The 57,331-nt window shown below is 40.5% G+C and overlaps 5 protein-coding genes across 8 annotated transcripts in view; 2 read left to right on the forward strand and 3 right to left on the reverse strand.

Moving 5' to 3' along the window:
• The window catches only part of LOC116288640 (uncharacterized), a 9,750-nt gene extending 3,760 nt beyond the window's left edge, over positions 1-5,990 (forward strand). Inside the window, exons 2-4 of one of the 2 annotated variants that reach the window (XR_016121564.1) lie at positions 377-660; positions 954-2,659; positions 4,122-5,990. Coding sequence is in view for 1 of the 2 variants with exons in the window: in XM_031695471.2 (XP_031551331.2) it covers positions 377-660; positions 954-2,106 (1,437 nt within the window). In the remaining variant the exon portion in view is untranslated. Of the gene's footprint in view, positions 1-376; positions 661-953; positions 4,100-4,121 lie in introns of those variants that run through there. The other variant, XM_031695471.2, reaches the window with a different exon arrangement.
• Positions 5,991-25,790: 19,800 nt separating this feature from the next.
• On the reverse strand, positions 25,791-27,280 carry LOC148906228 (uncharacterized). Its single transcript, XM_089039430.1, has 2 exons — positions 26,763-27,280; positions 25,791-25,887 (listed from the first exon to the last, which is right to left on the reverse strand). Exons 1-2 carry the CDS (start codon positions 27,278-27,280, stop codon positions 25,791-25,793), a joined length of 615 nt encoding a protein of 204 aa, XP_088895556.1.
• An 11,399-nt stretch (positions 27,281-38,679) lies between these two features.
• On the reverse strand, positions 38,680-43,574 carry LOC148906229 (uncharacterized). Of its 2 annotated transcripts, XM_089039496.1 has the most exons (9): positions 43,205-43,574; positions 42,449-42,652; positions 41,766-41,923; positions 41,523-41,640; positions 40,952-41,023; positions 40,600-40,683; positions 39,905-40,008; positions 39,681-39,796; positions 38,680-39,274 (listed from the first exon to the last, which is right to left on the reverse strand). In XM_089039496.1, exons 1-9 carry the CDS (start codon positions 43,488-43,490, stop codon positions 39,157-39,159), a joined length of 1,260 nt encoding a protein of 419 aa, XP_088895622.1. In that variant the 5' UTR covers positions 43,491-43,574; the 3' UTR covers positions 38,680-39,156. The 2 variants fall into 2 exon arrangements, with proteins under 2 accessions (XP_088895622.1, XP_088895623.1); XM_089039497.1 differs by lacking the exons at positions 41,766-41,923; positions 42,449-42,652; positions 43,205-43,574 and adding an exon at positions 41,719-41,727.
• Positions 43,575-45,064: 1,490 nt separating this feature from the next.
• On the forward strand, positions 45,065-50,311 carry LOC148906230 (uncharacterized). The gene has a single exon (XM_089038767.1). The coding sequence runs from the start codon at positions 45,065-45,067 to the stop codon at positions 49,280-49,282; it is 4,218 nt and encodes a 1,405-aa protein (XP_088894893.1). The 3' UTR covers positions 49,283-50,311.
• A 100-nt stretch (positions 50,312-50,411) lies between these two features.
• Positions 50,412-55,141, reverse strand: LOC148906231 (uncharacterized). Of its 2 annotated transcripts, none has more exons than XM_089038768.1 (17): positions 54,898-55,141; positions 54,718-54,786; positions 54,421-54,456; positions 54,280-54,321; positions 53,972-54,096; positions 53,470-53,555; positions 53,177-53,259; positions 52,942-53,037; positions 52,465-52,552; positions 51,963-52,146; positions 51,720-51,851; positions 51,490-51,620; positions 51,350-51,385; positions 51,179-51,233; positions 50,753-50,788; positions 50,587-50,622; positions 50,412-50,444 (listed from the first exon to the last, which is right to left on the reverse strand). In XM_089038768.1, coding segments are annotated over exons 5-13 (906 nt in total). In that variant the 5' UTR covers positions 54,077-54,096; positions 54,280-54,321; positions 54,421-54,456; positions 54,718-54,786; positions 54,898-55,141; the 3' UTR covers positions 50,412-50,444; positions 50,587-50,622; positions 50,753-50,788; positions 51,179-51,233; positions 51,350-51,384. The 2 variants fall into 2 exon arrangements, with proteins under 2 accessions (XP_088894894.1, XP_088894895.1); XM_089038769.1 differs by having other exon boundaries at positions 54,418-54,456.
• Between the last annotated feature and the right edge of the window lie 2,190 nt (positions 55,142-57,331).

A 57,331-nucleotide genomic window follows, 5' to 3' on the forward strand; every position in this document is an offset into this window, starting at 1 on the left:
GAAAAGTTTCTAATAATTTATCGACCGGAACTCTCATCATTAAATAAGCGCAACGAACTTGTATCTTCATGCCGCCACAGAAACAAAGCATTATTACGCAACAGCTAAACTACATCCACTAATTAATTATGTATACTTTTTCTATATAAATGATAGTAACGAATATTCTTATCATTAAATCCCCTGAAGAGTGAAGCAATTCACGAAACAGGCTTGTCGGGAAAAATGTTGTCTTGACTTTTTCTTCTCAAACAAATATATATATATATATATATATATATATATATACATACACATATATATATATAATTTTTAGTAAGTTTGGACACATAGAAACATAATAATCCTGTCATCTGCATTTTGTCTGCATGTATAGGGTCAGTGTTGTGACACTTGGAAGCTCGTCCACGAAAACAACGCAAAAGGACAGACCGTGTCAGGCAGCAGATATGCCTTACTGGCAGCTATACTCGCAGGAGCACGTGTTCGAGTCGGCTGGAGTACAACACTCACTGAGGCTGATGGAATTTACGTGTATAAAGATCACGCCCATGCAGAGTTGTTGCAAGACGTGAGTAAATCATCGTGGAAGACTTACCAGGACGATGCCTATTGGTACTGGACCATGGTATCGTCCAATGGATTTGTTCAGAATATCAGGTAAGACACACATCGGTACGTTCAAGGCGTAATGTTTTCCCATTTCAGACCACGTCTCATTCTCTAGAGTATCATTTCTTTGTTTAACGAATGCGATCGGTTGCACATGAGAAGACACATGAATATGGATACATCTCAAACAAAGATTCTTATTATCGAGGGAATGACACGTGGTCTGAAATGGAAAAGTCTATTAATCATAACAATGTATGTTGCCACATCCAATTTCTAATAGTCCTTATTGTTTCTAAAATATTCAAACATTTATTGTGTCTTGTTTTGTGATGTTATAGGTATAACGTTGGTGCCCATACTTCACGTGGCGTCACAACTGCGACAACCTCTGCTAAATGGTACGTCAAGTCATCCTACTGTCAACAGGAGCCAGTCTACGCTAACAGAAAATCTGGTCAACGCACAGCTGGGAGCATAGAGTATCTTAAGAATGCCATAACCTCTGGAAAAGAGATTCGCGCTGTTACTGATAATTGGTATGGTTTCCCTCTGCAAAACATCGCGTATGACGCAACTAAAGTAGCGGGACAGTTTCTTGACCACGTGAGTAAGACACAATCTGGTAAGAACATCGTTTTCCAGAATAATGCATATTGGTTCTTCACTATTATTAGTACGAGCGGGAAGCGTGAAATGTCACGCTGGACTGTTGGAAGTCACACGGATAGAGGTCACACAAATGACAAAGTCAGTACAGAGTGGTTTCAAGATCCATGTTGGGAGCTGGTGTATTCCCATGATAAATCTGGTCACGCAACACAGGGGAGTTTGAAAGCTCTGATATCCGCAATACAGTCCGGTAGACGAATTCGAATCCAGTTTCCAATGTTGGAGTACTACACCACTGAAGCCGATAACCTGTCCATTTTGAAAGGTCATGTGACTGCTCAAGCCTTAAAGCATGTCAGTAAAGCATCTCTAGACACCTTCCAGGATAACGTCTACTGGTGGTGGCTGATGGCCTGTACCACTGGTACGGTACGCGCGACGAGGTATAACGTAGGAAGCCATGTACCGCGCGGAAACACAAAAGATCAATGGGCCATTAACTGGTTTGCAGATACCCGTCCATGGAAATTAGCTTTCAAGCACAACTCCGCTGGTCATGGTATCCAAGGCTCACGAAGTAACGTCGTGAATGCTGTTAGACGAGGAGCCTCGGTGCGACTGGTGTATGAAAACGGTGCCTACGCTTTTCCCGCCCAAAATTTAGTCATCGACGGAGCTGACGTCGCAGCAGGAACGCTGAATAGTGTGAGCATGCATACCGCATCGAATAACGAGAAAGAAATCCCGCCGAATGCTTATTGGTGGTTCACCATAGTAACGACTACTGGTGAAAGAGACATGTCACGCTGGACAGTGGGAAAACACCAAAGCAGAGGTCACACTCAGGATCGTGTCGGACTAAAATGGTTCATCCAAGAATAGAGGAAACCCGGGCTCTGTTTCCTATCACCAGTTAAACGATTTCTCGTAACGTGACTCTAATAATTTTTTAAGGCTTAAGTTAAGTAACATGTAACCTTATGACTAACCTTGAAGATTATTCTGTTGTACTAATTTAGGGTTATGCCCAATAGACGAACACGGCTATGTTCCAATCAATTACACCTTTTGCTGTTCATTAACCGCTGTGGCTACCGAGTCATATCCGGATCCGGTGCACGTGATATAAAGGTCACGTGACATCACGTTCGGGTTTAGTATAAGTGAATATTTGAACTCGTGCGAGTCGAGTTTGCAGGACTCAATATTGTTGTTTATTATCGGACGTACCACGAAACACGTAAAATAATTACTCTCTCTCTTTTGCTTCCTTATATGGGCGTAGGAATCCTACAATATTCCTACGGTGACGTCATTTTCCTACCAATTATTTGCCTGACTAGACTGGATGTACTGATCGGAGATGCAAATAATTAATAAGTGTTCTCTCCGTAGTTTTACATTTATTAGAGATCGATTCTGGATCATTTCAGATGTGAGTAGATTGAAGTCTTTATTTCATACTGTTTGAAAGCTGTTTTAACAATCATGAAAATACGACGGCTGAAATCTCTTCAGAAAAGAATTGAGTCGTTCAATATTCAGTTAAACCATTAGATGTCAGCAGGGAAGGACAGCATATCAACAAATACGCTATGCCCGGCAGTCGAACGTTTTTAATAAAATCAAGGCAGATAAGCCATCCAGTCAAAGGAAATCCTAACAACTTCCTTCTAGTTTCCAAAAGCTCTCTGATGAAATTACAAAGTCGAAGATTCGAGGTTTCTTCGTCGCTCAACAACATACGAACGACGTGACAATTAGATATTTTTGATCTCCGTGTCCGGCAGTCGATTTAAAATATATATATATACGGCAGATAAGCTAACCAGTCCAAGAAAAAACAGATAACTACGTTCTTGTTTTCAAAAGCTCTCTGATGTATTCTTTTAATTCGCACTGCCGAACACGGAGTTTTTGTCGAGATGTTGTGCGGCAGTCTACTAAGATCCAAAATATCCAAGTGTCACGTCGTTCTTATATTATGAAAGAGTCGAGTGTACCTAAATTATTAATCGGGACTCGAGCCAGGACTCGAGCTGGGACTCTACCCGGACTTGTATCAACGATAATTATTTCTTCTTCTTTTTTTTTTTTTTTTACTTTCTTCCTTCCTTAATTCACATCTTTCTCTTCTAAATTTATCGAAATTAAAGATGGCACGTCCTTTTTCATCAGAGATCTTGTTAGGATTTCCTTTGACTTTCAATTGCCTTCGGCTCTTGGTTGTAATTCTGATACAGTAAAAACCAAGTGGGTTAAGAATACTTATCCTGAATTTGGGGTTTTTAAGTACCATGTAAATAAGAACCTGAAATATTAAAACGTGTTCTTAAAAAACAAAAATCACTATTAAATGCCTCCTCATCAGTACAGTACTCATGTATACACTGATGGGGGGAGAGTTTATGTTACAGTGTTACCAGTAGCAGACTTCAAGCCTGACCTGACAATATTTATTTTTCTACTGTTTTGATACAGTTATTATTGCAGTCAAGAATTTTTTAATAGCATTTTTGAACTTACACATTGATATCATCTACATGTATTGGTAGTCTAGCTATATATAGTAATACTGTTATACATTTTAGAAACCTTTATTTTAAGAACACCTTAATAACACCTTCATGCTGATTTTCAGTAAACACCCGTTAAATAAGAACAAAATCAGCCTCAACTCCAAAAATGAGTGTTCTTTTATGCGGGTTTTTACTGTACAACACGTCCGCTGCCATGTTGTAAACAATACATGTTATCTTGAAATTGAGGTACAGTAGTCAAAAACAGAATAGAATTTTGCTTTCATATATTTATATTCCAGGTATTTTGATGTAAGTATTATACAGCTGACAATAAAATGAAATTTTTACAATAATATAGATCAATTTTTTTTACAGTTTTTTAGGGTCAGAATAATCATTCCAGGCTATTCCAGATGGAGTACCAGCCTATGACAGTGCACCCCTGCATCTGCCCAATGTGCAGCAAGGCAGTAGTGCATTTGTCATCTGTTGGTCATTTCGTTGGTCATCAATGTGAAGCAGTTGGAGAATGCAAGGACATACTTCCATCCCCGAGTCTGAGCTAACGACACTAACACCATCAGTCCCATCCCCCAAAGTAAAACTTCTATTCATTCATCCTTCAGAGACAACAGTGTATGAAGAAGTTCTCCAACAATCAGCACATTGACTATTCTTCCCACTCTCACAGTCACTTTCACACCATTACAGTTGACTTTTTCATTTGGCAATCTTTGCTAATTGATGCACATCTCTATGGGGAAAATTCTGGAACCACACACCCCTGCATCACACACACAACAATAAATGAGGCATCCTTCACGCTATTGCAACAGCCATCCTTCATACCAGCACCCAACAATCAGAATAACATTACTGTCATTCTATAACCATGGTCACTTGCTTAAACATTAAAAAAACACAGATTATATCACAACATATATTAAAAGTATATATATGAATTGAAATACAAATATGAATTTCACTTGTCATTGTTTGATAAACTAATTGTGCAACTCAAGTGACCATGCATGGTTAGAGTAGAGTGCAGGCCATAACTCCATGAAACAAAACTTAATATTTATTGTTAAATTGCACTATTTTTTACAAACTATAATGCTATCGATGAAGCAGAGCATTGCAAACAACTAGCTTTTATGTGTTTCTTTGTGTTTTTCATGCCTTAGTGAATTCTTAGTTTGTCGATAACTAAGTGCAGTAAAAACCCGCATGTAAGAACCTAGGGAATTAAGAACCTTCTGGCAGAAATTTGATTTTTTAATACCCCAAAATATAAGAACCTCTTTGTAGCCAAACAAATTCCAACAGGTTCTTATATGTGGGGTTAAATTATATTATTGTTATATTATTGTTACAGCAGGGTTTCCATATTGGCAGTTCTTGGTGGAAAGATACATTGTATATATCATTGATCAATTAATTTTGTTGGACTTTTGGCAACATGGATACATGAAAAAATATATATAATGAAGAACAAACCACACTTTATACTATTTTCTGATAATCAACAATGTCTACTCTGTAGAAATTAAGAACCTACTTAAGAACCTACTTAGCCTGAACTGTCAATAAGTACCCCATAATACAAGAACCTGTTTTGACTAATAGTACTTAGTATTTTTTTCATGGATTTATGGCATGCACTCTAGAATGACTGTAACATTATTCACACAGTATGGCTATGAATATAATACAATATGATTCCCATCCAAACCATGCCTCCATAGCCCAAGGAATTTGCATGCCATTCATACTCTAAATCTGAAAATATCATATACACCTACTTGCAAGAAGGTAGTCATACAAGAATAGAACATTTGTAATTTAATGAGAAAGGAATTCATCAAAAGACAAAAGAAAAAGTTCAGCTTCAGTGATCTTCTTTTGTTTTGTAATGTAATTCCTATCCCACTAAATCACTAATGTTCTATTTTAGTATGACGTTCTAGCAAGTAGGTGTAAATTGTTAAGATCATTAAAAAGGAATTTATAAATGAAGCTTGAAGGTTGTGTGTTGGTTCTCTTCTGTGCTTCGAGGGTTTTTCTCCTGGTCCCCTCAGCAAAAATTGAGCTGCTATGAATCCACTAAGAATCGTTTCAATTTTCATATCAATTTTCATATCAATTTTCATATTTTTAAATTTCATTATTTGTACAACAGCTTGGTTTTGTCATTAAATAAACCAATTTTTTAAATTGATAATTTAGCCAATACAAGTTCTAAAAGGATTTATAGAGTTATATCATTTGAATACTTTTCTTTTTATTATGGTCATTTATTATATTTATTTTTTTAAATGTTACAAAGTTGTATGTTATTAAATATACACATTCTTATTTAAAATGATTTTTAGTGTTATAATATATTCTAAATATAAATACTTTTCTTTATATTAGAGTGCAAACTCTAAAAGCATGAAACAGTAGATCTACTAACTAAATAGCACTAAATAGCAGTGTAATTAAACAATAGAAGATAAAGGAATTTGCATAAATTAGTGTTATTTTATTATCTATTTCACGGATTTAGTGTTTGCACTCTATGGATATTTATTATATTTCTTTTGTAAGATGTTATAAAGTTGTATGTTATCAAATATAAACATTCTTACTTAAGTATTATTTTTCCTGCACACTTTAAGTTTGTGTTTGCACTTTATCATCCTGCTATAGCATAAAATCAAAAACATAAAGATCGAATTACCAAGTATATAACATTGGCCGGGCGCAAGTGCAGTTTGCAGTTTATTATTGCAAATAGTATGGTATGCTCGTGCCCTTCGATAGAAAGCAATGGGAGCAGCTTTCCTTAGTTTTCATTCACTTCACTCTTATTAATGTGGAACTACTGTCTGTTGAGTCTTTGCATGCTCATCTCTCTCCTGATAAATGCATGTTTCGAACATTTTTTAAGAGAGAATGTTTTTAAGAGAGGTTTATCCACTAACTATAGGCGCTAGTGAGAATAAACGATTTACTTTTACCTCTTCGCCGATTCTCCGCCGATACCGCCTTGTGGAGTTGCAACGACGCAAAATATGGTCTTAGGGTTGGTCGCAAAACACGGTGGCCATTCAAAGCCACAGTTTGAGATGTCGCAATCTGTGGTATCTGAAGTCAAGCCTATAGTCCATGGGTTGTAAATCACAGTTTGCAACGACGCAAAATATGGTTCCGGGTTGGTCGCAAAACACGGTGGCCATTCAAAGCCACAGTTTGAGATGTCGCAATCTGTGGTATCTGAAGTCAAGCCTATAGTCCATGGGTTGTAAATCACAGTTTGCAACGACGCAAAATATGGTTCCGGGTTGGTCGCAAAACACGGTGGCCATTCAAAGCCACAGTTTGAGATGTCGCAATCTGTGGTAACTGGAGTCAAGCCTATATAGTCCATGGGTTGTAAATCACAGTTTGCAACGACGCAAAATATGGTCTTAGGGTTAGGGTTAACTTAGCCACATATTGCGTCATTGCAAACTGTGGTTCAATTTTCAACAACACAGTTCGCGACAAATTGTCATCGCAAAACGTGGTACCCACGCATAAGCCATGGTTTGCGCTAATTCAATCTATGGCGATAATTTATCGCCACATTTTGCAATGTCGCAAAATATGTTTGTTCAATATATATTAGAAAAAAGCAAAGCAATGGTGCGCTTGGTGTGTATAAACGTTTTGCCTCGATTAAACAAAGTTTTGCTATCGATATATGGTCACCACAGTTTGCGTTGTCGCAAAACATGGTCAATCGTAAGGAATTCTAAGGCACGCAGTTTCTTTAACTTCCTTTCCATTTTGTAAAATAAATTACTCGCCAAGGGGATCCGTATTTTCGGTTGACTGCCGGTTGTGCATTGTCCCGTTGAAACGCAAAATCCGTAATACCTTACACAAACTGGTTTCAGTATTGATAACAAAGCTTTAGTTCAGTGCCGGTTTTTCACTTACATTTTAAAATCAACTGTTAATTTCTATTTGGTGGTTGAATTGAAGCATACGGTTCAAACTTGGTCAATTGCCAGTCAAAGTGAAATACATTTCAGCGGACTGTTGTCTCCGATCCTCACAACATTATCAGTTTACAATCCGCGTGTCTGCAACTCTTAACTTCCTCCTTTAAAGCTCACTCTTTCCCTTGCCTGTAACCCACCCATTCCCTCAACCATTATAACCCCTCGCCAACAGACAAACACAACTGTCAGCCTCAGTATTACAATATTTTACTATTAATAAGTCATATATATTTTAAAACAGATATTCTTACAGCCACAAACTGGTCTACATTACCACATATAAAGAGCAAGATATCTTTTATTTCATATCGTTTATATTCCGTATCCCGGGTCCGTATCATAAGTGAAGCACAAATAAACTGTGAATGTAGATATTCAATTCTTTATTCGCACATATATATATAATGCATATGTTACACATCATTTAAAGAATATATAATTAAACGAGATCAATATGAAATACATATGTGCTTAAGAAACCTTTACAGCCTTATACTAGAAGCTCTCCTTAACTGTAACATCTTGATTTCGAAGACTTAACTTTTTGTGGAACTGAATTCCACAAATTAACGAATTCGTTTCCAATTGAGGAAGAAAATGATGAAAATGCGATAAATATTTTATTTAAAAAAAAGCATTTCTCTAGGGAATGACATAATATGTGGTCTGAAATTTGCATAAGAAGCTGAAAAGTCTAGATCTATTGTATAAGGATCCTTTAATCTTCTTCTTTAATCTTCTTCTTCTTCTTCTTCTTCTTCTTCTTCTTCTTCTTCTTCTTCTTCTTCTTCTGTTCCTCCTCCTCCACCAGCACCACCAGCTGTTTCATTACTAACTACATCTGATGTTATAGAAAATTCATCATCATCATCATCAGTGTTATCCGAGAAGCTGTTGTTGGACATGAAACACTCAGTATAAAGGTCATCATCTCCTGTGTCGTCATCGTCATTATCTTTGCTAACGGAGTAGTATAGGGAATGGGGGTTCCAGCGCAATCTCAACACGGGGCAAGACCCGTGTCAAAAATCCACCTACGGACGACCCCCACTCCAAGTGTGGTTGAGGGCAACAGCGCACTTAAATATGTTAGTCTATATATGGAGTGCGAAGAATGTAAGAGAACTTTTAAGAAAGAAGCGGATTTGAAAAAGCATTTGAAAATGAAGACGAAGTGTATGAGCAGTTATGATTGTGGATGTGGTAAGAAGTTTGAGACTAAGGTTAAATTGTTTTGGCATTGTCAGGACTGTGAGTACGACTACGACGACCTAAAAAGTGCTTGGTATTAGGTATAAAATATTTCCTATTATATAGATGGAATCCCAAAGCAACTTCAGCACGGTGTCAATACCCGGTAACGGTGAGATTGACGTTAGACAGTTTTGGCGTCAGTCAGAAAGGAAGGTTAAAAGGACTCTCCGAAAAGGTATAGAAGAATTAGGAGCCCTGAAAGCGAGTATAATGGTAGAAGTAAGTTTGTCAAAAGACGAGGTAATGACGACAGCAATGTTGCGATCAAAGTCGTTAGTGATATTAGAATCCACGAATCTGGATAGGTCACTCAGTGAAGCCTTAGAAGCAATAATGGAGTCGCTGTCTAACTACACGAAAGAAGGATCGGGTTGGACAGTAGAGGAGGTTGAAGGAATAGAGATAAGTATGGCCAGGTACGTACCCATACGAGGGGGGAGTTACGTACCGCTACCAACGTGGGTAGAAAGGAAGAAGGCTATTGTAAACGTGAAGAATGAAGACAATCGATGCTTTATGTGGGCAATCAGGTCTGCACTGTATCCAGCAGAGAAGGATCCCTGTAGGACAAGTAAGTATCCCACAGACGATTTAGAGTGGGATGGTGTGGAATTTCCCATGCAGTTGATAGACATCCCCATATTTGAGGAAATAAACGATCTAGCAATTAACGTTTACGGAGTCAGAGAGCAGACGATAGTACCGTTAGTTCTGTCAAAAAGTAAAGGAGAGCGCGTACATTTATTCTACCACGGCGGACACTACTCATGGGTTAAACACATTAGCAGACTATTCTACAGACATACTAAGCACAAAGGCAAAAAGTACTTCTGTGACTGCTGCTTGCTGTCATTTACATCCTTAAATGCCCTAAAGAAACACGATGAGATCTGCCGCGGAGTCGAAGAAGTGGCGCAACGGATCCAGATACCCACCAACAAAGAGCTTTCATACGCAGACCATCAAAAGCAGATGCAAGTGCCTTACGTGATATATGCAGACTTCGAAGCGTTGATAACTAAGGAAGAGCAGAAAAGTGGTGCCACGAATAAGGTAGGATTACACGAGATCTGCTCCTTTGGTTACATAGTAGTCAGATCAGACGGTAAAGCAAACCCTCCTGTGATTTACCGAGGTAAGAACGCAGCTAATGAGTTTCTAGAAGCATTGCGAGAAGAGGAGGGGGAGATTAGAGAACAATTAAGACGTCCAAAGAAGATGGAATTTACCAAAGAGAACCAGGAGGCTTTTAACAAGGCAAAAAAATGCCACATTTGCCAACATACGCTTCTTCAGTTTGGAAGACGAGCCAAGAAAGCGTGGGATGAAGATGGAAAGTATCTAGGAGAAGCTCATTTTAAATGCGGGAAGTATGCTAAGAAAGGTGAGAAGCCGGGAAAGCCCTCCACGCACTGCATTCACTGCCACAAAGCATTTGTTGAGGATTTCTATGTGGATAAGGTTAGGGATCACTGCCACATCACTGGTAAATACAGAGGAGCGGCTCATTGGAAATGCAATATAAACTTCAAAGTAAATCCAGACATGGAGATTCCGGTGTTCTTTCACAACCTCCGCGGTTACGACTCCCATTTGCTACTACAAGGAACAGACGGCTCCGACGTCAAATGCATACCCAACAACAAAGAGCGCTACATGTCCGTAACTGTGGGCAAGCTGAAGTTCTTAGACTCGCAGCAGTTCATGGCGGACTCCTTAGCAAACTTAGTAAGGTATAACACGGAGTTCCCCATTTCCAGTCAATACGGCGCGGAAAGGAAAGGAGTCTACCCATATGAATACATGGATTCCTGGGATCGATTCAAAGAGTCCCTACCACCCAAAGATCGCTTCTACAGCACCCTAAACGAGTCCGGTATAAAGGACGAGGAGTACCAGCATGCGTTAGATGTGTGGGAAAAGTACTCCTGTGAGAACATGGGGGACTACCACGACATCTACCTAAGGTCTGACGTAGTGCTGCTTGCAGATGTTTTCCAAAGCTTCAGAAAGATGGCTATGGAATATTACGGATTGGATCCCGCTAATTTCTACACGGCTCCTGGGCTCAGCTGGAGTGCTTTGTTAAAGAAGACAAACGCGCAACTGGATCTCCTAACGGAATACGACATGTACCGCTTTATGGAAGACGGTATTCGTGGCGGCGTATGCGGACCCAGCCGACGTTACGCCCGCGCAAACAACCCCTTAGTAGAGCACGACCCAGAGAAACCAACCACATACATTTACTACCTGGATGCGAATAACCTTTATGGTTGGGCAATGTCACAATACCTACCTGTACGCGACTTCGAATGGGACAACATAAAGCCCATAGAGTTTTACCTAAACGTAGGTAAAGAAGACGACAAGGGTTACGTTTTAGAAGTGGATCTGGAGTACCCAGAGCGCCTGCACGACGAACACAATGAGTTCCCCTTAGCACCAGAAGCGATAGAGATACCATTTAAGCAGCTAAGTCCGCTGCAAAAGCAAATGTGCCCTGGTTACAAACCGTACAGGAAACTAACTATGAACCTGATGGATAAGAAGAAGTATGTGGTACATTACCGCAACCTGCAGTTCTACGTGCGACACGGAATGCGCGTAGAGAAGATCCACAGAGTCCTAAAATTCACGCAGGAACCCTGGATGCGCCCCTACATTGACTTTAACACGCAAAAGCGTACCGCAGCGAAAAATGACTTCGAGAAAAACCTCTTCAAACTGATGAACAACAGCGTGTTCGGAAAGACAATGGAGAACATCCGCAAGCGCGTAAGCGTAAAAATAGTCAGCACCAAAGAGGAAGCAGAAGCATACGTGTCACAGCCAGGCTTCGTTAGATACGTAGAAATGCTGAACTTCTACGTGATTCACATGAAAAGGGCAAACCTCTTACTAAACAAGCCCGTTTACACAGGCTTTACGGTGCTGGATCTATCGAAGCTGCTTATGTATGAGTTCTACTACGATAAGCTTAAGCCAAAGTACGGAGACCGCTGTCGCCTCCTGTACACAGACACCGACTCCCTAATTCTAGAAGTGCAAACGGAAGACGTTTACAAAGACTGCCTCCCCGATATAGACGAGTACGACACCAGCGGTTACCCGAAGGAGCACTTCCTTTACTCTGCGAAGAATAAGAAGGTAATTGGGAAGATGAAAGACGAAATGTTAGGAAAACCCATAGTAGAGTACGTGGGTCTGAAACCAAAGATGTACAGCGTGCTAAAGTTAGACGGCGTAGAAAAGAAAGCTAAAGGCGTAAAAAAGTACGTGGTTAAGAAGGACATTACGCACGAGTCCTACCTCAACGTATTACGAACACGCAAGGAACAGCGGCATAAGATGAACAGCCTGCGCAGCTATGGTCATCAGATACATAACGTCACGCAGGAGAAGGTGTCGCTGTCTGCATTTGACGGTAAGCGATGGATGTGTGATGACGGAGTGCATACGATAGCATTCGGACATCACACGATAAGCAGTTCTTCCATGACGAACCCACGTGTGGGGCCATCGTGAAGATAATACAAGATGGGCTGACCCTTCTTAGGTATTACGCTTCGGATCTGGTAAGTTTCCAAAGACCAATTAGGATCCGTAGCTCTTTTGGATCCTCCTTCTAATTCACCCGGTCCGTAGAGATATCGGACTGTGACATTACCTATTTTTTTTTCATGGGGGAAGACCGCCCTCGAACTTCTGACGAAGGACTTGTGTTCCACGTGTTTCTTTTTTATGGCATCCCTGGGTTTCATTCCCGTAGCCCTGGCCGCCTCGTTGTTCAAAGCCGCGACGACCTGGGGGAGCCTCTGAGTCCATTCCCTGTTGCGTTTGGAGGGATCTTCCAGCTCTTTCCAATACTGGTACCCAAAGAGGCGCTCGGCCAAGGTCTTGTTGAATCTTTCGACGATGCTCTGACCCCTGTGGTACTCTGCTTCGGCTCTCCTAATCTTAGTGCTGTGGTCTTTCATGGTCTTAGTAACCACGCCCATGAACTCTGTCCCCGCATCCACTTGCAGCAGCTTAGGCCATTTCAAGACGCGCTTATAAATCCTACCTAGGGCTTCTGCGACTTCCCCAGAATCCTTGCTGGTTATGGGTTCGGCGTCCTTGTATCTGCTTGCGATATCAACTACGGCCAAAGCGTACCTATAGGTCTTTCTTCTCACCTTGTCGTGCGGTAAGAAAAGCAAATCCGCCTGATGAACTTCATTGGGGGTATTTACGGTAAAGCTGGGCCTGGGAATGTACTTGGGCACGGGAAGATAAATCTGCCAGATGGTTTGCTTTTTCAACCAGTTCTTAGCCGTTTCATCTGATACCCTGGCCGCGGTCGCGAGTTTCTTAATAGCCGACGCTCCTTTCCAATAGCCTTCGGGTCCGTAGTAAATCCTTTTGAGTTTATCCTCCAGGCGGCCCATTATATGAATTCCAAAACAAGATTGATCTTTCGTCCGTTAAAATCCACCGTCTTTCCGTCCACCTTAATGGTGATGTTTATGCTTTCTACCAAATTAGACAAGTCATAGCTTAAAGAAATGGGAGTGTATTCTTCTGAGTCAAATGGATTACCTTTGGGTAGAAACTTGGACATAAGAGAAGACTTTTCTCCATTGTCGTAACTATGGACCAAGTCGCAATAGACTTCGTAAGAGGATGCGACTTTCCATTTCACAGGTATGGCTGTGTTGGTAATCGTCTTGCCTGAGGCACATAATAAAGATCCCAATGGGTCAGACTTTCCAAAAGTCATCGAATAATTTGACATATTATGTTTGAAGGTCATTTCGTGCGGCAATCCTGTGGTGAGCGTATAACCGTGTTTTGCTAATTCCTTAGCAAGGGTGATTGGTGTGTAATGTCCATCGGGCAGCAATACGCCTTGATAATTGCCGCCGCCTTTATGCTCAGTGATCAAGGCATTGACTAAATTATACCAAGAATTGTACAAAGAGCAACTAACCAGCCTAACCTTATGGGCTTTGATGGGGGGATTCAGATAAGTGGTAAAGTCATTCTTGTCGCTTTCCAAAAAGACGATCATTATATTCTAGGCGCCAAAGGCGCCACTAGAGGCTAAGCGCAGCTTAGACTAAGTACGCCAAAGCTACGCCTCCTGCCAGCCCTGCGACTCCTACAAAGACCAGCTCACTATTTTTTTGTTTCTTAGAAGGCTGATAGTAATTCTTAAACTGAGGCTTTCTTAACCTAAAGTCGGGGTGTGCTTGCGCATAGAGCTTAAAGGCGTAGTCTGTATTTTCAAAGTTCTTATCCGCCTGCATTTTGTCTTGGTAGTTCTTGTCCAACCAATCCCTGTAAGCTTGTCTTTTTTCATTCCAAGCTGCCACGTCCCGCTGATATTTCTCCAGCGCTAAATCATGCCTTTTCCTCTCAGCGGCCAAATCTCCGCTTTTGTCGCCTCTGACTAATCTATCCAAATACTGACCACCATAATTAGCTCCAGTGAATGCTAAAGCTGCAACGATTCCGCCTACGACCACGCTAGCCATTATATATTAGAAAATCACAGGGATTTTCGCGAGTTATGTCGTTGGCAGGTACTTTTCCTTCCGTAGGTAATCCTTTACCATGATAGCTCCGCCTACGGCAGCGGTCATCTTGGCAAAGTTAGCGAAGCTCTTGCTTGGGTCTTCAGTAAAGTCTTCTTTGAGCACTTTCTTACCAACCCAACCAATACCCGCAACAATGGAAGTAATAATAGCTGCTTCTTCAACAGTTTTTAACAACGCGGTCGACATTATATTACAGAGCGAGAAGGTTATTATTCCATTTCAGGGATCTTACTTTTTCTAACAGCCGGTTCCACGGGTGCGTGCACGGGCGCGTGATATGTTGGCGGTTCTACTTTTGGCTTCGTAGCCCGCCATTGTAAGTAAAGGCTGCCTGCTGCTATAGCAACTCCTAACGCGCCAATGACGTACCCAGGATTAATGAAGGATTCCTCTTCTTTTTCCTCCACCTTTTCTTCTTTTTTGGCTTTGTTCTTTTTATTCATCTCCGCGAGCTTCTTACCGGCAGCGACTCTGCCTGGAGATTTAACCTTGGTAATCTTTTGCTCCTCTTGGGGCTGCTCTACCTTCGACTCTGGTTCACTCATTTATATCTAAGGACTTGAAGGACTTGAAGGACTTGATAAGTACTTGACTAAGTACTTAAGGACGACTTGGAAATAACCTGGGCGCGACCTGACCAAGTACTTAAGGACGACTTAACTAAGTACTTGAGGCGACTTGATCAGGTACCTCAGCAAGTGCTGCCTGAAAGACCTTTTCGACTTCTCTGTCCTTTTTGAAGTCCTTCCAAGATGTTCCGAAGGAACCTAGTACCTCCTTCAAGTCGACATGCTGAGCTACGTGAAGTGCCGCAGAGGCGACTGCCATTAACTTACCGCACTTCAAAGACAACCACCCGCAGGTTATCTTAAGTTCTTGGGCGATGACATAGTCATCACTAATGTCCTTCCGTAGTTGCTCCACGTCGTCTATGGGCAGCGCAAGTCCGAGAAGCTTGGTGGCCAGCTTAATGGCTGAGTCTGCTACGGCGTCCGTGGTCTTACTTGCAAGGGCGGCCTCGTACCTCTTATGGAACTTCTTAACCTCCTCTTCTGACAACTTATTAACCTGCTCATGGGTAAGTTCCTTGCCTATCATTTCTTTGCACTTTCCCGAAGACACAAGGATGTTAAGTTGTTCCTTGAGGTTACTTTCATCTAACTGCGCGGGGACTTCATCTAAGAGCTGCTCAATGTCCATATATGTTAATGGAATACGGAAACCTCAAAGAGAAGATCATTTTGGAATGTTGGTGCGTCTTTAAGTGGCGCATGTATTCGTGTAACTGTTCCTTGGATACCTCACCGCCGTAGTCGCTTAAGATGGTTTCCAGGTCAGACTTACTTGGAGTATAAAATACGACAAGTGAACCTATGTTTTCCCTGAAGGGCTTAGAGACACTGGTAAGCTGCTGGGAAAGCAACCAAACGCTGATATTGTCGTGTCTGCCGCTAAAGGCGAGCTTCACTAATTCGGAGGTGCGTCTTTTTACGTCGTCCCCGCAGGCAATGTCATCCAGTATGAGTAAAGTCTGTGTATCTTTAGGGAATTGCTTGTGCCAGAACTTAAGATGGCTGGATAACTCATTAGGATCTAAGATATCTACGAAGAAGTCGTCATCTTTCACTCCTATGCCTTCCCAGGTGCGGTTATTCCCGTAGGTGGGGCATAATAGCACAATATAGTCGAAACGGTATCTAAAGGGTCCTAATAGCTGCTCCACTACGAATTGGGTCTTTCCGCAGCCGGTGGGTCCTACTATCAGAGCATTGCAGGGAATATGGTTCGGATCCATTATATATACGATGGACCCAGTGGACGCAGTAAGAAGGATTGCCGGCGACGCAAAAGATAAAAGAGACACCATAGAAATGCAAAGGGAGGAGATCGATCGGTTAAAAGAGCGCGTGCAGGAATTGTATGATGAAATGTGCGGTCTGAAGCGCGCGGAAAGGTTTGGTGCGCTTTTGACGATGGCGGGCTGGGCGAAAGAAAGCGTGCAGGACTTTATTAAGTATCCCTTATAAGGGTTAATAAATTCTTATTATATAATGAAGTGTAAGGATTGCGACAGGGAGTTCAGTAGCAAACAGGCTTTGCAGTATCACCAAAAAAAGAAGGTATGTTTTAAAGAGGTGGATAACGTCACCGCCTGTGACACTTGCAGCCGGCAGTTTAGCAGTAAACAGGCGCTGCGATATCACGTGGAAGGAAGGGTGTGTTTGAAGTCTAAGGAAAGACGCTGTGCTGATTGCAATCGGCTCTTTAGCACGCCCAAAATGTTGCAATACCACCAAGAAAATAGGGTGTGTTTAAAGGATGTGTGTGCGCGCTGCGATGAAGGTCTCACGGACGCATGGCATCAACATAGATGTCGTGGTAATTATGATTTGGATGTCGTATGCGAGGAGCATGGTGATATCGCAGCGAGATGTTGCCCAGCGGAAACCATAAGGAAGTTAACTCTTCGTAAGAAAGAAATAGACCAACGCTTTACGGAGTTCGACCGCGCCGAAGGTACACGCTGGGAGAACGCAGAGTATTGGAGTGCGCCCTGTGACGCGTGTGGCGGCTTAAGGAAAGGAGATGATCATATCTGGCAGTGCTTGTGCCCGCAACATCGTCCCCGCGGTTTTAAGGAGTACTTGGATCGCTTTGATGATTGGCATGCCCAAAACGTGGAGGTAAGGAAAGCCCGCAAGTAAAGTAGGGTTTGCGCAAAGAGTCTCAAAATGCACTCTTATATTTATTAATATTCTTTGATTGTTTATTAAGAATAAAAGAAGAAACATTAATAAATATAAGGACCCCTTTTGGAGAAGGTATGCAGAACTCAATAAGAAAAGAAGAAACATTAATAAATATAAGAACCCCTTTTAAAGGTATATGCTAGCCTACGCAGCCGCCTTCTTAGGAGGATTCCTAATCGCCCTTTCAATATATGGACTGTATTACGTGCGAACCACCTGCAGACTGCATTACCCCTTGTAAGCCGCGTAAAAAATACACCTGCCTTCATTGCGACAGGGTATTCTCCGAAGGATCCTTTGTGGGGCATTGGTGCTCCGCGGATCCTAAAGCGCAGCGGACTTTAGCAGACGCGCTTAACTACAAAGAGGAGATGGAGTGACTCTTCTTTCAATGTCAAACTTCCATCGGCCATTTACCTTACCATAGCTGCGTAAGTGGGTGAATTCCTCGCCCTGAATTACGTACCGCACGCAATCCGGCGCCCAAAGGGAATATTCCTTACCTTCTAAGTCTTTGAGGACTAACCGTAAACGGTCGATGTCTTCGAAGACGACGTAATTTTTTATTTCGTATGCTTTACCGTGGACAAGATCACGCCAGTGAGTCAAGCTGAGCTTCATTATACCTATGGAATATCTTTAGGTGCGTTTTCAAAGTGGCGTAGGACTTAAACCGCTTTACACAGCCCTTACAGGGAATACGAATGCCATCCGCGTAATCCATCAGGGCACGGCAGATAATGTCGTAATCGTTGCTAACCATCGTTAGGTAACCATTTACGTCAAGCTGTGAGATTTTCTTAGATTGCTTCGCGGATAAGACGCCGTTTCCTTTTGGGGTTTTCAACTCAATACACAACCCGCGGTATTTCTTATGCGCATTTAGGATTAAGAGGTCGGGTTGACCGGCTTGGTAGCCTTTTCGCCAGCAGGTTATTCGCTTGCTGTCTGAATCTTGAAGCTCGCCAAGACCCGGCGCTATGATGAAATCGGGGTAAAACCTACGTGTGTAGTCGACGACCTTCGCGTGTAGGTCGGCTTCATTTTCGATCTTGAATACTAACTTGTTTGGGCCGCCAAACCGCCTTTCTATTGCATATTTACCCGTTTTCCTTAGCGCGGGTAGGACTTCTTCGAAGACCCAATCACGAAACTCCACAGCTTTGGGTAGTTTGGAGCTAAATATCAGTTCATACAAGCCAGGTTCGGATATAAACACGGCATTTGGTTGCGTAGTAAAGGAGCGGTGATTCGCAGCCCCTTGTAGATCAACCCATTTTTTCTGGTATTTCTCAGATACGTGTGCTCTAATTGCATCTCTAGGGCGCTCATAACCCAACGCCAAGGCCACCTCCTTTGCTTTGAAGTACAAAGTTTCGCCTTGCACTATGCATTGCAGTTTGGTGTCGTTGTTTTGGAATACGCGGAGCATTGTATATCTAAGAAATATTTTAATATGCAACGCTCTTTAGCTGATTCATTTCTACGCTCAGTTGCGCGTCTGAGACGACGAAGACGTAGCAGTTTATCTTATCGCCGTCGCCCGCACTGGCGTTTTTGGTGCGTTTGATCTCCAATGTTATGCCGTCCTGCGTATTTACTAGACGTAAACCCTGACCATGTAGGTCTTCGTCGTTAATGGTGCGCATATCAATCCACAGCGCATATTTGTCCTTAAAGAATTCCTCGGGGCTAATTTGGTCGCCAAACTTGCGCATTGCCTCCCTGTACACGTCTGCGGGCTTTATTCCCTGGGAGTAAACCTTGTTTGGAACGCCGTTGATATTCACGCCGACGTTAGTAATGTTGGGGTTGTGAAAGGCCTCGCTGTCGCGCTTACCAGCCTCGTAGGGTTTGGCAAACACCAACATCAACCCCGTGAGACTTCTTCGGGGGAGGTTAATGCTTTGGTTGATAACCTCATCCGTCTTATCCAGGAAGCTGAACGTCTTATACATCACTACGTGGTCGTAAAGGAATGCCTTTCCGGAGCTGTATTCCATGCCAGCGCTACGGGCCAGCTCTTCGCTGTACACCGTTTCGTACTGTAATTCTAGATTAGTGATAGAGTATGGGGTTGTTGTGGTAAGTGCAGTGCTTAGCCCACCAATGATGTTATTAGCATCTGCTAAAGTTACTTCAAACTGCAGTTCGGATAACTGTCTTGGGTAATACACACCGTGATTCGTGATTACTTCAAAGTCCAGCGGTATGACATACTTACTACCATAGGCGGTCTTTATTCGCTTTGCGTCTGCCACTGCGGTTTCTCCGCTGCCGTCAGTAGGTTGCGTTTTCGTAGGTGTGCGGACCTTACGTAGAATGACACTACCAATTCCCTGCTCTATCCTTTGCGCGCGGTCAAATGCTGTTAACCATAGATCCTTATAGGTGGTATACAGATCGTACCTATTTAAGTCCAGCAAGGATTCCCCGGCGAACTTTACGCGCATCTTAGAAACGATGTTGCGACCCACATTGTTAACGATAATCCTTTCATCTGTGGGGCTTGACTGCACCGCTAGGTCAAACCTCAAAGCCAAGGTGCCAGGAACTAAGACTAGGTTATCCGTTAGGCGGGGCACGCCTACGTACAGGGTTTCCCCTGGCTTAGCGCTGCTGGGGGTAAAGGTGACCCGGTGAAAGGTGCGTTCTGCTTTCAGTCCGCCAACCTGCTTAGGTAATACGTTGGGATTTAACTTTGAGCTTATCATATATAATGGAAGTAGAAGGAACAGACCCCGACTTCGATCCCACCACTGAGGAAGGTCAGGCTGACATTAACGACGGTGATGAAGAACCGCTGCTTCCCACCCAACAAGTCGACGATTCCCTAAGGGATAGGATTGCAAAGGCCCTAAGACATCCCAAAGCACGCGAGTACACGTTTCCGCGTGAGCACATAGAGCTTCAAAACATGGGCGAGCCGGAAGCAGCCGCGCGGGAAACCGTAGAGTGGGCAACGCAAGAGCTAGAGCTGCGCTACGACAACTTCGATGCTGACGACGTAAAGCTCACGGAAAAGGGAAACAAAGTCCTCATAAGCGTCCAAGACTTAAGATTTCCCGACAAAGACCGCTGGACGAAACCACAACCCCTCTTTGATGAGGAGGGCAACGTTAGGGGTGACGTCTCAAGATTAAAGGGCTTTCAGCGTGCTACTAGAAGCCTGTTAGAAAGGCTGCACAACTTAACCGAAAGGACCAACGCGGAAAAACGTGCCGCGGATCTGCAAAGGGAGTTAAGAGAAAAAGATGTAGAATATGCAAAGCAAGGTCAGCTACTTGCCGATGCTGAAAAGAAGTCCGCCCATCAAGATGAAAGAATAAAAGAAATAGGAAATCAGGTGGATCAGGCCCTGCGCGAATTAGACAAAGCACGGGAGGACTTAGGAGAAGCCCAAAGCTCTGGCGCCTCAGTGGAAGCACTGCGGGAAACGCTGGAAGAAAGGGAGGAGGAATACATGAAGCAAAACCAGCGGCTTGCCGACGCGCATAGGAGGGAAGTCGAATTTAAAAATCAAGAAATAAGGGAGTTGGTAGACCAAAGAACCCAAATTCGACGTGAAAGAAATCAAACTCAAAGGGCTCTTAACCTCGCCCTGCAGGAGTTGGATCTAATTAAAGACGATACCGATAACCTACAAACCACCATAGCCGGCTCTTTAGTGGAACGGCGACGGTTAATGGCTGAAATCAATACTAAGGAGGAACAAATCCGGCAAAGAGATCAGGCCATCGAAGACCTGGAGGGGCAAATAGAGCGGCAGCAAGAAGTAATCAATGACCAGGCGCGCCCCGAAGAAGAAAGGGAGGCAGCTCAAAAGGAAACAGAAGATCTAGAGGTGCGCCTTGCGGAATTACGGGCGCAAAAGGAAAACCTGGAAAAGGAGCTGGGGCTTACCACCAAGGAAAAGGTAAAAAGAGCCCTTTTGAAGTATGGCGTTCCACTGGCATTTGCGGTCGCCATTTCAAGCGTAGTAGGAGTTATCCTTAGCTCCCTTAAGGCTACGGGCGCGGGCGTAAAGAAATTAGGCAATGGACTAACGGACTTGGGAAAAAAGATGGCAGCCGGTCTTCCTGGGCTGCTGGGTAGTGTTCTTAGCCTGGCACTTAGGGCCGGCGGTGAATTGTTGAAGTTCGTGGGGAATAACATTTGGATCCTCGTAGTAGCTATTGGAGTGGTACTCCTGAAGAAGATGAAGGCTTAATCTTGTCCTTGTGTATTACTGGTGGCTTATCGTCGTCGGGTGTCCGAGGCGTCCTCGACTGGGGATAAGTAAAGATGGTATTCGCGCCGCCTTGATAATGCGGAACTAGCGGCAGCACACTCATGGTGCTAATGGGCTTATGATTCCAAGTAGCATCCGTTGGAGGATTTTTTGCCGGGGCGGCATTTATCCGAAGGTAGGCAACGTCGTTGGGAAGAACCTGAAGCTTCGCATATTGACAATTGGCTATCATGTGAAAAGTTACCGGCGTTAAGTCTTCTACAGTCGGCGGTGGGGGTTCCGACGAGAAATGAGCTGGGTTCCTATTATTATCTTTTTTTCTGTAGGGTAGTAATGGGCGGTCATTCTCATCAACGATCCTAAACCCGACATTACACGAATACCCCGTCGAAATGCTAATGGTACACATGATCAATCCCAGGCCCCCAACCTCCACCCACAATCCCGTGTCATACCAATGCTGTTCTAAGTAGTCCTTCTCCTCCAGGTAATGGAGAAACCAATCTTCCTTCGCGTGTGGGTTCATATATTTAAAGACTAATCACCGTAAGAGTGCTAATGGTAGCGTGATTGTAGGCTGTATCCCTTTGATTTTCTATGCTATTTACCGTAACCTTTCCCGTATCGTCTACTCTTATCTGCAGCTTTACCTTCCCATGGCAATCGGCGACCATGTGGAAAGTCCAAACCGATAGATTTTCGGCGCTGCCGGGGTTGGGCTCTACGGAGAAATGCGCAGGCTCCCTGTTGTTCGTCTTCACACGCATAGGCTGCAGTACGCCATTCTCATCCAGGAACCTAAAGCCGACGTTGGCGTGACTACTCGTGCCAATGCAAATACTACAAAGGATTAACTTCTTTCCCGAGTAGTTTAAATTCACGGACATCCCGGTGACATCAACCCAAGATGCCTGGGTGTATTTTTTCTCGCCTGCGTAAGTCGTATAGACACAATCTACTCCAGCTACGTAGGGGTTGTTCATCGCCATATATAATAGCTCAGACCAATACTTGCAGCTGCTAAGCCGGCCTTTAGTAAGTTATGGTCATATTCCTCTTCTTTTTTAGGCGCTCGGTATACTTCTTTTGTTAGCTGCACTTTCTTAGGCGGTTGCGTATGGTGCACTTTTTTAGACTGTTCAACAAAGTGCCTTCTAAGAGTGTCAGAGTTCACGTCATTCACCCCAAACTTCATATCCTTAGTAGCTCGTTGAAGTTTGTTGTTGTATCCTACTACAGAACCAGTATTTATAGATAAATTACTAGGCATTAACCAACAACCCGGGGCTACTGCATAGTCCAGTCGGGCCTTAGAATTTTGTATGGCTAGTTGGTAACGCTGTACGCCCTTGCTAATGTCGCCCTCCAAGATTGAACTTTCGAATAAGATCAAGGCTTCGGCTCGCGTTTCTTCTGCGGCGCCGGTATTCCCCACTATGCTGGATCGGGTGTTTACTTGGGCTCCAAGGATAGAATACACGTAAGCTTCTATGCTGCGGTTCAAACGGGCAAGGCCGGCTTTGGTTAGTCCTTTACCTTCTGGGGGTATGAAATTAAAGTATTGCTTCGTTTGCTCGTCGTTGGTAATCTTGATAATCAGTGGATTAGCCCCGGCATACTTACCACCCTCGTCTTTGAACAAAGGTCCATCGCGAACTTGCTTGGTATCTTTAACTGGACCCTCCAACCACCACTACTCATTCTTCAAACGATAGTGGGTTTCTGGGTGGGAAGCCATGGTCCATTGTAAATTCAACGCGTGGACTTCCTTATCACTTAGCTCGTGCCCACCAATCCCCCAATAAGCCCAAATATGCCCCAGCCCATTGTTAGCGCCCGTAGTGCATCGGAAATCCTTCCCTACAACACCAAACTCCTTACAAAGCCTATCATACGCGGGAACGTTGTATTTATTATCTCTTGGATAAAACGTGGCATCTCCCGGCAGCGCAATAACACCCATTTCACGTAGTATTCTTCTGACCGTAAAGTGAAAATGAAACATAAATATCGAATTTTTCATCAAGTTCGCGCTCACACCGCAGCCGCCAGTAGCGCACCAAACTGCAAAGTTCAACTGCTGCAGCCAATAACGCATGTTAGGACCACTTAACCATTCGTGGGCTTCTTTCGCCGTGGTATGATTAATGGGTACGTCTTTGAAGATATCTCGCACCTTTAACGGAAAGGAATGATTGTTAGAGACCCGCATGTTCAACGTTAAGTCCAGGCTTGGGTGTTTATCGAATGACACCGCGGGTATCGGATAAGTACTGGTACCCAGCAATAATTCCTTTGACCAACCGGGTTCAACATGCGTTGGCGCTGGCGTTGGCTTATGCATTGGCGAATGCTTCAGTTGATCGTCTATTTGATTAACCAGCGTAGGCTTCAAATCCTCGTTGCTGTACATCCTGGAGCCGTTGAAGTAAATCCCATCGGGTCTCCTTTTGAACTTACTAGGGTCTGCATGCGGAAACATCTTCCTAAAGGCCCTCCAGTTCCAGTAATCCCGGTTGTCGTGATGTGGCTGCTCCTGTATATCATTCCCAAAAGCGTCGTACATTAGTATATATAATGGATGTTATACCATCAGCACCTCAGTTGTACCCAGATGTTCCCTATACTACACCTAACGAACTAAACGCCGAAAACTTTCGTCTGAATAAAGCGAACTTAATCCTGGCTTACTTGGAAGGGCAGGCAAAACACTATGAAAAAGTTAGAAAAAAGTACGTTAGAGCCCGGAGTACGCTACATAAGATTTCGATAACTTTGGGGTCTATATCTGTTGTGTTAACGGGCTCCGGCGTTGCTACTTCGCTTACTGGGCCGGGAATAATCGTTGGAGTTCCTTTGGCCGGCGTTGGGGCAGCCTGTGGTATTATCTCGGCTGTTGCTACGGGTATTATGAAAAAGCTATCCACGAAAATATCCAAGCATGACACGACAATAGCTCTGTCTAGGGCTAAAGTAAATACTATTACCGACCTTGTCTCAAAGGCTTTGCGTGACAGAAAGATAGACGACGTAGAATTCTCGCTTATTCTGACCGAAGAAGACAAATACGAGAAACTAAAGTCGGACATAAGGAACAAAAAAACAGTCGTAAAAGATCTTTCCGAGGAATCTCGCAAAAAGATCTACCAGGAGGCAAAAGAAGAGCTTCAAAGAAAGCTTGCTCAGTAAACATCTGCTTTGAAAAAAGCAAAACAGGATTCTATTTACATATTGAACGCCGGCTGTCTGGTTCATTTGCAAATTAGTTTCACAAAATATTACGCAGCCTGCATCGTTTTCACAAAATATTACACAAATGTGAAAAAACTTGTGTAAAATCATCTTCTCGGAAGCAAAACAGGATTCTATTTACATATTGAACGCCGGCTGTCTGGTTCATATGCAAATTAGTTTCACAAAATATTACACAGCCTGCATCGTTTTCACAAAATATTACACAAATGTGAAAAAACTTGTGTAAAATCATCTTCTCGGAATCCATTCTAACAGCGGGTGACTGGGGTCTATTTTATAAAATATTTCGTAAATTACGTCAGGATAATAAGGAATATCCTTATTCAGCCGACAAAACATCCACTCGGCTTTTGTCATATCAGAAACCTCAGGAATAGACTTACCGGTAATTTCAGACAAAAGATAGGGAATAGCTTTGTAATATTTCCCTAGTTTTAATTTTTTCAACGTTTTCCGTAGACTTTGTGGGGTTGGCTCTTCTAAATGGTCTATGATTTTCTTCTTTACTTCGTTGTCTAAATATATCGGATGTAAACCTTGGATATGACTCATCCAGTCCCTGAAGTATTTTATTCTCTTATATGGCGTTTTCTTACGACCTCCATTGGCGTAATACTGCTCTCTGGTAGCATTTGGTACGGCATTACGAATATTCTTACCACACTCGTAACACTGTGCTGACGTGTCGTCTTCTATTTGCATTTTCTTACCACAACACCAAAAGGGTTCTGGCTTAGGTATGATAACTTTAGGTCTTAGACAAATTATGCAAAAGTCGTTAACGAACTTCTTACATTCTTCGCACTCCATATATAGACTAACATATTTAAGTGCGCTGTTGCCCTCAACCACACTTGGAGTGGGGGTCGTCCGTAGGTGGATTTTTGACACGGGTCTTGCCCCGTGTTGAGATTGCGCTGGAACCCCCATTCCCTATACTACTTAACGGCGCCATCCACATCAGATTCATCGTCCGTGGTTCTCTGATGCTCTCCGAGCATATCTTCCAAAACTCCAAGGAAAGGAGAGGCAATGCTATGTAAAAGGGAGATATATTTTAAAACCATATATTATAGTTTCTTACCACGAACAGTGATAAAGCAATATTGTTCTTCCAATATATCCAGTAAACAGTGTATGGGACTTTGAAAATTCATTATCTTTAAGGTAGCTCCATATAGTTAAAAGGCTTTTGAGGTACATGTTACATATTGCTGTATTAAAAAAAAAAAAAATGTTTTGGCCCGTTTTTGCGCATTGTATTAATATTAGTAAATCAAGGTTTCAGTTTTTACAAAAAAATATCACATGACGGGTCGCCATAGCAACGTAACGTTAGTCTTAATTGAGGCTTTTTTGTAATAAAAAAAATTAAAGCTCGAGTTTTTCGCGGTTAATTTTGAAATCATACTACTTATTTCATCATTTGACACCGCGACTTAAGTATCCCAACGAAAGAACCTTGAATTTAACGCAATTTCTGTCTTTTCATAATTAAAAACATTCTGTCTTTTCACAATTAAAAACATTCTGTCGTTAGAACTCGCTACACATTTTGCAAGCTAATTGCTTTTGATATCGAAAAAACACTGTAAAAATTTCAAGACATTTTACCGCCAAATTTCAAAATAAAAGTAATTTTACGACATTTTTTGAAACTGCTTGGCGCACCGCCATCTTTATTTTGTTTTTCGTGGCTTTAAAAGCTCGCGCCATCATAAAACTCGTTAATATTTCCCTTGCGGTAAAAATTAACTATATGGAGCTACCTTAAGCGATATTCATGCTATTCATCATTTTGTGTTTCTATTGTATCATGTGCGGTATTCCTTAAAAGATTGTTTGAAAATTTCGATCAAAAAAGTGTGTGCTTTCATTTTGATACGAGGAAATTAATATGCGTAACTTACTCAACATTGAAGTTATCCAGATACTTAGGGAAAGCATTCCTTTTATTGCGACAGAAATCGCAACGATCGCCACAGCGCCAGCACTTAGGGAAGTACCGTGTCTTCACCCTGTCTGCGTCCTCAAAATATTTGTCCTTCTTCAACAGCAACAGCTTCGGCACTTCGGGATTGTCGCTCTCCTTTATTTCGCCTTTACTTTTCAGCGTCTTCATTCTGGAAGACACCAAAGTAAGGAGCTCTTTTGATGGGGCAGATCCTGGTTCCCAACCACCAAATCTTATGGCAGCAACTTCTTCGTAAACTTGTAGCGTTACGGGGCTTGAGCACTGAAGAAGGCGACCAAAAAACGCACACACACCTTCGATCACCGGATCGCCTCGAACCTTGTGATATGACCGTAGGCCAGACTGACAAGCAAACGAAAAAATTGCCAAATCTAGTAAGTCTGTGATAGCTTCTGAAACCTTCTTCTTAGATGATGTCGATTGACAAGCAGCTTGATCTGAATTGGAAGCCATCACAACAACACAAAACTGTAAAAAAATTTTAAAAAGTTCAAAATCGTAACCGCGTGTGCGGTTACATCAGTGATGTAAGATGAATAAAATATTAGACGTACAGCGTTCTGATTGGTTAAGAGATGATTCGTTCAGTCTCGCGCCGAAGTTAAGTCATCACGTGTAAATATTATCGAGCGTGTTAGATCCCAAAAGTATACGTCTAGAACCACAGAAGCAATCATAAAGTCGAATATATACTAGTATTTCTCAACTCAGAAGGTAAGGACCGCTTTAACTTGGAGCGCATCAAAGGTATTCAAAGACATGGATGAATTTTTTTTGTTATGCCTAAGTCTATAACAACGATGAAAGGTTAATGGTTTGATGATGTTGCGACGAGCACATTGAACCACTATTGAGCTCCCTGTTTGATCCGGTGAGCCAAAAATAATAAAAAAAGGGTTATTTTTTTCGCGACTAAGCTGTCCAGAAAGCAATCCAGCAAGCTATGTTCATATTGCGCGGCAGTCGAAGATCATCTGCACTACATCTCACAGTAGGAGGGTTGCATGGAATAAAACCGCACCACTCCTGTATATAAGCGCACTTTAATAACTTTAACAAAATAAATAAATAAAAACGCCGCCGAGCGTAACAAACTAATGGTACGTTTACGGTGGCATTTCGTTTGCGATTGTTTTTCCAAATTTGGCCTAATTTAGCACTAAGTACTGGTTTAAACATGTATACGTATGCAAACCTTTTTTTACATTTCGAATAATAGATATCTTTTCATTACAGATTTCTCCCTTGCAACTACCTACCACTTTCCTCCCGAGTTAATAGGAAGACATGCCCCGAAGCAATCCTTTGGCATTTCTGAGGCCGCTATACGACATTGCTGTATGGCAATTTCTTATAATGTCAGGCTGTGCACGAGGAGAGAAGATCACTTTTACTTGGAAGGTGCATGAAGTCATTGCAAATTTTGTTTGCAAACTCGTTGAAATGCCAGCATTTCAGCATATTCAGCAAGCACTGCAAGAAGATGCTGCTAGAAAAGCAATGGGTAGCTGGTCCCTTGGGGATAGAGCGACCAAGCAATTGGTAGATTGGTGCCAAGACCAATGGAGAAGGAAAAACTTTTCCTTTCCTGAAAAAGACAATTCATACACAGCTCCACCAGCCACAATGCCCTGGTATGAAAATATACCTGTTTGTCATAAATGTGGCACGCCTTGTCCAAAATGCAGAGAGGCCCTTGGAATGGAAGTTCCAGAGGAGATGCCAACCCTCCGTGCAATACTTCGTTTAGGCGATAAAAAAAAAGTGGCAGATGAAGAAATAGCTGCTGGTGAAGATGTCCCAACCCCAATATCAAAGAGACTTCGAACAAGAAAATAGAATTTTTAAGTTAAGGTTATTCTGCGAGCAACAGTAACCTATGTTTGAAATGTTGTCATTATAACGTCCTACATATACAGTATGTATACGTTCTGATCTAATATATACATGATCATGATTATTTTGTATTTGATTATTATTACCATTTAGTTATTAAGATTATAATCTAGTTTTTTTTCCTAAGATCCATAGCTATATATATATATATTTTTCCCTCGTATGATATACCTTTTAGCTAATGTTCTATGCTTTAGCAATACCTGTAATTTTGTAAACTTTGAAACCCTCATTGTTTTTAGAGGTGACACTTCTAACGGAAATGTTCTATGCTTTAGCAATACCTGTAATTTTGTAAACTTTGAAACCCTCATTGTTTTTAGAGGTGACACTTCTAACGGAAATGACTCATTGCAAAGCAATGAATAACCATGGGCATACATATAATAAGAAACAAGATTCCATTACCGTTACCGTTTCATAGATGAAAGAACATTTGAACTTTCATCAAAAACAGTATGATGTATTCAGTTTACTTAATATAAGTGTTCACTTCGTTTTATCGCCAGTTTTAAAAAGTAGGGTAGCTCTTTGTCTCACTTCAAGTAACATCGGTATCTTGATAATAAAGCTACTGATGCTGTGTATTGTCACTCTTTTGACACTTGTATTCATGCCGTCTTTTTGTCAAGGGACGATAACTATGAGATGCTAAATAAAAAAGTTGGTAATAAGATTTTCCAAAAAGTAATTCTCTCGTGTGTGTGTGTGTGTTTTTTTTAAATGTTTGACAATACTTGTAGCATTTACTGGTAAGAAAAAGATCGAAAAAAATAATAATAATAATAAGACGCACAAGTCGAATGTCATCAGAGTTATCATTGACTCCGACGAAGGACTAACGTCCGAAACGTCAGTTACTCTTGTTCTTATTACGGAGAAAAGATTATCTACCACGACACCTTTGTTTTAACTTTAATATCACCGACGCAGTCTAAACTAGTTATAATACTAGTCGTCATCTGTTATCAGAGTAGTCTTTGCATCATCACTTGAATTATTCACAACACCTAATCACCGATAGAATTGGGAGGTGTAGAGTACCTTTTTTAATCCAGTTTCACCACGCGCGGTGTTCTTGACTTGCCAGAAAAATGGATTCAGAGGACGCAAACACAGAATCAGATGTAAGTAAAGTAACTTAACATTATTCCGCTACAAGGTCGTGGCAATTTCATAAAAAAGTTAATCTTTATTTATTGCCATAAATGTCTTAGTACATGTATTTATTTTCTTCTTTTTGGCGCTGCTCTCTGTGATGTTTTAGTCTATCTAACGGGTTTCTCGTGTAGCAACCGCCAAATGATTGTTTGCGCAATATCATACGATTGTGGTTCTAATAACTTATGTTCTAACTGTAACAAGACGAATTGGAAGAATCTCAACGCTTTTTAATGTCACGAAACCACGCTCACCACTAAACACTCTCACGGCCAAAAAAAACTCTCACCCCCTTCCTCGCAAAGCATCATGGTTATAAAGGAAGCCCAAAAAGCATTATTACAATCCCTCTGGAGGAAAACCACGGGGTCCTCCCCTGGGTGTTTCCTCCATATAAACACATGATCAATAACAGTAACAAAAATGTAAACAAGGATAAGTGTCAACTTCATATTAAAGTTCTTTAAAATGTTCAAATGTTTATGTTTTGCTGTGCCCACTACGTAGTCTTGATGGTAGAACATTCTCTTGGTTGATGTGGGCCTCTCTGTTCTTCTTAGTCCTCTTCCCATCATCAGGTACTTTGTCTGCAACAGGGGGTCCCTCCCCTGGTTCTTGAGTGCACTCTTGCTCTGGATCACCATCTCCACTGTCTTCGGTGTCTTCAGTAGTTAATGAGGGAATGGTTGGAGGTGCAGGTGATGTCAGATTATCCTGAACTGTACTTTGTAGAGGTGCTGGTCCAAAATAGGGTCTTAGTTGGTTGCTGTGGACCCACTTCCTCTTGCCATTCACATTGATTTGGTAGGCCACCGAGGAAGCCTTGTATGTTATTCTGTAAGGACCGTTCCAGCATGTGAGAAACTTCTTTCTTTGCTTCTTTCTGTTCAGGAACTGGAAATAGTAAACTTTATCACCAACTTCATATTCTTTGCTAGTAGCCTTCCTGTCATAAATGTTCTTGTTAACTCTGGCAGTTGCTTCAATGTTCTCCCTCACAAAGGCAAATGTATGTCTAAGATTCTCTTGTAGTTCAATTACATAAGAATACTCAGAGTCATATCCACCAGCAGTTTCAGGATATGCAAAGACTAAGTGGTGTGGTAGTATCATTCGACGACCAGTCATTACTTCATGCGGTGACACTCCTGTAGAGCCATGAGGTGTTGACCTCAAGGCCATTAGTATTAATGGCAAAGTCAAGTCCCAATCCCTTCCAACTCCTTCTACATACTTCTTTAGTACTTCCATTATGGTCTTGTTTGCTCTTTCAACTGCTCCTCCAGACTCGGGGTGCCATGATATGTGAAAATTCTGTTTGATTTCAAGCATTTTACAAAGTTCTTGTACAATTTTACCCGTAAAATGAGTACCTTGGTCTGATGACAGCTTGGTAGGTAGTCCCCATCTACTGAAGACGTGATGAACTAGCATTCTTGCAACTGTCTCTGCTTCCATATTCCTTGTGGGGAGAGCTTCTACATATTTAGAGAACAAATCAACAAGTACTAAACAATACTCATTTCCTCTGGGGCTTTTAACAAGTGGTCCAACAAAGTCAATCATCACATGACTCCATGGTGACTTAGCAAGTCTGGGACGTAAAGGTGACTTATACATGCACTTCTTGGGAAGATGCTTACAGCAAGTCATGCAGCGTTGTACATAATCCTTAATGTCCTTATACATATTAATCCAGTACGCAGATTGAGCTGCAATAGTATAAGTGTTATCAATTCCTCTGTGACCTGAAGTGGGGTGGTCGTGAATATGCCACATATAAAGATCTCGGTAGCATTTTGGTATCACAACATATTTATGCTTGCAACCCTCTTGATCTTTGATGAACATCAATAATCCTCTTTCGACTGTGAAGGAATCTTTCCTGTTATGCATCAACCTCAGTTCTCTATTGTTCTTAAGAATCTCAGATGAGAGTTCTTGAACTTTACCCTCTATTAACTCTTTCAGAGGACCAATGTCTGGATCCTTATTCTGTGCCTGTACAAGGTCCTCACTGGGTTCTTCTGGATATAGGTCATATGTACTAGCATTGATTGGGATACCTGTGTCGTTGTCACTTGTGATTCTTTGGTTGTCCAGGTTGTGATTCTGACGTCCTTCAAAGGTTACAGTCATCACATTTTGGAATTTATCTGGAATGAGTGCTGGATCTAATTCCCACTTCTGTCCATCTTTAGCTCCTTCCTTAGCAAGACTGTCAGCATGGTCATTTCCTTCTTTATCTTGTCCAACCTCTTGCGAGTGGCCTTTCACCTTTTTCCAGTAAACATCAATCTGTGATTGTGTGACCAATGATTCAATTGTTGAAATGATAGCAGCATTTTTCACTTGTTTTCCTTTACTGTTTAGCATTCCACATTGTCTCCATCTTGGTAAATATTCTAAGAATGTCTTGGCAACATACTCAGAGTCTGTACACACAACAATTTCTTCAAGATTAAATTCAATGGCTTGTATTAGTGCAATTAAAACAGCTGATAGTTCTGCATACTGTGATGTCTGGTTTCCAAGATGATATCCTTGACTGAATTGGGACAACTCAGGCCAATAAACTCCTGCACCTGCTCTAATTTTTTGATTTTCGTCCGTAAATGAACATCCATCAGCATACACACATTTCATGTTTGCACAAAGTTCTGAGTCCCATTTATGATGTCTTAATGTGTCTATATCATTGGGTTCTGAACTACAATCATGCAATGTTGCCAAGCCCTCAACATGTTTCATATTGAGGGTTTTCTTATATTGTACTTCGAATGACTGACCTTGCAAGACAAGGGCCCATTTTCCAACACGAGTAGACAGTTGATTGTTCTTGTTAGCTAGAAATGTTACTGGATGATGCGAAGTCTTCACAATGGCATGGTGGCCACACAAGTATGGTTTAAAGTGTAAGATTGCCCACGTAGTTGCCAAACAATGCTTCTCACACTCACTGTACAGTTTCTCTGCAGGTGACAAGCTTTTGCTTGCATACACAATAACTCTGAGTTTGTCTCCTTGCATTTGTGACAGGACAGCACTCATGGCTTCAGTTGAACATGTAGACTCGACAATGAACTCGGCTCCCTCAAAGAACTGTGGGTAACCCAGTATAGGTGCTTGACAAAGGCTCGACTTAAGTTTGTTTAATGCTGTCTGTTCATTGATTCCAAACTCCCATTCTACATTCTTTCGAAGAAGTCTTGTCAATGGTTCAGCTATTTTAGCATAGTCCTTTATGAATCTTCTATAGAAATTAAGTGTTCCTAAAATACTGCGCAGTTGTGACTGATTCTTGGGATCAGGTAAGTTCTGTATTACCTGAGTCTTCTTTGCCTGTGGTGACATTCCCTCTGATGATAAGTGGTAACCCATATAATCCACTGATGACCTTGCAAACTGACATTTACGAAGAGGGACTTTAACACCTGCTTTAGAAAACTGTTCAAACACATATCTTAGTTGACTTAAGTGTTCTTCCCAGTCATCACTGTTAGCTAAAACATCATCAACAAACAATGACAAGTGTCTATCTCTAACATCTGGAAGTACTTTATGTAAGAAAATGTTCCATTCAGCAGGGCTATTGACATAGCCAAAAGGTAGGCGCGTCCACGTATACTGTGCACCATCAAAGGTGAAAGCTAACTTATGTTGATCATCTCCTTTTACTGGTATAGTCCAAAATCCATTTGCAACATCAAGTGTAGTGAAGTATTTTGAACTCTTCAACCGTGACAGTGAATAGTCTATATCTCCCATAGGCCATCTAGATATAGGTACTTTACGATTAAGATTCCTGAAATCTATGCACATTCGCCATGTGCCATTTGGTTTTAGAACAGGCCACACTGGTGAATTGTAGGTACTATTACAAGGTCTTATAATGTCATTAGATTCCAGTTCTGCAATTATCTTCTTTAAACTATCATAAGCAGCCCATGGGATCTTATATTGCTTAGTATATATGGGATCCCCTGCATTGTTAATGGGAATTTCAACTTCATGTAGGTTTGTACTTCCAACATCATTCTTGCCTTTAGTAAATGTACCTTTGAACTCTGATAATATATTCAATAATTGTTCTTTCTGACCTTCATCTGCTGCATCTGCATTTTCCACTGCATCTTTTATTTGCTCATCGATGTTAGCTTCCGCTGAATTTAAACCAATCTCCATCTGTTCCTCAGCTTTCTCTACTTCACCATTATAGTTTGGAGAATGTGTAACAACATTAATCATCTTCTCTGTTGAATCAAGACCTTTTAATGTCACTGTTAATCCGGTCTGGTCCGAGAGACAACTTTCAATATCTTCGCTCCTCAGTGGTCTGTCCTGAATCATCAACCTCTTTACATGGAAAGTACCAGTGTCATGTCTTACGTTTAGCCATTCTGGTACATCTTCGCAATCATTGGGAACCTGCACAGTATCTTGCTTTCCTAAGGGCTTGTCTCCGATAATCATTATACTTGTGTCAAACGTGGGAGTGTCAATAGCTACTACTTTGCCAATCCTCTTGCCTCGGTGAAGAATAATGTCTCTATGTTGTGTGTTTCTAACATAAATCCAAAACCATTGTTTGCTAGTAGACACAACACAGTCTATAATCTCTAGTCCCATTTCATAAAGACACACCGTACCTTGTATTGTCCCATCCTTTCCATTGATGTCTTGATTCTTAGCGACTCTCATCTTAATGCGCTGGGCCTCAGTCAACTTAGGGACAGTTATAGTCTCCAGTACTTCCACGTCACATACTTGGGGGACAACTTGAACAGTGTTAATTCCTTTCCATCCTTGAGCAAACTGTGCAACATCCTTTGTACAACTTCTAAGAACACCATTGAATAGATCAATGACACAACATAATCTCCACAAAATGTCAGCCCCTACCAACAAAGGGGTGTTTACATCACATACATAGACTGGGTGCCTGATCACCCGAGTTCCAAATTTCAGATTGAGCCAACATCTACCATATGTTTTGACTCTTCCATTACTTGCGTTGTACAACTTTGCACATCCATCAATCAGCTTTAGGCATGGATTCTTTAACAACAACTGCTCAAAAAGTTCCCTTGTTATGATAGTGGCTTCTGCTCCTAAGTCTAAGGGTGCCAACACATCTGTACCTGTTTCTATGGTAACAGTGAAATGAGGACAGCCTCCCTCTCGCTGAAATGTCAAAACTCCCAGAACGTCATCAGATACACAGTCACTATTTTCGATTAAATTCACTTCTGGTGAAGATTCCATGCCTTTTCCATTTAACCCATCTACATCTAGGCTTCTAGCATGAATTGTCTCCGGTAGACTCTCATCAGCATTCAGTGTTCCTTCAGGCTTTTCACCATCTGCGTCATTACTACTAGACTCATCAATACTAGACTGTACTTCCATGTCAGGGTTAGTTCCATTAGACATATTATCCTCATCTGCTTGTACGTCACTTATCTTGTCACTTACTTCATGTGTCTGATTAGTTTCAGGATGTTTCTCTTCAACAACTGTGGGAGCCACATGTATCTCCTCCCTTCACTGTCCAGATGAGGTTGAAACTTGTTCCTTTGTTACAGGTGCTTGGGGCTTAGGGGGTGCTCTCTGTCGCTCATATCCATCAATTATCTGCTTTAGATAATCCATAAATCCATCTTGCTGAGCTTGAGCAGTAGGTAATTCAACTCTTGGATTTTGAACGGCTGGAGTTGGTATCCCTGTGGTTGATCCATTAGATGTTTTTCCATCACTTCTCTGACAGTCTCTAGCATAGTGTCCTGCTTCTCCGCAGCGAAAACAATCACCTTTCCTCTGTCTCTTGAAACTGTCTCTGGGGTTTGACCAAGTCTTTCTACTTCCACTTCCTCCCTCCAAGTTAAGGCTTGCTCTGTCCTTCACCTCGCACACTTGGAGCTCCTTGGGGCGTGATCGCTTGTGATAGAAGATCTCTGCCTTTGCAACGAGATCATCCAGATTATTGAGGGCTAAAGCCTCAAGCTGTTGACGAATGTGAGGTTGGAGGCCATCCACAAATGCAAGTCTTAGCTGAACATCATCTCTTTCTCGAAATCCAAAAGCTCTTGTTGATAGTCGTTTTAGTCTGCGAAGAAATTCACTGGGTGTTTCTGTTGGTTTTTGCCTGCCTTCTTTACCTCGCAGGGCCTCAATTGCAGCCTCTTGACAGGAGAATCTGCCGAAATCTTTTTCCAACTGTCCACAAAGTTTGTCAAAGTCACTTCGTATCTCTGGTGAATAACTCTGTATCTGCATACTGGCAGTACCCTCAACAACCATCTTTACTATAGCTAGCTTTTCATCATCACTGTAGGGTGGTTGTCTCACTGATAACTTACTTTTTAAGGTGGCTATAAACTCTTCAATGCCTGCATTTGGTCGTATTTCAGGGTTGAAGGGCGTTAAATTTTTACAGATCTTTGACCAATCGGAGGGAAGTCCCTTCCCCACACATGTAGGAGTTGGAGTTGTCCTTTGACACTTATCTGTCGGGCCCTTTGAAGGTTGTGATGGCGATAATTGCTCGAGTTTCGTCTCCAGGTCTTCGATCTTCGTATTTTTCTCTCTTAATTCTGCAACAAGCTCCAAATTCTTTTTGTTTGCGGTGGACAGGTCTTCTTTCGCTTGTTCCAAGCCTTCACTGATCGATTCTTTCTCTCTTGTAAGTTTCGTAGTGTTTTCTTCGAGTTGATTTTCAAGAGACTGGCGGGTCTGAACTAACTCCTCGTTTTCCTTACAGGCTGCATCAATCTCTTCGCCTAAAGAATCGCACAATGTCTTCAAGTAACTACATTTTCCTTTAGAATGATGTACTACAGCGATACAAAGAGCCGAGAAATTGCTGACGGCTTGCAAAACTTCATCGGACGTTTTGGTTTCATCGAAGTTAGCGATTGATTCTCTCTCGGTCTCCAAGCGTTTTAAAAGGTCGTCTTCAGGCAAAACTTCTAGATCTTCGACATACACAGTCGCCCATGGTAATAATTTAACTCTCTGATCTCCCACTTGATCATTTTCGGTGGAGTTTTCGGTGTTTTCAGCCATGTTTGTCAAAAGCACGTGTTGAGTAGCGTAGAACAAATTTCGATAATTTCCTTTGTTTTCGGCTTCCAATTCTCTTGAGATTTCACCAAGACGTGTAATAAGGAATCTTTCGTGTCCTGGCAGGGTCGCCAATTTGTAACAAGACGAATTGGAAGAATCTCAACGCTTTTTAATGTCACGAAACCACGCTCACCACTAAACACTCTCACGGCCAAAAAAAACTCTCACCCCCTTCCTCACAAAGCATCATGGTTATAAAGGAAGCCCAAAAAGCATTATTACATCTACCTTTTATGGCATCACTAAAATGAAGATCTATTTCAAAAAATTTAAGTGACTCTAAAAATACGAACAAATTTCCTGCGTTATAGTGAGATATTAATGAGTCAATGCCGTCTCTTTGTTTTCATGACAGAACTCATCTTTATCAGAGTGGACAGACTCGGAAGACTCAGAACATCAAGAACATGAGGAGGTGATATATTTCTTGCCGTTCATTAACTTTTAACATAATAACATTGTGCAATGTTCGCAAAATACGTTACGAATTTGCTAATACGGACTTCGTTTCTCGTCAGGACAATGAATTGGCCGCAGTTTTAGCAACCTTGAGAACTTCTCCTGAAACGGAATCAAAGCTAGACACCAGCGAAAAATCACTGGCAGCTATTGTTGATGATGCTGTGTTGGTTGGGGAGCTTCTACACCAAAAATCGTTCGATTCCAGTTTCAATAACTTCGATGCGGTACCAGTGGTCCAATCACAGTCAAGGTCGTCGGAAAATGCTGCCATAATTGACTCCCTCAAAGCTATTCACGCGCGCCTTGAGGGATTTCAAGCTGCACCAAATGGTTTGCCAGACAGTCGTAGTGAAAATTCTGCAGTACACGCCGCAAGACAAATTGCTCATTGGGCTTCCCTTTTTATTTCTATGTTTGGACATGCTCTTCCCCAAGCTCCAATATCACAACAGTCGCCCAAACCGTCATCGGTTTCACACGTCAATGCACTTTTGCCCCCAACAGAATCACTGTCGCATCCAGATCCGGGCTTATCATCGCATTTACCAAAGCAACCACAGACACATGCACATTCATCACTACCGCCACAGACACCACTGCTACTACCACAGGCCCAACAGCTACCGCACACACAACCACAGAACGCACAGCCACCAATACTACTACCACAGGCCCAACAGCTACCGCACACACAACCACAGAACGTACAGCCACCACCACTACTATTACCACCACAGGCCCAACAGCTACCGCACACACAACCACAGAACGCACAGCCACCACCACTACTATTACCACCACAGGCCCAACAGCTACCGCACACACAACCACAGAACGCACAGCCACCACCACTACTACTACCACAGGCCCAACAGCTACCGCACACACAACCACAGAACGCACAGCCACCACTACTACTACCACAGAACGCACAGCCACCTCCAAAACCAGTAAATTCAAATGATCTTGATACCTTGAAGGTTTTTCGGGAGTATGGTTCTCAAATGTACCAAAGTGTTGAATTTTGGTTGCAATCATTAAAAATTCCAAGAAACATTGAAAGACTGGAGGAAGTGAAAGAAATCTGGGAAAATGGTGGTGAAGATTGCCCTCCACTTAAAGACTGGACCTGCCAAATGAGGAACTACAAAGGCAAAAATGGAAGCCACACTTCAATTTATAGTCAAAGGAAATGCATTTACAATATATACAAAGAACACAACTTTAATTTGCAAAACATATATAGCAAATATCAAGAGGTAAAACCAGGAAAGATTTACAAACTAGTCAAATCTAGAAAGAAGTGATTTGTATCAATCCTCTAATTCATGAAAAACGAGTGGAACTAAAAGGTCTATTCTCATTCCAACTTTCAAGTTCAAAAAGGTTAACGTTTTATGCTTCAAAGCGAAGTGACTATACCTATGAAACATACACTAAACCATCGTTTTCTTTTCTGGCTGTAAGGATTTTTCATGGGTTTAGTGCCTTTATTAAAAACAGGATTTAACAAAAGACTCCTTTCGAAAAAATTATCCGTGTTAAAAATATGGGCTAAAGAACTGAAATATTGGATACATAGCACTTGTATACACATTAATATTGAAGTTAGAAATCAAGAAACATAATTTATAACATAAATCAAAAAGTGAAGTCAGCTGAAGAATAGCATAAAGCCAGATTAACTAGCGTAGAGGCTTAAACATCCACATTTTATGATCTGATACAGGGCAGCCATCATGGTGCTCTTTTATCATTTGGGCTCTAGCATCTTGAGTGTAGAGCTCAAAGCTATTGGATTTCCTGAAAGGTCAATTTGAAAATACATGGATAGTTGTAAAGTTAAATAAAAGTTTCATTTCCTAGGTCAGTGTTTTTGTATGTGAACCAGGCTCTTGGACTTTTAATGACTGGGACACTTAATCTTTAGGGACAAAATGAAGCAAGCACAATTATAATAAAAAGCTGAAGCTTAGATTATGAATAAATACTGATTTCCCTTGCTGATTGTTTGTATAAAACTTGGAACAACTCAATGGTGATTTGGAGGTGAAATTATTAGTAGATATCACAGATGCATAATGCAAATAGCCAAATGAGAAAACAGGTTTTCTATTGACAAACAAATGCCCCACTTGGATCATTCCAAGACAAAAGCAATATGTTATCGCAGACTCAACAGTATGTAATAACATCATATGGAACCTACCATCTTCCTGCCCTTTTAATCGTGCTGTCATCTGCCCCACATCGAGCAGCCCATATAGCAGCTGAACGTCTAATGCTGTGGGTTGTGAACTCCTTATCAAAAAGAGCTTGGCACATCTATTAGGAAAATATCGTATGTCATAATTAACTAGTTCAATTTATTTACTGAAGGAGAAAGGTTCTGTAAGCGGCAAATGTTTGATAAGCTGACATAACATAATTTACCTCAGAAAAAATTTTTCTGTACGATGTTACACCTCGGGCAGAGTTGGGATGTAACTTGCGGTTGTTCTTTGCAACCCTGGGGAAAAGGAGTCCTTTTCTTACATCTGTAAAAGGAATGATCAAAAACACATATCATTACCATAAAATTATATATACATTTTTTATTGTGAAACCAATGCATTTTAATCAATCTTTATTCAGCTTCCTGAAGGCAAGTCAAGAAATGTGATTTCTCAGCCTTCTATAAAGGATAAAATCCCCAACTCTTTTTGTAAATTTTAGGGAGCCTTTTCCTTAGTTTGTTTTCCACATGCTCATCAGTTGAAATGAAATGCCATACAACTGATCAAAACTGTACCATGCACTCCTAGATGGATTCCAGTTGCAATTGCAACTGAATACTAGCATAGCATATTTTTAGGCATGACAGCAGGAACATATGAATGCACACACACACAAAAAAAATTGCAATAAAACTATTAATAACAATAATATTTTATTTCAGTGAAAATCTAGTAATTGTCTGAAACTCTATGGTATGGTAGTCATATATAATTAAGATTTAAAAATAACTTGGTATAATAATTTATGGTTGATGACTCTGCCACCTTCCTCAATATAAAATGATACTGGAAGAAAAGTATAATATGCCATTTCATACATGATATAGACTAAATATCAAATTATAATTTTACCTGAAACAAGTAGCCATATTAAAAGAGCAGTAACTGGACATAACTCTGATTTTAGAGGGTTAGCCCACAGTGTAAGTGTTACTCCTGAAACATATTTTAATGACATGCATTAGAAAATGTTATTCTTAAATATGTGTTATCCGATCCCATGTACAAAGGCTGGATTGAGTACATAACACACCAGATAAGAGTTATACAGTTATATTTGTTTTACCTGCTCAGGGTAAGTGATATCCAGTGGTTTAGTGCTTTTGTACAACCAGCAGGCTCTCATTTTTTTAATATGTAAAATCATTGCCAATATACAAACCCTAATATATGTTAAAAAGTGAATAAAATGTTTTGCACCTACCTTTAGCTTTCTTATCTGCCTTTGACCACGGCATTTTCACTTCCAATCGCTGTGGCAATTTACCTGATTCAACTGGACAAGAACAGTTGCATATATGTGAAGTATTTCAAAATCAATATGTCAATACAACCAGTAAGTCAATAGAAAATATGATGTAGATGATGCCAATGGGTGTTCTAAATTGACTATATCATGCATGCAAATATGTTTTTCTTGATGATGAGAATGAAATACAATTGCAAGATCATTTCTCCAAAGAGAAAAACACTTATAAAAGACATATAAGACATTTTGACCAGCATATAAGTAGTACTATATAGACTTTTTCTTGTGTTTCATAGAAAGCATTATTTTTAAAATATATGTGAATTTATATGTATATAAATAGATAGATAGTTAAGTAGGATTAAAGGAAACCATAAGACGTAGACAACCAATTACTGCCAAAAATATTTGATAGAACATTTGGGCCTTTGGCTTCAGATCTGTACCTGTACCTGTAGATGTACATGTATTGGTTTTCCTTTCATCCTACATGATTTTTCCCTGACTTGTAAAATTAATATTGTACCTGAATAGTTGGGAGGTAATTTGATGTGTCTCATCTTCAAACGTAGAGGTTCCTCCCCTCGTAAGAATAAGGAAAATGAAAACAAGGTTATAGTCCATAACCACAAGCCACGTAAACCCTGGATATAAAAAAATAAAGCAGAAATAATTTAGGCAATATAGTAATAATAAGAATAATAATGACATATTATACATACTATATTATAGTCTTACATACATATGGAAAACCATATCATGAGCATACCTCAACTGTTTTCAAGCAGTAGTTGCGCATCCGCAACATCTGCTCAAGGGTGAAAGGAGGTGCCTGTTTTGGCTCATAAGGCACCCTCCCACGGCTTGAGTCTCTAGTTGATGGCCTAAGTGACCTTTTAATGAGCTGTCTGATGGTTTGCTTCACATCTGGAAAAAGGAATTATAGTTAATTTGAACAACCTGGAGGATGAGGAATGGTGGGCAAAGAACAAGCAGGGATTAACTCAGGGATACTTTAGGGTGGAAATTCATTTGCTTCACACTTAGTATTTGATGATAAAAAATTTGAGGGAAACCCCTCAGAAAAGATTATAGTATGAAATATTAAGCTATTCATAATGAGGGTACACATTCCAGTTCTGTTTAGGGATGGACCATTAGAATCTTGAAGGGGGGGGGGGGGGGGGCTGGTCAATTTATTTTGTGCAGGAATTTTTTTACCCTTCATTGCTGAGCAGGAATTTTTTTGGAGCTTGCATGAATATTTTTTTCGGCATTTTACCTATACACGATTTTTTTTTCTTTCTTTAAAGTCATGCTCGATTTTTTTTTTTGGTTTTTGCCCAACTCCTCCCTCTAACCCCCCCCCCCCCCCCCCCACCCTCAAAAATCTAATGGTTCGTCCCTTACAATAAGATATTGGTAAAAACATTCAATTCACTAAAAAGTTACCAGATGAGTTCATTGGGTTTCCATGAGGTATGACTCTTTGATTCCCATTGCCGTCTTTCTCTATGGTTTGACTATATGGTCCGGAGTGACCAAATGAGTCAAACCAGTAGTGAAATGCTGCTGCGTGGCCTCTAACTGCTGGAGGCTTGAGGCCTTTGCATTTCAGTGTTCCCAGCTTCTTCCCCTTGGTTTCACTCAGCATTTCTATTAGAACAAATATTTGAATAATTGTGCAAATTAACGTTAAGAACATTATGCTTAAAGGGATGCTATTCTAAACATGTTATAACTGGAATCCCAGCCAGGTACCGTTCTGATGTTTTCAGACGACTCGGATAAATCTGCTAACTCTGACGTTGCTTATCCTCCATAATCATAAGTGGCGGCTGAAAATTAGTGCCAATTTCTTAATAAGACTATTTAGAATAGTTGTGCAAAAAGATTCTGGCACGTTGTGACTATTTCAACCATCAATTAAGCTTATGTACGCGTGTTCGGATAACATTATGGGAATCAGAGTACCATACACAATATATCATTTGTTATGATAAGACTTACGCAAAAAAAGTCTAGAAAGTCTAAAAAAGTCTAAAAAGGCCTAGCTTTATTAAAAACAATGCAAAAACATTTTCCGAGAAGAATCCTGCTGCACACGTGTATGGAACAATAAGACCAAAGACCATACCAGTACTAACACAACACAACCCGCGATTGACCCCATTTATCTTTTGTTGTAATACATAGCATTGTACTTACGCATGAACGTCTGTATTGTTGCTGCCAAAAATGGCCTTTTGTTTAGCCCAAAAAGAACAGCATCGTCCCCGTTACTTAGAGCGAAATCTTCGAGAGCTATGAGCCGCAACTCGTAAGTCCTAGAAGTTTTTTCATCCAGAGCTTCGGTTCTATTCTTGGCGGCAAGCCTTGCCCCTGCGGCTAAATTTGGGGCAATTAGACCTCTCATGTCCACATCATTGCCGCAGCTTTCAATAAAGCGTAGTACGTTTGGACTTCTGCCCTTATAATTTTTTTTGGCTGCCATTGCTGAATTTTCCAGAGCTGTAGATGCCGCAGTCAATGACAAAGTAAGCCGGATACGAAAGTATTTTTTTATTGACAAGGGTTTCATGACGTAAATATACATAAAGCTCCTCATTGGTAGAAACAGTAGGAATCTTACAGACCTCACGCTGTGAATTACTACAAGCCATACCGGCAGGATAACCACTCATTTAATTTATTCAGAAAACCGACTACTATTTCGTCTACAACTAAAAGATTACTTCTACTGCTGTAACAGGATAAACCCTTGAGTGAATAAATAGTTGAGTTTAAGACTGTACAAGATTTATTGGTACACCTAATGTGATTGGAGTCACATTAAAGTTTTCAGACTTCTACGAGTTTGGTTTACAAGATTTATACACGAGAGAAATGTCTCTACATTCCTGGCCTGGAAGGTCAAAGATGGCGGCGCCTGAAGCCGATACAAAAAGTGATATCCTTGCTGGAGAAAGACACCTCCGAACCAGAATCCCACGAGAAAAAGAAGGAACCAAAGCGGAAAGGGAATTTTCTGCATTTAAGTCACGAGCGGGCTATATTGGAGCCCTGACGAGAGCTCGAAAGCAGCTTGAAGAGTTTATCGAAAACAACGAGTCACTAAGGAATGTGACAGCCGCCAAAGAGTCGTACGACACCGCATGGCGTAATTTTATCGATTCACATGAAAAATATGTCGCATGTTTGGATTCAGAAGAGAAGAAAAAGGAAGCCTGCTTAAAATATGAGGAGCATATGGCGAAAAAAGTAAGTGTTGATCGTCTAGCAACCGAGTGGATTACGAGAGCCAAAGAAAATGCCGAACGACGAGGAGAATGTGTTGAATTTACCGCCGGTGAAGCTTCTTTTCGTACCCGTTCAATTAATTCTTCAAGATCATCTGTAATTTCGAAGAAAAAAGAGCTAGTAGCATTAGCCCAATTGAAAGTACGCCAATTGACCGAACAACAAGATCTAGAGCGAAAATTGGCTGATTTACAACACCAAAAGGCAATAATGGAGGCAAGAAATGAAGCCGAAAGAGCAATGGTGAGTTTGAATATTTACGAAGAAATTAGTGAGAAGAGTGAAGAGGGGATTGACGACTGGAATATAGTTGAAAAGGTGGAAAAGGCTCCAGAAATATCGGTAAACATGACCCCTGAAATCAGCTATGAGGCAGATGATAATTGTCCATTTAACATGAACTATATTCCAGCCATTAGTACCATTACATCCTATACCCCAATCAAGCCTACCAGGAACAAACAGGCTATATCAAATAACAGTACACAGGAGAAAAAACCTGAGATTAAGCCAAGCTCAGGACCTGTAGATTGTCATGGGGCTACAATTTACATTATACCAGACCCTAAACTACCTAAAGATCACAGCAATGACAGAGAAATTGATCTATCAAATGGAGATATTCAAGTATCTATTCCACCAGTAATTACTTCAACCCCAAAGGAGGACATGGAGCTAATAATACCTCCTCCACCAGAGTTTTAAGCAGTAGGATTAGACCTAGGGGAAATAAAGAACTCGAATGAGTCAGGGTTTGATTCATTTGTAATGCATAGTGTACCCAAAGGAGTTTCATTTGACCAAATATCACCCCTTGAGGAGAACTCTGACTTACCACAGTCAGTTTGGAAAGAAAAAATTCACCCATTTAACAAGGATCTGGGAGAAAGCTTGTCCTTTTCAACACAACCATCAACTCAAAATGTGAATGCTGGGGAAGAGATAGTGAAGGCCTTACGCCAAGTAGTTGCCACACCCAAGATAGAATATATGCACTTTGACGGTAATCCTATGAAGTATGTATCTTTCATACATAACTTTGAAACTTGCCTGGAGAAAGACAACTCTGATGCATCCAGAAAATTGCAACTTTTGATTCAACATTGTGAGGGTAAAGCTAGAGAAGCTATAGAGAGCTGCGTGAACCTGCCAGTAGAAGTAGCATACAAAACTGCTAAAAATGCCTTGTTTGAGAACTTTGGTAGGCCTCACATTGTTGCAAGAGCCCACATAAATAAGTTGGAGAGTTTAAGTGTTATCAAAAATGCTGATGGACAGTCACTATTGGAGTTTGCCAGACATCTAGAAGTGGCAGAGAGGACCTTGAGTGGTATGGGCTCACAATATCTTAGTGACTTAAATCACATGAGTACACTAAGAGAACTTAACAAGAAATTGCCTATGTTCCTCAGAGCAAGATGGACGGAAAGAGCAGGGCAGATAATCACCTCCGGAGCAAGACCAAGATTTCTAGACTTCCTTCAGTTTGTAAAGGAAAGAGCTAAACTTGTGAACAATGAATTTGGAGAGGACATGAGAATGAACACTTCAAGAGAAAAGGAGAAGAAAACTAATCATGTCAGACCAAGGGGATTTCAACAAAGAGTTTCAACATTTGCCACAAGTGTAGCTACCCATGTGAATGACAAGCAAGATGCTACCCGCAAAGAGAGGACGGCGAAGTTAGAATGTGCAGCTTGTTTAGGTCAGCACAAAGTCTGGAAGTGCGACAAATTTAAAAGACTGTCTTATGAAGAAAGAAAGAAGATTGTGAACAAGCATAGACTTTGCATCAAGTGTTTAAACGGCGGTCATGTTATTAAGATGTGTAAGAAGACAGAGCTGAAATGCCAAAACCCAGGATGTAATGACGAACACAACACCTTGCTACATCCAGAAGGATCAGAAAAGGGGAAAAGAGACGAGAATGGTAAGAACGACCACCTTTCAAGAGGTGAAGTGGTCGAACAGCAGAGATCACATCAAACAGCCACGCCCATGGACAATGAAACTGGGGCCGGAAACGATAGTAAAGCAGTCGGCGGAAGCAAGAACTCCAGGACGAGTGCAGCGACAGGGGCCGGAGAGAAGCAGGTGTGCCTGGGAGTCGTACCTGTCAAGGTCCAAGCAAAGGAAGGAGGAACTTCAGTAGAAACGTATGCCCTACTCGATAGCGGTTCAGAAGTGACACTATGCCAAGAAGAGTTAAGTATCAAGCTTGGATTGAAAAGCAAGAAGAGTAGTATGAAGCTGACTGGCATGACAGGAACTAAAGACATGCAATGCAAGGTAGTAGACTTAGTTGTAAAGTCTATGGACGAGACGACGTCCATCGAGTTGTCTGAAGTCAGAACAATCAAAGAAATTCCGATTTCTGATGATTGTATCCCAAGAACCGAAAACTTAAGTAAATGGCCACACCTTAAGGATGTAAATTGCAAAGAACTGGAAATCAAAAAAGTAATGTTGTTAATCGGCCTCAAGGAGAAACCAGGATTGTTCGTGCCTTTAGAATGCAGAGCACGAGGTGAAGATGAGCCAATAGCGATTCGCTACAGTCTTGGCTGGACGGTGATGGGTCCTGTTGGAGGAATGAAAGAAAGCGGAAGTTTTTCTACACACCTAGTGCGGTTGATTGAAACCTCTGACAACCACCGTGATCGAGCTGAATTAGAGGTTAAGGAATTCGGGGAAAGGCTTAGGTCAGAGAACTTATTGCAGAACAGTGAGCTTGAAAAGACACCAGAATATACTGCTGATCAAGAACTGCGGCTCTCTCAAGTCGAAGAGACGGAACGTAAAATACAGGAGGAACAGACACAGCAACAACTGGAGAGGTTGTGGAAGACAGACTTCGGGGATTCAACTGTCAGTAACAAAGTAACTGCTTCCGTAGAAGATCGAGCTGCCTTAGAAATTATGGAAAACACGTTAAAGAAAGTGAACGGTCACTACCAAGTTGCTCTGCCATGGCGCAACCAACCCCCTTACTTGCCGAACAACAGAGAAATGGCCAAAAGGAGATGTCTTCTTCTAAAGAAGAGACTATTGAAGGACAAAGTCTTGTTTGAGAAGTACAAGGCGACCATGGACGAGTATGTGAGTAAAGGTCACGCTCAAAAGGTGCCTGAGAATGAACTGATGGTGAAAGAGAGACCCATCTGGTATCTACCACACCATCCGGTAACGCATCCATTGAAGCCGGAGAAGGTCAGGGTCGTGTTTGACTGCGCGGCGAAACAACAAGGGACATCCCTGAATCAACAATTGCTTCAGGGTCCAGACCTGACCAATAATTTGGTGGGCGTTTTAAGCAGATTCAGACAAGATCAGGTCGGACTGGTTTCCGATATAGAATCGATGTTCCATCAGGTCTTAGTGGAGCCGGAAGACTGTGACGCTTTAAGATTTTTCTGGTGGCCCAATGGAGATCTCTCAAGAGAAGTGCAAGAATATCGGATGGTAAAACATCTCTTCGGTGCCACCTCCTCACCTAGTGTCGCCAACTTCTGTTTGAGGAAAACAGCAGAACTCGATAAAGAAGGGTTCGACCCTGAAACAGTGAACACTGTCAAAAGGAACATGTATGTTGATGACCTAATGAAGTCAACTAGCTCAACAGAGAAAGCAATACAGTTAACAGATCAACTGAGAAGACTACTGGAAAGAGGAGGGTTTCGCTTAACGAAGTGGTATAGCAACGATCGATCGGTGTTAGCAGCGATACCAGAGCAAGAAAGAGCAAAGTCAGTCGTCAATCTCGACTTAGAGAAGTTGCCAACAGAATCTGCCCTCGGGCTGAAGTGGAACACCGAAGCCGACAAGTTCGTCTGGGAAGTAGGTGAGAAAATTCAGCAAAGGATAGAAGAAAAGCCGAGGACGCGCAGAGGTATATTGTCCATCGTGTATTCCCTCTTCGATCCTCTGGGGTTCATAGCTCCATATGTCATGAAGGCCAAGCTGATGTTACAAGCATTTAGTAGGAAGCAGTTCGGTTGGGACGATCCTATACAGGAAGACGAAAGTGAGCAATGGGTACGTTGGCTAGAAGACCTTCCGAAACTCCAAGAAATCCAAGTAGACAGGTGCTTTACACCTAAAGACTTTGGAGAACCTGAAACTACGGAATTACATCTCTTCTCTGATGCTTCACGTCAAGGATATGCAGCGGTTGCTTATCTTCGTTTCGTAAACACCGAAAAGAGAGTTTACTGTGCATTTGTAATGGGTAAGGCGAGGCTAGCCCCCATCCATGAAATATCCATACCAAGATTGGAACTGACCGCAGCTGTGATCTCAGTGAAGCTAACAAAGATGATTCGAGAAGAATTAGAGATATCCTTCGACAGAGTAATCTATTGGACTGATTCTACGTCCGTTCTTAAGTGCATTAACAACAAGAATAAGCGGTTTCATACGTTTGAGTCAAACCGGCTGACGATTATCCATAGCGGATCTGAGCCATGTGAATGGAGATACGTTAATAGGGACGATAACCCTGCAGACGACGGCTCAAAGGGCTTAAAGCTAGACACCTTGCTAAAGAACGATCGTTGGCTAAGAGGCCCAAGTTTTCTGTGGAAAGAGGAAACCGACTGGCCAAAACTGATCGAAGTTCCAGAGCTAGAAAATGATGATCCTGCGGTAAGAAGAGAGGCTCAGATTTACGCCTCAAGTGCTGAAAGAAACGTTCTAGACGAACTGATGGTGCGTTTTTCATCTTGGTGGAGGCTGAAGAAGGCGGTTGCGTGGATCATTAGATTCGTAGAATACCTAAAGTTCAGAGCCGGAAAGAAAGGAAAAACGAGAAAGACTGCTGTACTTACGGTAGAAGAACTCCACAAAGCGGAAACTTTGTTAGTTCGACGAGTACAGAGAGCATCGTTTGCAGACGTAATCGAGATCGGATCATTCATTGTTTCTGGTAAACGACGCACGTCCATACGGATACGACGCTCGTTTATCAAATCGTGTACGATTCATTGAACGAGCGTCGTATCCGTATGGCTCATGTCCGGTCCGGACGATGTTGAGTGAACGAGCGTCGTGTAGGGTGAACGTGCGTCGTTCGAATGATCGAGCGTCGTAGATGCATCAGCGAAAGTTTGGTATGACATATGAAGCGCGTGCCGTACCCATTCCAAGCTGTCTTTGATGTTTTTTATAATTTTTTCATAAATAGTTGCTCTCTCGAATGCTTTGTAAACCGCAACTGTTTCGATTACCCGAGTCTATGATGTTCGGACTATATGTATATCACTTTATGCAGATAAAGAAATTAAATCATCTAGCTGGAATACATTCAACTAGGTCTAAAAACAATTAGCAAATGAAGCTTGAAAGAAAAAGAATGAAAATCATAAACGAAACCAAGAAAAACTCAAATTCCTTTATACATATATATAAGATGCATTTTATAATTCCGTTTTCTTTCTTTACATTTATACACGATTCAGACAAACACGAGTCAGACTATCCATATTTATATGTAACTCTCTTTTATTTTTCATATTTTGTTACATATCACTTTTATAAATATTACATGACGCTTCAGATATTAAACAAAAATTGATAATTTCCATTTTTTTATTTTTAACTACAGTTTCAGACATAAAAAAATAGGAACCAAAGGAGTCTGTATGAATTACTAATAAGCCTGAAGCGAGATGACGTTTTACCCCCGTCTATAGACCATAATACTTTTCACACTGCTTTTGTTCTTTAATTATGACTATTGTTCTTGTATTCTCTAAGGAGTCAAAAAATTTAATATGAAAGAATTTCAAAAACTATTATGGTCTAGAGACGGGGGTAAAACGTCATCTCGCTTCAGGCTTATTATTAGTATTCCAAATGTTTCACGGCTTTAGTGCGTGCACTCTACTATCGAAATTTACTAAATAAAATAAAAGTGAATGAAAGGCGTCTTCATAATTTCATTGTCAACTGTATTCTAATTATGTCAACTCTATTCTAGTTTTTCTTTGTTTTTCTTCTTTTCTTCTTCTTCTTTTTCTTTTCTGTAAATAGTAAAGGCATAGGGATATAACCAATTCATAATTTTAGATAATCATATGTTTTGAGAACAGGTCATTCATAAACATGCTGCACTTACCCACTACGCCACCTTCATGCTGTGGCACATCATCTGTGCATAGCAAAAAAATAAAAAAGAAAAGAAAGGGGAAAAAAAAAGGAATTAATCACTTATAGTAGTCCTTTTTCCCCTACCACCAGACAGAACTCTCCTACTCAAAGTCCTGTGACATCCATAAACATGTTTCACTTACCCACTACGCCTCCAACTTCATGTTGTGGCACATTATCTGTGCATAACAGAAGGGAAAAAACAAAAGAAAATCAAATTAACCACCTCTAGAAGTCCTTTTGCCCCTACCACCAGAACCATCCTACATACTCAAAATCCTGGTACATTCATAAAAATGTTGCACTTACCCACTACGCCAACCTCTTCATGTTGTGGCACATCATCTGCACATAGCAGAAGGGGGAAAAATTAAATCAAATGTATATACCAAATTCATGGGAGGGGGGTACTTAGAAACCAGTACTTCAATTAATTTAGTAATTAATTAATAACCATTCTTGTTGCAGTACTGGATATGCCAAGTTTCAATTGTCAGAGGAAACTAGCATTTTATCATCTTGTTTGTTATTAATCAAATGGCAATGATCAAAATATCCCAAAATTCCGAAAGTTGGGAAAGTTTTATTGGTCTACGTTCAAAAACTTGCCTTGTATCTATTATTTATTTATTGTTCTCTTCTCATTCACAAATTCTTATTTGATTGTCAACAAATTGGAAGTTTGCAGATGAAGATCCCAATTAATGGATAATACTAATAATTTATGTCACTTACTGTTCACAGTGTTGTCCAAGTCATCTACGTATTCATAGCTTCCAAAAAAAGAAACCTGAAACCATTTAGATTTTTATTTAAACTATCAACACTGTAAACTTGTATACATTTTCCTGACATTTGCAAATAGATTTTGTTTTCAAATAAATACTATTCCTTGCTTTGTCTTACCTCGCTTCTAAAAAATTTTTCTGCTTCTTCTTTACTCTGAAAATTGCAAAAATATTGCATGATATTACCGAATGTTACTAAATACACAATCCGCTGTCTGCAATCTGCAGCAAATTAAAATGACTTTCTTTCATATTTACCAACTCCTTGTAATACAAGAGGCCCTGGCTCTCATTCTGAATCTTATCCAATAGGATAATATTGTTGTCAAATGTTGACAATAAAAAAAAATTGAACACTGCTCATGAGTTGCAATCCAATCATAAACTTCCTGAAATAATAATTTAAAAAATCCAATCAATAAAGCATTATGTTATAGTACAGTGTAAGTTGCTTTACCAAATAATTTTCTTTGTATTCATTGTAGTACCTGAAAATAAACCCCCTTTTTAAACTCCCTTTTTAACCTCCCAAAAGGAGTAACAACCACTGCTGTCACCATGTCCTTCTGATCTACTCCCGTGGGCTCTGGTCCAACTCTGCGACGTCTTGATTGGCGTATCTAATAATATAAGTAAAATATATTAAATATGTTCTGATATTTGATACAGTCATTCAAACAAGTTTCCAAATGTTTCTTGATTGATATAATGAATCATGTATTCAGCTATACTTTTTCTTCTTTTTCTTTTCTTTCTTTCTCCTGTTGCTTTTCTTGTTCCTCTTTTTCTTTCCTCTTTTTTGTTTCTTCTGCTTCCATTAATTTCTTCTTCATTTCTTCTTCTTCTTGCCTCTTCATTTCTCGATACTCCTCATCTTGTCTTTCTTTTTCTTCTCTCACCTGCATTAACTGTCTTCTGTAAATTAAAAAAATTGAATATTATGTATCAAGTACTGTAAATTTTATCTACAATTGATCACCTACCCAAACAAAAACATGTTTGATTGTAAAATGTTTTTGTATTCATTGTTTGATTTTGCATTGGAAAACGACTGACAACTATTAGAAAACTAGCGCAACAGTTTTGCTTTAGCCATATCAAATCTCAGCTCCTATAGTGATATAGTAAAATGTGTCATCATTGTATAGCATAAGATACTAAATAAATTGAGGTTTTACATATGATTAGTTAATTTGGAGTTTGTACAACGTAATAAACTTGGAACTGGCTTACCTCTCTCTATTAACCAAAACACACAGCCCCTCAATTATTTTCACTTTATCTTCCATGTTTCGGTCACACCAACGTCGTAATGATGCACCTGCATTAAAAAATAAATAAATTAAAGGAATATAATAAAATGTAGTAAATGTAGCAAATAAATTTCAAGTTTACAATTGTACTGAATTTGATGGACCCAACTTATTGCGTTACAATTCAGACCATGTGTCATTCACACGGCACATAGAGCAGAGAACAAACAAAGAATCTTATTCTCTATGCACTGACAAGTTGTATTAAATGGGATAACATTGTAACTCAATGATTAGAACATTAATTGCCAGTGGTGTCATTTTCCTGCGTTGCTGCCTGCACTATAATGATTACACGGTTATGGCTTTTTTGTCTGATTCTTCTTTGACCATTAGAAATTGAATCATCCATCTGCATCAGCTTTAATACCAATACTTCCTTTTAAAATGTTCTTACCTGAATAGTAACAAATATGGTTGGGTGACATGCCAATCGCTGGCCCAAAAAGATGTATCTCATCTTCCTTTCTTCCTGAACCATATTTTTTTCGCACTAAGAAAATAAAATGTTATAACAATATCAATCACCAATTTTATAGAAAATATGTTTTATGAAATTGTTTTTTAAGAAAATGTATGTGAATAATTATGCGACAATTTTTTTATGATCAATAGCTAAATTTATTTTCAACCTTCTCTTCCATCTTTTGCACTTGCGTCCCTTATCCAGAACAAAAATTTGCTGCTGCTGGTCTGTGCAATTTTCATTAAAGAACTGTAAACAGTGATACATAAACATATTCATGTTAGAGACAAGAAATAATTTCAAGTTTGGTATTTCTTTCTCAAAGTAATACAGTACCAGGATTCCCTGATACACAGCAAATGCACGTATAACACATAATGTAGTAAAGCTCACTATGGACATAACCTTTTTTGCGATAAAACCTTAAAATCTTAAAAATAAAGTAGTTACAACCTTTACCTTATTGTAGCCTCCCTTGAACGTTCAGAAGGAGAAAGGATGACAACAACAGATCCTTTGACTAAGTACATCATTTGTAGGCATAGCTGTAAATTAAATGAATAATATAAATTAAATCAACAAAAGGTAAAATGTCCAACTTTAAGCTGGCAGACCCCAAGGACATCAAAGAAGACCACGTTGTTAACTTTGTCTAATGTTCATGATTCATTCAGCTCGTATGAAGGTTATGAATTGAATTGAATTTAAATACTATAAAAATGACATGTGATGCAATCATCATCCCAGGTCCATCATGTACATCAAACACCAACAAGATTTCAAGTTATTGGTAGTAATAGCCAATCTAGCATTTTTTTGGTAACTGAAAATATTTTTTTCTTATTTCAATAGTTACAAGCAGATAAAAAAGGCAATGGACAAATGCCTTTGCCATTTATCCATTCAGACCCCTTGTTTACATTGTGTACTTTAAACAGGCAACATCATATCAACGTCTCACCTCATCAAATGATATGGGGACAAATAGTGGCATTCTACATCCTTCTATTCCCATACTGTGTATGGCCTTCTTCATCTCATCCTCACACATCAGTGACAATGACATGTCACCCTGATCACAAGCATCTAAAATTAGAGATGAAATAGAATCGTACAACTATGAGGATATATCAGACTAGAATACTAATGATACGAGTTCCATAGCCACGTAGAGTATGAAGTAATTTACCCTTTCACTATTTCTTTATAATTATTCATGTTGTTAGCTTCGTGGATGAAACTAATAATGGTAATCATTACTGGCAATACCTTTAACACAGTCCAGGTTCAGATTTTCTTTAATCTCGCCAGCTTAAAATGAATAATCACAAGAAGGCTATTGTGAATAAAACTGACTTGACACTATTATTAAAATATAAACAGATACTATAGGGGAGTATTTACTACTACCTTCTGCATAATTTGTTACATCAATATCCTCAACCACTATAAACGTGAAAGAATATGAACAGATTAAATATGGACTCTGACTGTTCTGGAGTTAATGTGATCATATAAATTATCATTTATTTAATTCATTTAATTTAATTAAAGGGAGGGAAGGAGGGAGGGAGGGATGAATTTGACCAAAAAAAGAGTTGTCATATCTTTTAACTATTGATTGCTTGGTAATTTTGTGAGCATTAGTACAATGGTAGATTGATTTAGCAATGAATAACATCGAATGATGATATATGACACAGTTACCTTCCAATACTTCCGAAAGCTCTTCTTGTCCTTCTTCTTCTTCGGAAACCACTATTGGTACTTGAGGAACTGATAAACGTCAAAATAAAAAATATATATATGTCTACTACCAAGTAAAGTCTATCCAATTACTTAGCAATAATGCTACATATACTTATATAATAAGGATTTTCTTTTTACCTGATTGCTGGGTTTCTATAGATCCTTCGACTTCCGTTATATACGTCCCGTTCGGCCTTTCTACTTGTGGATCTGTGGAGATAGAAACAAACAAACAAACAAAAAAATGAAATCATTAAAAATCAAACAGTATATTAATCAAAGGACCTTAAAATATATTGGTTTTAAAAGCACAAAAGTCTGAGTTTTGTCGCAAACAAGGAAAAAGCTGGAAATTAAAAACGAGCCCTTGGTCCAAATGACTGCATTCGCGCGCATGCACTCTAAACACCAATTTATGACTTCGTTCCCGGTCCATATCCCATCAAACTGTCTCACAGGCAGCCCAAGCAAGGTTCCTTTGTATGGTTTATAAGGAAATGTATGGGAGTTATGATAAAGTCATGACAATAAAATGTTTAACTCACAATTTTGCCTAAAAACTTGCTGCAGTTGTTGCTTTTACTTTGTTCAGTCTTCTGGGCGAAGTTTCAACGCGATTTGAGGCCGTTTAGTGTTTTTTTTTTAATTCAACTCTTCCCTTTTTGTGTGACTGTGACTGTCTCTCTCTGCCGGTCTGAATGAGTTGTAGCCTGCGTCACGTCTTGCATTAAATTCCAGATGTGACACAGGCCAATCATAATCAAAACGAATAAACTTACTTTCTCTTCTTGTATTTCCATCATACATGATTGGGGAATCGTCGTCGTCGTAAACGTTCTCGTTTTCTGCTGATCGAAAAAAAAACAATGAATTGTTCAAATAGTTCATAAATAGGGTAGTGTTTAAATTTGTTTTATAGTTGTAGAACGGAATGTCATGTTGCATAATCTTTTGGGAAATCATCTTACCTTCTCGTATTGCCATAGAGAGTGGGGGGTCGTCCTCATCGTTCTCAACTAAATGGAAAACAATAATTTCAAGATTCATCAATACAAGCACAAACCTGACTTAGTTTCGTTAATATTTAGGAACCAACACGGTACGAGTAACATATTAATGAAACTTAACACAGAGAAGGATACAGTAATGACCGAAAGGTAATTAATACACCCGCGTTGAAAAGATGAAAAAACTTACTGACGTTTTGGACGCTAGTCCTTCGTCGGAGTAAAAGAGGAGCTCTTACTGCATCCTTAAAAACACCGACGCATCTCACACTAGTTTTTTAGCTGGTTATATCTTCTTTTAAAGAAAGATATATACATGTTGAGGAAACAAAAGTTTAATTTACCATCATAAGAAAATAATCTTACCTTCTCGTCGTTCTACTAGCATAGTAGATGGAGGATCGTCGTTCTCAACTAAATGAAAAACAATAAAACAAAGTGTAAGTTTGTCATCGCGAGAAAATAATCTCATCTTCTCGTCTTTATATGATCATCATCATTTTGGAAATTCTTCTTCAGTACCTTCTCGTCTTCCTAGCATGGGTGGTGGATCCTCTTCATCGTTATCATCTAAATGAAAAACAATTTAAAAAAATCATCCAAAGCACAAACAAAGATTCTTTAACATTTAGAACCAACATTCATACGGTACTCAGTAAGATATTAATGGAACTAATCATAGAGAAGGATATATACATATTGATGAAACAAAAGGCTAGTTTACCATCATGAGAAATGTCCATGGTGCGACGCGGAGAGGGGGACCGCGAACGGAACGTGATCGCGAACGCGAGCCAGAATGCGACTGACGTTGACCATCCTGCAAAACAAGGAGAATTAACTTACAAACTGAATTTGACTCGTTAAAACAGTCACAACAACATTATCGGTACCATTTCTTCTTCTTCTTGCATGGCGGCGACTTTGGTAGAGAAAAACCTTCTTCGACCTAGTGCCTCTGAATAACCTTATCAGGTCGGCGCCTCTTGGCAAACCAAACTGCCATTTTTCCATGACATTGCCTCTACTCGTTGATCGGTACAACTTTATCCTACCAAAAAAAATAAACAAATAAATTAAAGAAAGAATTGAATTAGATTGGAAGCAATCCTTACATACCTGCTAAGATCGACGTTACGCAGCAAAGGGATGTTCTGTTCTAACTGGCTTTGTAGTTGTTGTGCCGTGTATCCAGGTAATACGCCGATGGTTCTAACCCTTCCTTCATACTGCAGTTCCGTCCAGTCTCCTCCCCTAGGGATACACGATTCCAACTTTTTTAAAAACACAAACTCTTTGAAAATCATCCTGCCTGCATTGGTCCGCGGGTTTAGAAAAGTCATAGACTCGTTTCCTTCGTCCGACGAAGAGCTTGACATGTTCTCCTCCATGACCTAATAGGAATGACGATGTCCCCGACAAGATATACATATCAAATCGCTCGCGGATCAATAAATGAAAGCCCCTTTGTTTTAATAAGGATATTGAGATCGGAAATTTTGTAGGTGTCATAAATTTGCATCACCCACCAGCCATTGTGATCCAATTGCGGCTTCGCGATATGT

The sequence above is a fragment of the Actinia tenebrosa genome, unplaced genomic scaffold (genome assembly GCF_029948245.1).
Source record: "Actinia tenebrosa isolate PJP-AT-01 unplaced genomic scaffold, QUT_ActTen_1.0 PGA_scaffold6__47_contigs__length_16458017, whole genome shotgun sequence".
Classification (NCBI taxonomy): domain Eukaryota; kingdom Metazoa; phylum Cnidaria; class Anthozoa; order Actiniaria; family Actiniidae; genus Actinia; species Actinia tenebrosa.

Bases quoted from the DNA above. Each gene is read 5' to 3' on its own strand.
- LOC148906228 (XM_089039430.1), bottom strand. From the start codon at position 27,280: ATGGCTTCCAATTCAGATCAAGCTGCTTGTCAATCGACATCATCTAAG. The intron at 25,888-26,762 runs GTAAGTTACGCA...CCTTTTACATAG, and splicing joins CTGGATAACTTCAATGTTGA to CATTGCCTCTCCTTTCCTTG.
- LOC148906229 (XM_089039496.1), bottom strand. From the start codon at position 43,490: ATGGCAGCCAAAAAAAATTATAAGGGCAGAAGTCCAAACGTACTACGC. The intron at 40,684-40,951 runs GTAGGTGCAAAA...AATATGTTTCAG, and splicing joins GGCAGATAAGAAAGCTAAAG to GAGTAACACTTACACTGTGG. The intron at 39,275-39,680 runs GTAGGTTCCATA...TTGACCTTTCAG, and splicing joins ATTAAAAGGGCAGGAAGATG to GAAATCCAATAGCTTTGAGC.
- LOC148906230 (XM_089038767.1), top strand. From the start codon at position 45,065: ATGCATAGTGTACCCAAAGGAGTTTCATTTGACCAAATATCACCCCTT.
- LOC148906231 (XM_089038768.1), bottom strand. From the start codon at position 54,076: ATGTCATTGTCACTGATGTGTGAGGATGAGATGAAGAAGGCCATACAC. The intron at 53,556-53,971 runs GTGAGACGTTGA...TTTAATTTACAG, and splicing joins TCCCCATATCATTTGATGAG to CTATGCCTACAAATGATGTA. The intron at 52,147-52,464 runs GTAAGCCAGTTC...TTTAATTTACAG, and splicing joins GTTTTGGTTAATAGAGAGAG to AAGACAGTTAATGCAGGTGA.